This window comes from Ochotona curzoniae, unplaced genomic scaffold, assembly GCF_017591425.1.
Source record: "Ochotona curzoniae isolate NIBS_2020 unplaced genomic scaffold, NIBS_Ocur_1.0 contig_2210, whole genome shotgun sequence".
Lineage (NCBI taxonomy): Eukaryota > Metazoa > Chordata > Mammalia > Lagomorpha > Ochotonidae > Ochotona > Ochotona curzoniae.
The window spans coordinates 49,734,186-49,806,274 of NW_024465369.1; positions in this window are offsets into that span (position 1 = coordinate 49,734,186).

Consider the following 72,089-nt stretch of genomic DNA (forward strand, 5'->3'; position numbering starts at 1 on the left):
GCACTTGAATTTATCTGGTACAGTTGCAAAATCCTTCCCCTATTGGCTCATAACCTTTTCTCTTCACTGCTATGACTGGTTTGAGCTCAGAAGCTTTGATGATTATTCCAAGGAATTCATTGTTTATTTCCCATCACAGCTTTCATTCAAATACATTCAATTGCCAGTGGAATGGCCTTTCACTTATTTATTCATTTGTTAAAAAAACACTTATTAACACTAACACTTTTATGTTTGCTCTGGGTCCTATTTTCACTGTATTTTACAGAAAACTCAATTCCTGACTGCTAATTTAAGCCTTTTACGATTTGCACTGATGGAAAGGATACACAAAAGACTTGTCTCTATTTGAGTTATATTTCTTTATTATTTTGTTGTAGAAAGAGAGAGAAGCTAAACACTAAACCATATCATTATCTCTGAAACAGAAGGATGATTCATGTATTCAAATAGAAAAACACAGGTGATAACCATGAATATTAGAGAGCGAACCAATAATGATATCCTGTTAATTTTTGCTTAGGGGGATTATTTTCAAGATTATTGCTTTTTTTTTAAACTTTTTAGTTTCCACTTGAAGTTGTTTCAGTTTTACAGGAGAGCTCATTGCTCATTGCTCACTTTCCATCCTGTTGACATTTTACAATTCCATGGCACATCTGTCAGATTAAAAAAAACAATGGACTAAATGTTAGATGAGTATTATTATTATTATTTAATGCCTTTGTCATCCTTTTTACATTTCAGGATTCAATCTGTGTTGCAAACTTACGTTCAATTGATCAATGTCTATCTAGAATTTTCTGGTCTGGGGCAGTGTTTTAATATTTCATTTATGCTAATTTCTTCAGTAGCTTTGAGATGTCCTGGACAGATATCCTAAAGCATGGGCTTTTCTGATGTTTATTTTCATGATTAGAAGTTACTGTTTTTCCTCCCTCTACTCATTTTTCAAATACAATTTCCCAAGTTTATACCACCTTTAGATAAAAATAAGCTCCGTGTCTTTGACAGATAATTCCTATACTTATTACTGGAAATTATTTTGTAAGAAAAACGTCTTTGGTCAAATTTATAAGTTTACTTAATCATTTGTTTACATTATTCTGTACTCCTAAATATTTATTTTCTAATTTGGGTTTATATTTAATGTATATTCTAATGCGATTTAATGTGAAGTTTGCTGACATCTTTCGATTTTGTCACTCATGGTTCTTCTAGGATGGCTTTTGAGTCCCTTAACAGTTATGAATCCTTTCACTTCTTGGAGAAAATTTTTATTCTTTTGTTCTAAGACATGTTCCAGATTCATTATACTTTTCCATCACAGGTTGCCAATCAGCCATTTCTCCAACAAATTGTTTGTCTGGAGAATGACACATAGAGAACAAGTTGTAGACATTGCAAGACGCTGAAATATCAATGTTACCCTGTGTCTAGGGTTGATAGATCTGCCATAAACATATAGGACAGACTGGCTACAATGGACACTGATTTCATCATAATTCTAAGAAAATAAAACTAGGATTAAAAGTGCAACATCAAAATCTGTTGTAGGGTTTGATTTTCCTAAAACCTCCATCCTCACAGTTGACAAACTTCACAAAGTCTTTCTGCACATAAGTTTACCTTATTACTGAATATTTTCAACTTTCTTCTTCATCTGAGGACATTACTTACACTGGACCAAAGCACAGTTTGATGACCTCATCATTATGGCCAACCATGTTAAAGCATGATTCATGTGAATTTTAGAAGGGTACATCTCAGTCCGTAATAGGATCTATTCACATATATATATAATTTTCTAACTATTCAATGTTATATGCAGGTATGGAGACCCAATGTGAGCTATCCAGACTTCTGTTGGAGCCAAAAAAAAAAGCACCAAGTAAGTATCTTTATCTTAGATCAATAATGAAAATCATATCATAAATTTGGTAAGAAAATCAGGTTTATTTTTATTAGAACACAGATTTCCAGAAAGGAGAGACAGAGAGAAAGATCTTCCATTCAACGATTTACTCCCCAAATGGCTTCAATGGCTGGAGCTGAGTGGATCTGAACCCTGGTGCCAAAAGCCTCTTCTGTGTCTCCATGCAGGTGCAGAGTCCCAATGCTTAGGGTAATCCTCTACTGAGGAAGATGCAAGTGAAGATCCTTGAGGTCTTGCTCCCCAATGTGGGAGACTCAGAAGAAGCTCTTAGCTGCTATCTTAGGTGTGGCCCAGTCCTGCCATTGCAGCCATGTGGGGGAGTGAACCCGGAGATGGAAGATCCCTCTTTATCTGTCCCTTCTTTCAACCCATTACTCTAATTTCCAAGTAAATAAAAGAGCATGTTTAAACTGATTGATCAATCAGTAATGATCACTGCTATTGCTTTGTAATGTGGGATGATTTAAAACATTGAAATTGGGCCCGGCGCGGTGGCGCAAGTGGTTAAAGGTCCTCGCCTTGCACGCCCGGGATCCCATATGGGGCCCAGTTCTAATCCCGGCAGCCCCGCTTCCCTTCCAGCTCCCTGCCTGTGGCCCGGGAAAGCAGTCGAGGACGGCCCAAAGCTTTGGGAACCTGCACCCGCGTGGGAGACCCGGAAGAGGCTCCTGGCTTTGGATCGGCATAGCATCGGCCCGTTGCGCTCACTTAGGGAGTGAATCATTGGACGGAAGATCTTCCTCTCTGTCTCTCCTCTCTGTATATCCGCCTTTCCAATGAAAAAATAATAAAAATAAATCTTTAAAAAAATTAAAAAAAAACATTGAAATTATCTTTCCACATATTTTATATTATTTGAAAACTATTTACTTACTGTTACTACAGATTCTATACAAGAAGATCAGAAAAAAAAAAAAAAGACAGTGTAGGTCTAGAAATCCCCTAGATGGATCTGTAAGAAAATCTGTAAACATGAAGAACCAGTAAGTGTGGATTGAATTGTCATCACTATGAACCTAATAACCTCGCACATTTAGCATACTCAGCTAATCAATACTACAGAATGGAAGTACAATTGTGAAGACATTTTAATTGATTATATTTGATTCTGTAGAGACAAAACATTATTTTTGTTTTAGGAAGAATGTCCTGGCCCAGAGCAGTAGCCTTGAAGCTAAAGTCCTAGACTTGCATGCACCAGGATCTCATAAAGGCTGTCCTGGTTGCTCCACTTCCCATTCAGCTCCATGCTTGTGGCCTGGAAAGCAGTAGAAGACCCAAAAGCCTTGGGACCCTGCACCCACGTGGGAGAACCGGGAGAAGCCTGGCTCCTGGCTTCAGATCAGCTGAGCTCCAGTCTTTGTGACCACATGGAGAGTGAAACAGCAAATGGAAGATCTTTTTCTGTTTCTCCTCTCTCTGTAAATTTGACTTTCCAATCAAAAATATATAAATCTTTCTTCTTTTCTTTTTTAAAGAATGAACATCTTATTAATGTTGCTACAGTTGAAAGTGAAATTCCAAAATTAAATTGCATGCTTGATTCGTTTCAGATCACATTAAAAAAAAAACCCGCTATATTCAGAATCTGGAAGCAAGCACCTGTTTTACGTCTCCATTCCATTTCTGTATCCATCTGTTTCTTTCTCTCTGCATTCCTGTGTTTCTCAAATGACCAACAGAGTCCTTTTAAATGATCAATGGAATCATGTTATTTCATCTCTACTTCTGAAAAATTTCCTAAGGAAAATTTTGATATACACGATGTTTAATTTTGAAAAGTTCTGGGTAAAATGTTGTTTTCACTGTTTTTCATAGTGAGTCCAGGGTTTAAATACAAAAATAATACAACAGAACTCATATGATGTTTGTGAAGATAGTCAATTAAAATGAATTTATATTGGATTAAAGTGGACCCTAAATCTAACATGACTGGTGTTCTTTTAAGTAGGAAATTTAGCATGCAGAGTGGAGAATTTTGTGTAGGAGACAGCTCTCTATCAGCAACAAGACACAAAAAGTCACCAATAATGATCAGGACCCAGAGACCCAGATCTGCCATTACTACCCTGTATACTGGGGTAATACCTATCTCACAGTTCTGATCAGGGCAATTTCAGAAATGGAAACAGACTTTGAGATTTTAAGTAATGTGTCCTACAGTATAGAGTCATGCCAAAAAAAATGGAAGTTAAAATAAGACAGCTTTTCAAAAAAAAAATTGTGGGCTACCATAATAATCTGTTTAGGATATCTAAGCATTTAGCATAAATGGAACTAAATATGTCTTTTAAATTTTTCTGATCATGCAATGTGTTCATGGATCCACATGCAGGCTTTCAGAGAAGTCACTCTGTAGGAAATAAATATCAATACTTTAATTAGCCTATTTGTTAGACTAGAGTTGATAGTAACAAGATAGTCTATTCACAAAAATGAACTCAAGACTACAAAAAAAGAAATATGGTGACATGTAGAAGAAATGTGTAGGGAGAATGAGTAGTAGGAATGAAAAGATGGAAAAGTTAATGCCAAAATTAAGTTATCAGCACAAGTGAGCAGAGCTGATTAGCTGACTCATTCCTGTGCAGCGAGTGGGACAGACGGCATTTCAAATCTCTTTGAACAACTCTATTGGTAAGAGAAAGAAGGCAGAGTTTAAAAGGTAAAATATTTATGCTGGCCTTGAAAGAGATGACAGACACTTTCAGTAGAATCTGGTTATTATCTCAATAAATTGTTTGAAATTTTGAATACTCAATAAGATAGTACTGATTAATTAATGATTAAAGATCATGGTCCTTAAGCAGTATCCAACTACAAATTAAAAGCCTTTACTCATTTTGTCCCTAGAAATTAAACTATGCAGAACCCTTGCATGAGTATATTTGCTTCCTGTGTGTTATATGTTGCTATTTTAGTTCCAATCATCTTATACTAATGCCATGATTTATATAAAATTACTGATCCACAATACACACAGGGCTGAGGGCACTCAGACATCATTGAAAGCCATAGGGAACTCCTGTCTTAACTATCTCATGATTGACAAGCCAATAGGCAACAATTATTAAAGGCAAAAAAAATCCTCTGGATTTTATAGTGAATTTTTGTATGTACTAAAATGAGAAATGATAAATAAAAGAAGCTGTAATTAACACACATATACTCAATAATGAAGAATTTCATGTCAAGATTCGTGCCCGCTCTACCCAACTTTCTAAATATGGTTAACGTCTTCCTAAATACCTTTCAGTTTTCCCCAGCCTACCCAGTCCCTGTACTCCAAGACTGAGAACAGATTGTTTTCTGTTGCTGTTTGTTTCTAATCATACTTGCCAATGTGATTGCCCTTTATAGGAATACTATTGCAGAACAATTGATCAAGATCTTAGTCTCTGTATTTCAGCTTGGTGGATTTAAACTTTTATTCAAATATTGACTTGTTGTTTCATTATGTAGTAACATTCATTTTTTCAAAAAATCTATTCCTGTTTCAGAAAATATTATAATGAATAAAATCTGGGCCCAGTGCTATCTATATCTTAGTGGCTAAAATCCTCACCTTGCATGTGCTGAGATCCCATATGGGTGCAAGTTCCTGTTCCAACTGCCCCACTTCCTATCCAGCTCCCTGCTTGTGGCCTGGAAGGGTAATCAAGGATGGCCTCAAATCTTAGGATGTTGCAACCATGTGGGAGTCCTGGAAGAGGCTATGGGCTCCCCTCCGCACCCCTGTGGATGCTCTTGGCTTCAGACTGGCCATTCTCAGCTCACTGCAGGCTCTTCAATTCTTTAAAACAAATAGTTATAATAACATGTGAAATGAAAGGTGAAAAATCGATATTTGTTTTTGTAAGGTGACTGAATAAATATGTTCAAAGTATTCATTGAGGAAAGAAAAATATATAATGAGATTAGAAGGAAAATAATGCAAATAGTGTCAGATATGGCTTACTAGCCAGTACAACTTGATAATAAGAACAGGCCAGGCTGTGTCTGGAATCATGAGTGCCCAGACTGTGGGGACCAGAGACCAAGGTTGTGCAGACAAATGTGGACAGGTGGGCAAGCATTTGTGACAAAAGTCGAGGCCTGTGGGCAACCCTCTTCTCCTGGGCAGTGATCCAAGGCGGCAGAACTGTGTGCTTTGAGGACTTCCTTGAGACAGCTGCATACTGGCTTCCTTTCTGGTATCACACTGTCCCTGATTCGGTAGTGAATAGCTCACATGAAAATGGGGCGTGACTGTTAGTGTGTGTGTGCCATGCCAGTTCCTGTCATTTGACTCCCGAAGTAGCACAATACAAAACTAAGGCAGCGGCCATGCCAGATTCCTCTTCCTGAATGTGTCTCCCTCCAGCTTCTTCTTTATCATCCTTATGCATGTCTGCTTCTTTGTCTTATTGTGCACAGTTCTCCCTCATCACCCTGGCTCATGTCACATAAATCAATAGCAAATGAAAGTTAGGCAAATGGTATTAAGAAGAAAAGTAAAATACACATCCACACACCAGCTATCGGGCATAACCTTTGTACAAATATTTTGAGAATCTTGCAAATTAAAAGTATACTATATAGAGATGAAGAAATACTGGGGCGATTTCTCTCATGTAAGAGGCGTTGTGACTCAAGGACAGCCTTTATGATAACCAAACAACTTTTCAAGGGATGAAATGTTGATATGAATAAAGAAACAAAATTATTCAATAACTTAGGCTTCTCCAAAGGTAGTTTTTTTTTCAGATTTGGTAGAATACAGGGTTTTAAGAACATTAACTGCCACAGACAGTAATTATTAAAGATTTCTCTAATCGTATTGAGAATCCATCAGGAAAAAATGATAGGCATATTTAGTTTTGTGCCTCAGTACATCCACTTGTGGGGTAGAGAGGAGCACAGAATGCAGGATGTTCATGCTGTTTTGAAAACAATCAAAAAGTTAATGCCTAATTTTTTAAAATTTTAATTGAAAGGAGAAATACTGAGAGAGTGCTTTGATTGACTGTTTTATACCTCAATACCAGCCAAGCCAAAATCAGAAATCTGGAACAAAGATAAACGAATATTTGTGCCATCACCTGCTGCCTTTGGGGTGAAAAGTAGCTAGAAACTGGAATCCAGCACCACGCAGAGATTCGAACCCATACGGTACAGTACGGGGAGTGGGCGTGCTAAGTGGCATATCCCTCCTCTTCAGTTTTATGTAAAAACCTGAGATGGCATACTTTGTGTGTGTGTGTGTGTGTGTGTGTGTGTGTATTTTCTTTGTTTTGCAGCAGGATGAGATGAGAGATTGACATCTGCTTCATAGTTTCAAACAAGACTACATTGTATAGTTTTGAAAGAAAATAAAATGCTAAGACATTTGACTAGAATTCCTTGTAGCATTTACATAATAGCTGTTGACATTTAAAGGATGAATAAAAATACTTTAAAATATTCAGCTTTTGGCCAGGCGCAATAGCTTAGTGGTTGAAGTCCTCACCTTGCACACCTGGGATCCCATTTGGGTGCCCGTTCTAATCTGGACAGCCCTGCTTCCCACCCAGCTCCCTGCTTCTGGCCTGGGAAAGCAGTTGGGGATGGCCCAAAGCCTTGGGACCCCATATCCTTGTGGGGTACCCGGAAGAGCTCCTGGTTCCTGGCTTCAGATTCGCTCAGCTCCAGCCATTGCGGTCACAGTCACTGGGGGAGTGAACAATCGGATGGAAGATCTTCCTCTCTGTCTCTCCTCCTCTCTGTATATCAGTCTTTCCAATAAAAATAAAATAAATTTTAAAAATATATTACATTTTAATGCTAAAAGAGATATTCCATATATGCAATCCACGATTGGACAATATATTTTGTGATTTTCCTTTTGACTGAGGTTTGAGTCCAGTGGTAGTTGGCGAGTCTTCCAAGAAACCTTGACTGGGGTGACCACTGACTTGACTGTACATGTGCCATTCAGTACAGGGTCAGGTTTGGTCAATCAGCTGCACCAGCCAATGTACATACTGATTGACTCAGATGCTTATTCAGTTATCTCCCTAGCTCTCTCTCTTCATGTGAACGTGATAGGTATGTAGCCCAGCCCAGTCCAGCCTACCACAGACTGCATCTTCATGCATACCAGTTGGTGCTGCAGTGGGGTGACCTTCAATAATATCAACCTGGCCAGATCCCTGAGTTTTGTCTGCAGATGTGTGCTGCAGCCTGGCATCTCATGTACTTCCATGGGTGCTGCAGCTCGGCTCAACTCTAAACTTGGCCTACAAAACATGCTGTCAGGTGATGCTGCCTTGACCAGCTTGGTCCTCTCTCATTCCTGGTTCTCATGTTCTCTAGTGGGAGCTTCAGTCCAACATGGAAGTGCTCAAAGTGCCCCTACCAAGTTTTGTGCCTGCCGGGGGATACTGTGCTCCAGGTTGACATGATTAGCACTCAGTCCTGGCAATTGGCAGTGGGTACTGCAGCATACCCTTGCTTACCCCTGCTGGGACACACCCACTCTGGCTGTCTTGCATGCCAGCAGGTGGAGCAGCCTAACCCAGCTTGGCCCACTCCCAGACCAACCTGCCTCCAGTCCCATCTTTTATGTTCACCAGTGGAAACAAATAGCCCAGCAAGGTAGTCTCCAAAGTTCCCCTATCGGGTCCACTCTTGTCCCTGGGTCTTCCTTTTGCCAGTGAATGCTGTGGCTGTGGCACACTCTGAGATCACCTGCTCCCATTCTAGGCATTTTCCAGCATGTACTACAGCCTGGTTAACCATCCTCCCTCAAGGTCCAGTTCTTCCTGACAGGTGCAGCAGCCTAACTCCTCACCCATCCTAGCTCCCATATGAACTACCAAGTGTCATGGTCCAATTTGGCCTGGCCTGTACCTCTCCAGCTTTCCCCAAGACTGGCTCACAGATATACCAATAGAGCCCAGCCCATGAACAGTAGTGTATTTATTTCATATAAATAATTGTGACATAAATCATTTTGGTGTCAACTGAGTTCTGTGGTCCAGCATAGCTCAGCCTGTTACCACCCCGAGTTTTCCATGCAAACTACTTGGTGCTGCAGTCTCATAGCAGTGAACCTGTAAGTCTCTTTGAGTGATAGAACCTTCCCCTAGACTCGTTCTGTGGCATTCTGGGATTTGCTTTGGCCCAGCTTGACGATGCTCACCTCATGCTCCATCACTTGTTGGTGTGTTCTGTGTCCTTCCTGCAGCTGCAGCTTCTGTGTGGGGCGGTGGGCAATGGGTGGTGCATTTGAACCAGCCCAGTTCTCCCACATGGGCAGGTGTTTGGGCCTGGCCTAGACATGTCCTCCGGTTGCCCTCCTCTAAACCACCTGGTTTCAACGCTCTTGCCTATTCACAAGTGCAGTAGCCCCGCTTGTGTGGAAGACCCCAGAAGTCATTCCTTCCCTGTCAAATGTGCCCTCAGCTACTCACTGTAGTATGCCCCAAATACCCTTTTCTGGGCAATCTGCTTCACACATCTGATTCCTGCAGTCATATAGCCCGGTCTGGTGTCCCCTGCCCTCCCTAGACATCTTAAAAAAAGTAAAATACACTCAATAGCTGTGCTGGCACATTGGTATAGTTAACCGAGTTGGCATTAAGCAGCCTCAAAATGCTCGCCAGTTATTGGCTATTTCACTCCCGTCAGTGTGACACTAGGCCATGGCCCTACAGCTGGGATTCTGGAACAGATTTAATTTTACTGTAAAATATTTTGTGAAACAGTTGAATATGTTTCCATGATTATTTTGAATCTGTCTTATTTTATACCAGAATGATTTATGTCACAATCATTTATATGAAATAAATACAGTGACTGTTCATGGTAATGTTTTGTCTTCATATGTTTTTTTTTTTTTTTTTAGAATAGGCTTCCAGGCATTGGGTAACTCAGTTTTATTTAATACTGATAGATACTGTAATACCATATCAGTAATTTCTTATTCATTCTTTCACTGTACCTATTTTCAATTGCAAGACAAAGGATTTTAAACCAAAGAATCCAGACATATGTAAGAGTACAGAATTACATTTGAAGGAGGAAATAAAAATTTTCCTGTAACCAGTTGGTCCTTAAGTTCGTAACAGATTGTACTATAAATGCTACCCAAATTGAAATAACAAACCTTCAAGCAATTACTTTTTTGTTAAAGCATAGCTTTTGAGCTATGCTTTTTTCCCCCTAAGGATTTAGTTCCAGGTTTATTAAAATATTTGTAATGTGATACACAACAAAGGCTTCCAAAATTGATTATGTAGTGTGAGTAAGATGCGTTGTAGTCTGATTTCCGTTCCCCTATTTATAGGAGGTCACAGTTGACACCAGCTTTGGTAGTAGAAACTGACAAACACATAACCAGAATGTTTTTATAACTAAATATTTGACTTTCATAATGCATGCTTTCTAAGTTTTATTGACATTTTACTTGGAACCCGTGCTGTAGCATAGTAGGCTAAGCCTCCGCCTTTGATGCTTCAATTCATATGGGTGTATCAAATTGTGTCTCAGCTGCTACGCTTCCCATGCAGTTCCCTGCTTGTGACCTGGGAAAGCAAAGTGGATGGCTTGAGCCTTGGGACCCTGCACCCGCCTGGGAGACCTGGAAGAAGCTCTTGGCTCCTGGCTTTAGATCAATTCAGTTTCTGCTATCTGGGGAGTGAAGAAGCTGATGGAAGATCTCTCTGTCTTTCTTTCTCTCTGTAACTCTGCCTTTCAAAAAACGATAATCAGGGGCCCAGTGTGGTGGTTTAGCAGCTAAAGTCCTCGCCTTGAACGTGCCCGGATCCCATATGGGCACCAGTTCTATTCCCAGCAGCTCCACTCCCATCCAGCTCCCTGCTTGTGGCCTGGGAAAGCAGTCCAGGACAGCCCAAAGCCTTGGGACCCTGCACCTGTGTGGGAGGCCTGGAAGAGCTCCTGGTTCCTGGCTTTGGATTGGCTCAGCTCCAGCCGTTGTGGCCACTTGGGGAGTGAATCATCGGCCGGAATATCTTCTCTCTGTCTCTCCTCCTCTCTCTATGTCTGTCTTTGCAATAAAAATAAATAAAGCTTTTAAAAATGATAAAGAAAAATCTTTAGGGATTCTCTTCCAGTAAGTTCTTGCTGCAGTATCCTGCCATACCAGCCACAGCTCAACAGTCCAGGAGAACTAGCATAACACAAGCAAACACAATAATAAGTGTCTGCATTGAGAAAGACATCATGAAGTTACTAAGTCAAGATTTTCTCACCTTTTTATACCAGAAAATCACAGAACTGAGTAGCTGGCAAGAAACAGCAAGTGAGGCAATAAGAAAAAGGCTGTGGGCATATTTGAATTGTGCTAAAAACATAGTGCTTTAGTAATCATGAGATAATTTAGACGCTAAAGAACAGTGAGATAGCTCAGACAATTGAATGGAGTCATTTTTCCGATTTGTATTATGGTTTTCCTAAACACTGTTTGTTATGGGTTTCTATGATGCCTGAACTTCTGTTAACGAAATAGGCAATATATTATAGGTAGTGTGAGTTTACATGTATCTAGAAATTAGATGAGCACAGTTAATGCGTACATTCTATCAATCTTCCTGACTATGAAAAAAAAGCATTGGTGTGTTTCAGAAAGCTGTAATTTGATGGAACATACCAAATTAATGCATTTTGGTTCTGTATTTGAAACACAGGATACCCAATTTGTATTTGAAATGAATTTAGGGACATCACTGTGAGAACACAAATGTAACAATTTGTGAAACAGAATGCAGGAAAAATTGTGTAAAATATAAATGTACAGGGCCCAGTGCAATAGCATAGTGGTTAAAGTCCTCGCCTTGAACGCACCAGCATCCCATATGGGCACCACTTCTAATCCCAGCAGCTTTGCTTTTCATCCAGCTCCCTGCCTGTGGCCTGGGAAAGCAGTTGAGGACGGCCCAAAGCTTTGGGACCCTGTACCTGTGTGGGAGACCTGGACGAGGCTCCAGGCTTCGGACTGGCTCAGCTCCAGCTGTTGAGGTCACAGTCACTTGGAGAGAGAACCATTGGAAGGAAGATCTGCCTCTCTGTCTTTCCTCTCTTTATATCCACCTTTCCAATAAAAATAAATAAATCTTAAAAATATGAATGTACAGAAGCAAAAGGACGAAGGAATAAAACCTCAGAAGCATCATACTGAGCAGGATGTAAGATGACATCAGCTTTGGTTAATAGTCGCATTTTGAAGATTTTGTTTTAAGTCAATACTTGTACATTTCCAGTTGTGCCAAATAATAAAATAACATTCACAATTTAATTGGTTAGAATTTCTTTAAGAATTGCAAATTTCAGACTTTTAAGAAATACGTGTACTTTTTACCTGTTGACTTTTTTTTTCTACTTTTTAATGTTTATTCCTGAACAAAGAAAGGTATCTTCAAGGAAGCAGAAATATGCTTCCAGGTACCCCTATTAATAAAATAGACTGAATGTGTCCCCCACGGACTCCCAGCCCTGTTCCCCAGTGTGGGAATTCCGGCGGTGGTGTATTTCAGAGGCAGTTAGGACATGAAAGCAGAGTTCCCGTGATTTAATGTTTACTCTTCGAAGGGATCTTGCTTCCCTTCTTCCTCCAACCTGTTAAGAACAGGATCTTTATGGGGAATTAAGTCGGCACAATAATGGAGAAACGTCATTTTATAACCATGAGAAACATATTTCCTCTTGTGCAAACACCTATTCTATGTAGTTTTTGCTATTAAAAATCAAAATTACAGAGACAATGATTGTCTTATAACGACTTCGAAAATCTGGAATGTACCAAACATTCGAAAAGACTGGGCATGTGAGTATTATCTACTTGGTAGAAGCGAGTCAGTGTTCCTTCACATAGTGTCAACACAACATATAGATAAATACGATATTCATGGATTTATTTTTAAAGATTTATTTATTTACTGGAAAGTCAGACATACAGAGAGGAGGAGAGACAGAGAGGAAGATCTTCCATTTGATGATTCACTCCCCAAGTGAGAGCAACGGCTGATGCTACGCCGATCCTAAGCCAGGAGCCTCTTCCGGGTCTCCCATGTGGGTGCAGGGTCCCAAGGCTTTGGGCCATCCTCGACTGCTTTCCCAGGCCACAAGCAGGGAGCTGGATGGGAAGTGGAGCTGCTGGGATTAGAACCAGTGTACATATGGGATCTGGGTACATTGAAGGCAAGGAATTTAGCCGCTAGGCCACACGCCGCCAGGCCCAAGATATTTATTCTTGAACCCTGAGTATCATTTTTAAACTGATAAGTCTATTTTTGCACATTGAGTCTGCATGCACACCATATTCATGAAAGCTAATTATTTTTAAGAATAATTTTAGTTTGTGTTTATTAGATGATCTTTTTCCTGTCACATATTTTAAGCTCCAAACAGTATTCACGTTTGTTTCTATGAATAGGCTAAGAATTTATGTTCAGCCAAAAGATGCTGTTTCTAGCATCTTAATTATTATTTTCTCTTTTTCTCTTTTTCTTTGAGATGTCAGGCTAAAAATTCATTTTTGAACAAATTCTTCTCTAATTATTTGTTCATAATTGTTATATATATGCAAATTGCCAGCTCAAAGCATCATTATTTAATTTTTGAAACAATTATATGCTCTTCTTTGTTGAATTGGTAGGCCACAGAGTCAGGTGGTGCGTGTGACCTCTGAGGCTCACAGTGAGTGTGTTGCAGCGCTTCAGGCTACAATCACACTGCTACAATTGTCTCCAATTTTTTGAAAAAAAAAGATTATCTGATTTTGGGTAGATATACAAATTTGAAAACTATGGAATCAATACAAGAGGAAATTTTACATGCTGTAGCCACATAGATATACATTCTTTAAGGTGTTGACAATATAACTATGTAATATAGCTAGTATAGTAATTTTGTAATTTCCTAAGTTTATGAAGAAAATGAAGACCTAATTATATTATCTAATTTTGGGAGGGAGTCGCAGAAGAACATTTTAAAAAATAAATTCTTAATCATTATCTCTGCCAAATCGAAGCTTTTCTAGATGTATCTTATGTTTCATTTAATATTTCCTGTGATCTATACTTTGAAAAGATCTACAGCTATTGTTTCCTTACTGGTAGTATTGATAATCAAGACTCAAAAATGGATCAATGGTTAGTGTCCCTTACTTATTCAATGCATACATACTGGCTGTCTAACTTGAGGCAGGCAATAAATGATCTTGAATGAAGTCTGCAGGGTTATTTTTATTCCAAGACTAGTGATGCTCTGACTTTTAAACTGGAGTCTGCCTTAGTTCCCCAGGCCCACTCTGGAGAGGAATAATAGTGGCATCTCTGTGTCCAAGTTGCTCGTTGGATTATCTCACATATAAAGTATTTAGAAGAGTGATGGTGCCCTGGCCACTAATATGAAAACGCAACCACTCTATGTATCATTACAGTCTAATGAGAAGAACTTATGATTTTACAGATCTATACAATAACGTGAGACAAGCTGGTTACCTAGATAAATGGTTTGCCTAATGAAAACATATGCTCTTATTTTAACAGCATTGTTTCTAAGGGAGGAATAATAGCTGCTTTTTTAAAAACTAAAGATAGAAGTCATGAAGAGTTTGGAGATGCACCCTTACACCTGAACTCTTGGAAGCCTCAGATTTCACCACCAGGATCTTGGTTCTAGTCCTTCACAGAAACCTCCTGGAATTTGGCATCTGCATTCCAGATTTGGAATTTAGAGCTTCAGGGGTTTTTGAAAAACTCCTTAAAACATTTTCCACTAAATTCGATTTATTTCAGAATGCTATGCTCTGAAACATATAGGATTATTTTTAGATTTTTTTCTGAGTAAATGCATAGTTTTCCTTTTTGATGACATTGTTATTGTTTGTAAAATATTAAATTTTATCCTATACATCATCCAAAGCATTTAAAATTGAGTGATTCACAATTTATACTTGAGAATTCATTAAATACAATCTTTCCTATGCTGTTTTCTGTATTGACTTAGATCCTAGTAATTGGTGTCTGTTTTCAAGCAATTAGATTTGATAATCTCCACATTTATAAGTTTGATTACAAGAAGAATATTTTGTGAAAGGACTGCACTGGAGTAGCCGGATCTTTATCTTGGTGTCTGTAGACGAAAGCCTTATCAGACAGGAGATCTAGAAACATAAATATAAAAAAGTGAAATAACAAGTAAAAACGCGAGTAAATAGGTTTGAGAAAATATGGAAACTTGGAGCAAAGAAATATTCCAAAGTGGAGTTCCATCTTCAAAGAGTGAATTCCAAAAATGTAGCAACGGGAGATTCTGATTCAGTGGTTTTGAGCCTCTGTGAAGCTCTATAGAGACCTATTTTTTCCAGGCAGTTCTCTTACTTGCTCTTCCAGACATTGAGTTCAAACCCCTCCTAACTCTTCTTCACACTGCTGCCAGGCAAACATCGATTAAATATTACTTTCACTGCATTTGCTGAAAGGTGAAAAGGTGTTTATTCAAGATGACACCTTATTTACTCTGCACCTTTCTTTAATTTCACTTAAGGTATGCAACTTCATCTCAACATTTATTAGCTCCACTCTACAGCAGTTAGTACAGAAGGTCAGATTCCTTCTGATTCCAGAATCCTAATCTTTGTTATAACTCATATTTGTAACCAGAATCTAAAAATTACACTCACTGTGAAATTATTACACTCATTTTCAATGCTTACCTTCCCAGTGTTTGGGGAAAACTTGTTCCCATCCTCTGAAGTCTTTTACAAAATGCCTCTCTTTTTAAGTACTATAAAGCTCTACTTTGCAATGGTGTTTTTAATTTGTTGAAATCAAATACTTCCTACCATGAGTTTCTTACTATCACTTGAGTGCAGGGTGAACATGCAAAGATTAGCTAAAAATCGATGGACTCTCAGAAGATACTTTAATTGATATCATAGGTAATTTATTAAGCTGTCACAGTATATAGAAAATATTCTTACTCTCTGTGAAAAATTAAAAATCCATGTCATTGTTATTCTTAAATATAATGGAAGGAAGAATACTTAATTTTGGTAATAATTGTTTTTGGAGTTGCATTTGCAATAAAATGTGGCTAGAAAAGAGGTGTTTTTGGAAAACAAGTGGACACAATGGCCAGAGCTCTGCCAATCAGAAGCCAGGAGTCTAGAACCTCTTCTGGGTCTCCCATATGGGTGCAGGGTCCCAAGGCTTTGAGCTGTCCTTGTCTGCTTTCCCAGGCCAGAAGCAGGGAGCTAGATTGGGAGCAGGACAGTCAGGATTAGCACCAGCATCCAGATAATATCCTGGCGCTTGCAAGGTGAGGACTTTAGCTGCTAGGCTATCACAACGGGCCCTCAATCTTGCATTATTTCTCCCAAAAATTTTACTGATTCCAGATGTTTCCTGTTAACCACTGACAACAAATTTTATTGATGCATTTTAATATAGTCACGAATAAATTTTACACTAAAATATAAACCCAAGTAATCCATCTACTTCGGTTAGCACACATTTCCTGCTTTAAGTGGCATGTGGGTTGTTTCTCCATTAGTAGGAAATGTAAGACATGTATGTAATAGTAAATATTGATTATTAAAAATGTAATATTTCAAACAAGGCACTCCTTTCTCATGGGGAAAATATAAGAATTCATAAGTCTAGGATTTTTACAGGACATAAATATATTTTTATGAACATGAAATAAAAGATTAATTGCTCTCAGAGAGCTTAGAATTGAAAGGAGTTAAAATTTAAATGAGGAGCATGTATCATTTCCTAATGCTCTTTGGAAAGGGAATAATAAAGACTTATTCAAGTTTCATTTGGTAAGGCATTTAAAAAGGAATATATAAAATGCTAAGTGGGATAATATTCATGTTTCTGAAGTGGCTTTTGCATTACAGTTTGACAAAAGAAGGAGTCCTTTACTGTGAGCAGCAGACACGGAATTACAGAATGAAAAACCAGTCAAGGTTCTTTCCAACCATATCTTCAGGAGACAAGTATAAATACATAAAAGGGATGCCTTCATTGGTTATGTGGGAGGAACACAAAAAGATTCAGTTGAAGGAAAGAGATGTTACTGAGAGTGTGTTAAGAAAATTTTGGTGAAGGGGCCCAGTGCAGTAGCTTATGGGCTACAGTCCTCTCCTTACCATGCGTCAGGATCCCATCTGACTTCAGTTGTAATCCTGGCAGCCCCGTTTCCCATTCAGCTTCTGTTTGTGACCTGGGAAAGCAGTCGTGGACAGCCCAAAGCCTTGGGATCTTGGATATGCGCAGGAAACTGGAAGAAACTCTTGGCTTCAGCTCCGCTCTGCTCTTGCCCTTGCAGCCACTTGGAGAGTGAATCAACAGATGGAAGAACTTTCTGTCTACTCTCTCTATATCTGACTTTTCAATAATAAGAAATCTTACAAAAATTGTGTTGTCCACGTGAGCATTTATTGATTACTTTAAAAAACAAGTATATTTATAAAGTATGCCTTTTTGATTCACTTTTATATATCCAACCACACATTAAGCAAAAATCCAAAATTTTAATTTGGAAATCTGCATGTCATTCTCTTTGGCTAATCTTTCCAATAAGTCTAACAGGCATAGGTCTACATTTCTTGAAAATTAAAAAAAACTAATGATTACCAGTGACCAGTCAAAATTCTAAGGAAGATCATGCTTTAATCACCAAAAATTGTAATTTTGGGGGAGAAAGATCTTTACGTGTAGCTGCTTTTATCACCCATGTAGTCGCTAAATATTTAAAACTATTTCATTTGCTTTTTATTGTTACCTAAGTTTATCGTTGGCAACTGCTATTTATTAATCAATTCATATTCATCTATCCTTCTGTATCTATATCTGTCCATCTACAGATACACACAGCTTAGTCATAGCAGCATATGAAATGGATGCAATAAATAGAAAAGAATAGTGAAGTTAACTTACATCCACGCACTGCCATGATAGAGAATGAATCTATATCTTGCTGAAAATCAGTTACTCTGAGTTCATCCTTAAGTCCTGGTTACCAAGGATGTTTGAAGCATTAGGCTTGGGGAGTGAATTAGCAGATGGAAAATCCTCCTCTCTGTATATCTGACTTTGCAATAAGAAAATAAAATAAATATTTTTTAAAGAAAGATACAGGAACAGAAAATAAATATGTAAGCAGGTATGATAAATAAAAATTAAGATGAACTCAATGAAAGATTAGCGTTGAACCTACAGATTTGACAGTTCTCATTTAATGGTTCTTTAACGGATTTTTAAAGATTTATTTGCTTTTATCAAAAGGAAAATTTTACAGAGAGAAGAGGTGGGGGAAGAGGTCTTCCTCCTATTCTTTTACTATCCAAAATGTCCCAATGGCCAGATTTGTACTAATTTGAAGTTGGGAGCCATGAGACAGGAACCTGGAACCAGCAGCTTCTTCCATGTTTCCTTTGTAGGGACTCAGGAACTTGAACTGTCCTTACTCTGCTTTCCCAGGCCATGTGCATGAAGCCGAATAAGAAGTGAAACAGCCAGAACACAATTCACAGGCTATGTGCAAAGTAGGTGCTGCAGCGATACAGGGACCTGCTCAGTCCACTGTCTTGGTCCCTGTTTCTTTGATTTTGAACATGCACAGGAAGCTAGTGCTCATGTTTAATTAGAATTTGCAGTTCTTTGTGTATATAGAATCTTACTGCATAAATAATTGCATACTACCATTGGGCAGTTATAAAAATTTGTCCTCATCATTAAATGCAATGGAAGGAAAAAAAGAAGAAAAACAGAACAAATGTGGCTTGAAACATTCCTTTCTAATATCTAATAATCTTAAATACCTACGCATTAATTTTCTCATCTCTCATTGTCATTGTTTTTCTTTCAAATGAAGTTTAACTGGCTTGCTCTCTCTTTTTGCTACTTATTAGTATGGAAACACTATTACAGTTGTTACAGTTGTATATTATGCACATTTTTATTATATAATGAATTTCATACTTACAAAATGTAGATTATACAAAATGTACTTTTTCAGAAAAAAAGATCAAGAGCATATCCACATCTGATTTGCAATCCTTAGTGGTGTTAGAAAAACTAACGAATGCCAGGTTGAGTCATTGTAAAATTTGCAAATAAAATTGCCTTTCGGATTTCAATCTTGGCAGCTCTGGTGACAGCAGCCTGCTGCAGCGGTGGCTGCCTGCTTGTAGAGAGTCCCCGAGCCAGATCGGACCCAATGCCTGGGACTCGGCCCATGAGCACCATCGCCATGCGGTGACTGAGTCCTGGTGGCCAGTGTGACCTTGGGCGCCAGGCTCTGCCTGCCAGCCGCCAAGCAGCAAGCTCTAGGGTTTTGGGGGGTATGTACTGGAGGCCTAAAGACAGCAGTGGATAAGGCCAGTGTGAGTGTAGGTGAGGCATGAATCCTTTGTGACTCCCAACGTTGCGGTAAATGGAGACTTAAAGGTAGACTATCCACCAGTGCATTCTAGAGAGATTTAATCATGTTTGCAATGGCGAGATTGTCAGCAATTCAGAACTGTTGGACTATCAAAACCACTTGAGCAGAATTCTCAGAGCATGCCCCATGCCAGGGCCCTGGGATGGGTGGGAGGCTGGGTGGGGCTTCTCCATTTATTCTCCCCATACCCCAATCCTAGAAAAATAATAATAATGTGGAAGCAATGATCTTACACACTTTCCTGTAGCCATTGACCCTTTGTGTCCTAATCAACTATGATTATCCAAAAATAAATCCAAAAAATGAATAAATAAATAAATCATCTCTCTTTCCTGCACCTCAATAAATTGTAAATGTTTTTCGTTGATGCTTAAGAATAATTTGAATGCCAACTATCAATTTAACCAACACCCTTTAATTGGTGAAATGTGAATTAAAGTAAGATCCCAAACAATGAAATTTATCATTAAAATACTGCCTTAGATAGTTAGGGTTTCAAATACAATAGACATTTTAGAATTAACCCACAAGTGTATTTCCCTGCAATTAGAAAATAAGTAACATGATAACTGTCTTTGATTTATTTGTTTTAACTTTAAAATGTTTTGTAAAATTTCCACACTTTGCAAAAAGAAAAATGTAGTTACATAAATTAATTATTTAAAATGAATAACTTACGTAATTAAAACAAAAAAAATCAATAGGCACTTATATTTGCACAACCTCATCCTCCTTTTATTCCATTATTAATTTTGAATTAATCTTCTCTGAAAATCATTGTAACATGTGAAAATATTGCTGATTTTTTTAATCTAAAATCTCATTCAAAAAATATAAATGACAATGAGAAATATATTTCTGACAAATCAGTATTGGGGAAGCAGAATAAACCATATTTCATTTACATATCCAAATAGCAAGACTGACTATTCCATAATAGACTACAAACAAATCCTCTGACACTGGTAACAAAATTCAAAATTTTGCCTGTTTGCATTCTTGTGTTCATAATTAATTTTATTACATGTTTAATAATTTCACTACAAAATAATTCATATAGAAACCATGAAATCAAAATGCAGACACCGATACCGTATAATGTTTCCTGCTAGTGAATACATCTATGTATGGATCCACTATTTTCATAAAATGTATTCTTCTATTATCTTCTAAATATTTACTTGGCACCAGACTCTCTAATTAATTTCTTTATCTTGCTTTATTTTGCTTATTATATTTCTTTTGCTAGATAACACCTTTCTCTGTTCCAGATTTCCTTATTCATTATAACCAGAAAGCAAGAAATCAAATTACTAGATGTCATCATTCAGTTCAAGTTGTATGCTTTCAAAGCAAACCTGTTGTTCTTTGTAATCTAACATTTGCCCTTAATTGAAATGGTTAGGTTAAATTGCTTTTCCTCATAAAATGGGCATGAATAAATGAGTAATTACAAAAATAATTTACTACTATTGGGAATGTATGAATGAAATTTTGAAAATCCAAAGTTTTCTAATTACAGTACTAAAATTGTTACTTATGGTTTCTGTAAAATTTACTGTCTTAGATTCCTGGTACTTTTCTCCCTCAGAACAGAACATCAGTCAGCAGAAATCCAGTAGAACCACTAGAAAGAATGAAGTAAATCCTGTGGATAGTTCAGATAACACAGAATATATGTATATATCTATTGTATAGATACCTATATCTATACATGTGTGTGTTGTTATTACATTTTAGTGGTGAAGATACCAGAAAAAAAAGAAATACATTTAGAAAATTTTCAGATTAAAAGCCCATAACGATCTCCCTGTGTGGTCATACTCTGAGGTTCTTGTCACTAAAGGAAGTGATGGCCATTACTCAAAAACAAAAGAACATAAAACACAAGTGATTCTCTTTGGTGACTGCTCCCACTCTACAACGTGTTAAATTTGCTCTGCACATTTTTCTGAAATCCATGGCCTGTGCTTCACATTCAACCTACTTGGACCAATAACATTTATCTTAGGCATAGTTGACCGAAACTTGTGGAGTTTAACAGAGACCTTTGCTTTGTCATTCCTGCCATCTCTGTCCCATCCATGGATACTGTGCATGATCAAGATTGGAGATGGCATAACTTTGCAACAATGATATTAAAGAATAAATGGCTTAATGAGTGTTATTTTGGCTAAGTTATAGGCCTCTAAATAATCACAAAACTGGATACAGCAGCGAAGGAGTGATGTTCCCTCAGATTGCAGGATGAACCAGTTCTTTTCAATTGTTTTTCTTTTAAGGATTTATTTATTTTTATTGGTTAGTCAGATATACAAACAGGAGAAGAAACAGGAGGAAGATATTCCATCCCATGACTCGCTCCCCAAGTTGCTGCTATGGCTGGAGCAGACCTCCTAGCCGAAGCCAGAACCCGGGAGCTTCTTCCAGGTCTCCCATGCGGGTACAGGGTCCCAAGGCTTTGGGCTGTCCTTGACTGATTTCCCAGGCCACAAGCAGTGAGCTGGATGGGAAGCGGGGCCGCCGGGACACTGACCAGCACCCCATGGGATCCTGCCATGTGCAATCCTAGGACTTCAGCTGCTAGGCCATCACACAGGGCCCATGAACCTGTTCTACCTATGTTGTACTGCGTGTATGCATGCGTGTGCTATATCTAAGATCATATTTCATATGTTAAGTGTTTTAATGTTAGTATTAATTAATCTCTGCAGTATTTCTTAGAACAGAGTAAATTTTCTTGTTCTAATTTATGGGGGTTCAGCTTGGGTGCATTTTTCATGTATTGCCTAAGCTCAGTTCCTTAAATTGAAACAGGGTTGAAGAGAGGCAACATTCCTGAAAACGCAGAGGAAATCATCAACATCATGTATGTACTTGCCTTGTGAATTAATTCACCTTTAACAGACTCTTGGTCTCTTCTGTGGATATCTCTCTATTTTCAAATTCCTTAAGAAGATCCTCTCATTGATCCACGTTTGGTCGGTTTTGTTTATGTGGATCGATTAGTCATGGCCAAGGGGCCAGAGGAATAAGAATGACAAATTCCAATAAGGGTCATTGTGAGTCTGGCACTCAAACAAATTTAAATTCCAATTTGCAGTTAGCTCAATACACTAAGGGGAAAAATACGCCTTGGGTCTTGAGTTGCATTTGACTAAGAAGTTTCAAGTTATTTTTGAGACAGAGATAAGTTGTGGATATGTATGTGAAGCACAACACTCACATTTATCTTCTGTGTTCAGCTAATCTGTTGTGCACATAACAGGGAGTATTAAGATTCTGAACTCCATACATTGGCCACACTTTCAAATTCTGCCTTCACTACTTCCTCATGTCTTTCCCATGATTTGTTGCCCTAGTTTTTTAAATCAAAATCAAACCCTAAGACATTATATTTACCTAATACGGCTTCTTTTCGGATAAGAAGTGTTAACATTGGTTTATATTTATATTTTATGGCTGACAGATTATAAGTACCACGTAAGAATTTGTTAAATAAATTTGTGCAGCTGCACTGATAAGTAAAGTATAAAATTCATCTAGTTAATTTGAAAAGAATAAGGTAAAGTCAGGATTTGTCAAGATCATATATGCATACGGAAGTTTTATTTTCAATGTACTTATGCTTTAATATAGGCCATAAAAGAATAAAATTATAATGATAGTGGAAAAGTTGAAGATAAGAAAAATGTCTAAATAAATTGGTAAATGTCTAACAGACTAAGAGTAAGGGCAGAATATTTGAATTACATAGAAAACAATAGCTGAGAGGAGATTTAGTGGCTGTGAGACAAATGATGAGTGCATTGCTCTAGCAGAATGCCTTTGTCCCTTCCACAATCTTTCTTTGAGTTCTTTCTACTTGTAAAAAAGAACACATATGTTCCTGTTTTTTTCATGGGATAATAGGCACCTCTGATCTTTCATACATTTGCTAACATGCCTGACTCTATAGTGATGATTTAAAGTGATTTATCACCATTCAATGACTAGGTTTTCCAATATTTCATCTCCATGCCATTGATCACTGTCTACCACTAAACTGGCCAGAGAAGGGGATGTGAATTGTTCCTGCTTTACGAAAACGTGTTGGAAAAAGTCTTACCTCATTAGGTGCAAAACAAAATCATTCCACCTGTCCTCATGCAACTCGGTATTCATCAATAAGACTGCTGCCCTTGGTATGATGATGTAGTGATTGATGTCTATAGTAAGGACAGTGACAGGGAGGGGAAGTGACCACCAGAGTGACTGTGCAGCTGATGATTTGGCAGACATTCTTAAAGATGCGTTGCTGATGTTAGACCTCTGGCTGGCCCACCTGGACTCTTGTCCTTTTCCTTACAGTAAATAGAATCATGGAGGATATTTAACACACTTTATCATTCTCTAGTGTTTCATTATCTAAAGAATTTTTTTTAAAGATTAATTTATTTTTATTGGAAAGGCACATTTACGCAGAGAACGAGAAGCAGAGAAGGATACTTCATCTGCTGGTTCACTCACCAAATGGTAACAATGGCTGGAGCTGAGCTAATATGAAGCCAGGAGCCAGAAGCTTCTTTCGGTGTTGCATGTGGGTTCCGCATCCTAAATCTTGGGCCATCTTCCTCTTCTTTCCCAGACCCCAGTCAGGGAGCTGGATGGAAAGTGGAGCAGCCAGTATACAAAGTGTTGCCCATGTGGGATCCCGATACACACAAGGCTAGGATTTAGCCAACTGACTCACTGTGTGATCCCACTTCCTAACTCTCCTGTACAATTCCAGGCTACACACAAAGGTTAAGCCCAGTGGATTGATGAAGAAATTACATATTTAAAATTACATAGTACATATTCACTTGTTACTAATTATTTGTGAAGTTTCAATTAAAGTAGTTAATCACAGAAAACAAAAGAAATTTAGAGGTTAGTGAAAATTTTATCTAATTATCTAAACACAAATTAATCAAAAGAAAGCAATAAAAGTAGAGAAGTAAATCTAATCAACTCACTTTTAAAGCAATTTTATTTGCATATTTTTGAATGAATATTGCCATGAAAACTAGATGGTTACTCATAATTACTGCAAGTGTTAACTAGAACCCCTTTTTCGTGAAATGACATTTTGTATTGTTTGAATACTGATTATCCTGACAATTGAAAATGTGTCCTATTTTCAGGGATTATTTGGTAATTTTAAATGTTCAGAATGAGTGAATAAGTGCCTCCTGTCTGGATATAGCTTTCAGATTTCCACCTTATTAAGTTTCTATCATACTGAAATGATGCAACAGAATATGAGGAAGAGTCATTTCCACATTCAGAATTAATTTTTCAAGGGAAATAGAAATGGTTCCTTGTTTAATTCATAACTATGAAATATAAGGTGACATCTCAAAGGCAGTAGGGAATTTAATACAGCCAAAATGTCATGAGTTGCTCCAAGTTTTAACTTGGAAATTGTTCAGACGATAGAAATCATAAAATAATTCACAATCATGTTTTTAATTTTATTATGTTAAACATTGCATGATGCTTTTTAGGACCCAGATGAAAGCAGTCTAGTGTACTTGTGACTGCTGCTGGAGGGCTGAGCTCTTGTAACAATACGGAAGAAATCAGTTGCAAGGGGAATCAGAGCAAAAGGGAAACATCCTGTGTGCTATGGAAACACATGATGAAAAAATGACTCTTGGGGTGTTGGCCTGCCAGCAGGCCCCAAGGTCACCAAGGGTGAGGCAGACGGTTGCCTTCCACTGCAAGAACTGGAGCTGGTGAGGAATGTCGGCTTTATTGTACACAGGTTGCAGGTTTGAAAGGGTAAGGAAGGGGAGGGCAGAGGGAGTCTAAAGATGCTGCGATTCCCGTATGACATGTCTATTTCCCTAGATCTTCTGATCATGTCAGAGGTAATGTTCCAGGTGTACTCCCCTTGACCTTGTAGCCATGTTGGAGGTAACATGTGTAGGCCTGAAGGCTGTGCCTCAGACCATGGGTAAGGTTAGGCTTAAGCCACAGCGTCCAGGCAGCAGGGCAGAAGCCTGGGGCGATCGGTGCACAAATGATTCACATTTTCTTAGTTTTCTGTAACAATGAATATATACCAAAATTGGAACTATATGCATAGTCCTCTAAATGTATAACTTTAAATGGCTTGGCTCTTTATTTATGGTAAGAATATAACAATGCAGTATTTGTAAAACCATTACTAATTTTTAAAAAGTAAAATTGCAATCAGTACTGGTGACAAGTAGTATGTCTATACTACAAAAAAAAAAAAGAAGAAGAAGAAAAGTGAGAAACAAAAGGAAAGCTTTAGGCAGACTCTGACTATGCTAGCTGCAGCAGCAGAGAGCACTTCAGCGTCTTTGCTAATATATCCATTCAGGATGTATAACAAATAGCATGCCGGCTATACCCTCCTTTATGTTGTTCTCTAGCATACCACGTCAATGCAATCATTGATGACACATACATGGAAGTGGGTATGCTCTGCATTCATGGACCGACACAAAGGTTTGGCATAGAGCATGCTGCATTTCCCTGCCAAGAAATGCCATGTCAGAATTTGGATTAGACATCTAGCCCAGTGGTTGAAAGCCAGGATAGAGCCTTTGGATTCTTTGTTGGAGCCCCAGGGTTCCTGTACACAAGCTCACTGGCTCCATCTCCCTCTGTCTCTCCTTCCCCTCTGCCTTCCTAGCTGTATCTGTGTATCTTTCAGGTAAACAAGCTAAACATGTTACCACCTCACCGCCTTTCCTGCTTATTTCTTTATGGCATTTATCATCTCATGCAAACAATGCATTATATATCAACATTTTATTTTCTGTCCCACATTACGACTGGTCATTACGGATTCCTGAAATCTGGAAGGTTGTCTGTTACAAGAGACAGTGAATGAATGAGTGATGCTAAAGTCTCAGCTTTAATGATTTCCAAAATTCATCCACCAACATGAAAGGAAACTTTTCTTTCCCTAGATAATTTGAAACTCCATAATAGAACACACAAATATAAAATGTACCTTTTTTTGTGTAGCACTGTTGAAATTAGTTACTGCAGTAAATAGAAGCGTGGAGGTGTGTTTAACACAACCATTTCAATTCGATTATATTGCAAAGAAAGGGAAAAGACCCCCAGATTCTCTCTTGCTTTTAGAGCTACCAGTTATACAGTTTTCAACCAAATCACTAAATAAGTACTCTACTGCATTTTTTTTCTGTATAAGATTTTAATTGTGACAACACTAGTGTTCTGCATTTTAACACTCACTCTTGTCGCTGATTTTTTTCACATTTATATTGACTACTGTTTAAACAGGCTTCATTGTGGTGCGTATGAATATGTTATCAGATGTTAGTCTGTTACATTGGGTACTTTGGGATAAACAGTAATGACTTACGGTTATCTGTCTTTAGATTTTTATTTTATTTAAATTAAAATCTGCACTTTATTAATATGAAATACATTAAATTAAATGTTCTCTAATTTAAATTTTAAGTTAAAAATTATATTTGTCAATAATATTCACCACAGTGGTTAGACAGATAACTCTGAAGCAGTGGTGCTACCAACAACTACAGAAAATGGCCTTGGTCTCATCAGTATGTGCCTGAAACATATTTGTATCTCATATTTGCCGATGTATAGAATCAACTGTAATTTCTTCCTACATATATCTAAACAGTCTCCTGTTAACTTCATTTATTTATTTTCTATGAAATTAAAATTCAGAGGTAAAAGTGGGTCACTCTTATCTTACCACAATCTGATGAGAAAATGGTGATCTACAGATTTTAACAAAACTGAAGCTATTTCCCATATTCTCTGCGGGGCAATTGCAAGCTCCCGTGTGTAATTCTGAATGATAGGCGCTAGGAGCCAACTATTAGGAATCAAGGTTCTATTTTGTAAATTTTCTAGTTGAAATTTTATGATCCTGAAGAACAGGCGAGCTTGAAAAAAAATGACCATATATTCCTGGTGAAATTAATCAATATCTAATTATTTAGAAGCTGTAAACGCTATCTTTAGCTGACATGCTCACAAAATGTGTTTTGTTCTGTCAATAAAGCCCAACAAATCAAAAATCTAGCATAAGGAAGGCTATTATGGAGCACAAAAGCCTCACCCTCATTTTTGAACTTAGCTGTTTCATCAATTTAATGGTATTTATGTTCCTTTAGTAGTAAGAAGAAAGAGCTTAGGTTTTACAAATACAATTGGAAAATGGTAATATTGGAAAGCATAGAAAATACTATACTCTCAAAAGAACTTCAGAATTCAAGACACTCACAAAAAGCCTTTTGAGATGTATATCTATACCATCCATGTGTTTATCTGTATCTACCTATATTATATTAATGTTTCACATGTTACTCTTAGAGTTACATTTAAAAGATGGTGCTTTGGGCTGCTTTCACATTTCTGTATTTTCTTTATACCTGAAAAATTAAATGTCATTGCTCAGAGTGTACACTGATGGGCCTCTTTCACGTCCAAGGCATGGCCCATGAGTATGTTGCTGATTGCTCAGAGTTGAACCCTTCAGAATAAGGAAGCCATCTCATTCAGTGCCAAACCACTTCTCCAGGGCTGAGTGCGGAGGTTCTCCTCTCAGCCTCTGGCCTCAAGGCACCACTCTTGAAAAATCCCTAGTTCCATACTGCCTATGCCTAGGGTGAAGTCCTCTGCTGTGACTGCATCAAGGACTCACAGTTTATGCTTTAATTTAAATTTAATTTTATTATTATTAATTTATTTTAGATGAAGTTTACATAGTGCATTGAGGGGACCGATCTAGGAAAATGGGTGTGATCATTGTTTCAAAACTTTCTATTTCGTCTTCCCTTTTCTTGAGGGACCAAGAACCATCCCAGTACCCGAGAATGGAGAAAGGGCTCTAGATATCAACTCAGGGTCATAATGGTGCATGTTCCAAAGGTTCTGCTCAGGTGGAATGCCATGCAATCCTCAGATCTATAAATGAGGACTCCCTTTTAATGTCCATTGGCTGATGGCTTATAGCCTTCAATTGCCCAGATATTTGTTGTCACCTTTTGACTGGGGTAGTTGTCCATATGTTCTGTTCTCCATTCTCTGCTATGGTACCAGATGTCCTTTGCAGGCCTGATGAGCTGCCATGTCCTCTATGTGCACCACGGTCTAATGTCCAGCACTCCATCCTTTACATTAAGCAGGATCAATACTCACAGGCGGGGTCATGGCCCTGAGTTAGGTGACCTATGCAATAAACGGGACAACCCCATCCCTCAGGCTCATGGATCCAGCACCCACCATGCAGATGCTCCCCTGGTCCTGGGCCATGTGATTCAGGACCCACTTGACATCCCCACCTCCGTGCCAGGAATCATTGACTGGCCCCTTACCATGCAGGCTCAGTGACTTGGACCTGGAGCCCTTGGCCCCTCTGGACCCCCCACCTGAGGGGCTCACAGATCCAGCATCCACGACATATGTGGGCTCGAGGAACTGGGTCAGGAGACCTAGATCCCATTGGATCCTCCACCCTTGGGGCTCACGGACTCAACACTCACTACTTAGGTGGACCCTGCATCCTAGGCCAAAAGACGCAGGGCCAATCTGGGTCCCCCAACTCTGAGGCTTATGGGTCCAGCTCCCACCTCACAAGAGGGCCCAAGGCCCTAGGCCATGCGACCCAGGACCCATCAGACCCCCAGCCACTGGAAGTCCTGAATCTGACACCCTCCACCTCCAGACTAACATGGATCAGCTTCCTTGGCATTCACAAGTGGCTACTACAGCCTAGTTTGACAAACCTTCCCGCAGTTCCAGCTTGTGCTGGATGGTGCTGCAGCCTAACCATTCCCAGATAACCCCCAGTCCCAGCTCCAGTGTGAACTGACTTGTAATGTAGCTCAACTTGAAGGAATCACGGTTTAACTCCTTCCTCTATCAAATCCTACTTTTTTCATTCCCTAAGGGTTTTAGCTTCAGGGTGTCTCAATGGTTGATCTTCTGCTTGAAAATCTTTTGATAATTGGTTTAGCATGGCAACAAATTTAAAAGGAGAGAAAGTAGAGACAGAGAGAAAGGAGAGGGCGCGAGAGAGAGTAGATGCATGTCCATCTGCTGGTTCACTCTCAGATGTGCTCAGTATCAGGAGTGGTGCCAGGCCAGGTTGGAACCAGACCTCCAGTATGGCAGGGACCCTGGTCCTTGAGCTGCTGCCTGCTTTCTCTCCAGAATGTACATTAACAATAAGCTAGAATTGGGGTGGAGGCAGGTGTTGAACCCTCTGATATGAGAAGGAAGATGCCCCAAGTGGCATCCTCAACACTACTCCAAATGCTCTCCATTTGATTAATTTCCTCCTGTTTGAGTGTACAAAAACAGGTTTATACCATGGAAAATGATATGAAAGTTTACTTTACAGGAACATGAATGCATAAAATGGCCTATTTCAAGACAAAATCAGTTCATTAAACTGTTAAAGTATAGCTGACAACCCCAAAATCAACAGAAATAAAAACATATGAACTTTTTATTTCAAACATTTTCAATGAGAAGTCTGATGTTTTTGCTTGCAAATGCACAAAACATAAACAGCTTTTAGAAGACATCTGATAGCCTATAATGGAATCACAATATAGAATAATATCAAAATCTCAGAAATACTTGTTGATGTCTGTTCCTGATATTTAACTCCTTTAACGTAGCTACCACTGCGTTGTTTTTGTTTAAAACATTATGTCTGCAAATGATTCTTTTGTTGGTTTCTAGTACTTCCGTGCCTTGAAACTGCCATATCACTAACTTAGTTACAGCAATATCTGAAATCTCTTATTCAACTGTTCACTGAGCATTCATCTCTTGCTGTTCTTGTGAACATAAAACTCAGTGTGGTCCAGGCTTGAGTACATTTGAGTGTTTGCTTGTAATTTTGTAAACCAGAATTCTAATCAGGTATGTCACTTTGAATGTCTACCACTTCCTTTCCATTTAACCAAGTCCCACATGTTCAGATGCCATCCGTATCATTTCATTTGCTGTCTCCATCTGTTCTGTTCCTCCCCATCTCTTGTCTTTTCCTCTCCCTCCCATGACACTACAATAGTATAGATGGTATTAATACTTTCCAAGGAAAAACATAGTGTTTGCTGAGATTACTTGGTCTTTTTTTCTTAATTCTTCCAAATTCTCTTCCCACACATAAGTGCATTTTAGGATTGTTTATTTATCATTTAACAAGAATTATTGCATGCCCATGGAAATAGCCTTTATTATGAAAAACTTGGCATTTCCTTCTGCTGCCATTTCTCTACCTAAGGTACACACTTTGACTTTGGCACTTTTCATAATGTTATGACATATGTTCAGTGGCACATTTTTCACTTCTACCCACTGTGAAGTTGAAACCAAGAGAGCACTTTGTGTGTCTCCAATAAAGATAAGCATAGTTCATGGTGTGTAGAAGATGATATCTCAATAGTTACTCATTGGAATCTACCTTTAAACTCTATTATCATATCAAATCAATTTGCATTTATAGTAACAGCACATGTTCTTGCTATTGAGCTTAATTTCTTAATTGCGTCATTCATCTGTTAAAAAAAACATATTTTCTCACTCAAGAAGCTCTTGCAAGGTTTGGTCAATATCCTGAATAATTTATTCTAACAACCATGGAATGATTTATAGTCAAATCTTATGCTTTATATAACTGGCCAATCTTTTTTTTTTTTCAAGTAGAAGAAATTTACGCCTGTTAACACAGTTTTTTTATATATATAATGTCTATTACACTTTAAGTCCTTACAGAAACAATGGTGACATTTAGTTCAGTTTCAAAGCATGCCTAGAAAATAACTTGTTTTTATCAAAAAGCTAACTATAGATGGTGTATACAGATGATTAACATTTCAAAACTAAAATGATACACTCAAGTTTTCTTGGAATTTTATGTTTTTTGCCTAACTTCTTTTCATACATTACTTTTGGAAATGAGATATTTTAGGCATAAATTTGAGATGCTATATTCTTTGCATCATAAATCTATTATTTTGCTTCCTGTTGGTGGGAAAAAAGCAAAGCCCTCTTTTAATTGACTGAAAGAAAGAAAAAAAAAATGTCTTGGAACTACATTGATTGGACAGTGAGGATTTTTTCTCTTTTAGGAGAGTAATTTTATTGTTTTTTTTTAAGCTGCCATGAACTGTTTCATTCTTAGAAACTATCATGAACTTTGATTTTTCTAGAAATTTATTTTTTCTGAATATTATGACCAAGGCTTGCTAATTTGTTGATTGTTTTTTGCTTGCTTGGAATAATTATAAACTTAATGGGATACTGTAGCAGAAGTAAAAAATATCTTTGACATTTTCTCCTTTAAAATAATGTATGGAAGTGGCTGTGTTATTTGGATATTGGTTTAGTGCTGAAAAACTAATAAACATCTGAGAACTGATCATTGAGTTCTATTGAAAGAGTGAATACTGATTTACATTTCATTACATTCTTTGTTGTACTTGAAAAATTTATAAAGTATTAGATTTTGTCACATTTGTGATTTCTGTATTAATCAAGGGGCAGAACATTTGGCAAAACTGTAAGACAGTGTGTGTCGGTTATTGTAGCTGATATTATGTAAAAGAGTAGCCTGTTACACTAGTTTTTCTTTCAGAATTTTACATAGCATTTTATTTTTTAATTTTAGTGTGAGGAAAAACATATCTGTTGGTTTGGAGGTGATTTTGTATTGTCTTGTTTTTCTCGTTCCTTTCTTTAGTTTCCTCTACTATTTTATCCTCCCCATTGCTTCCCATTTATTTATTTATTCCGTTTAGTTTTCCTAGAAAATGTGGCTAAAAAACCATCAACTTGGACATAAGCAAATAGATGTTCATAACCTGTCAAAATATAAAAGCAAAAATAATTTTATTAAAATATAAAGAACAGCTATGTTCTTTCTTCATATTGTACACAAATGGCTGTTTTATAAATGTGTTATTATGTCATATCTCATTGCTAAACTAATTAAGATATGGTTCATAAAATTGTAAAGTTAATCTTCCAAATATATATATATCCAATTCCGACCTTTCAGTGCAAATATATGTTCAGTTTGCCTAGACTGACCTTTTCTGGTTTACTTGCCCACATTTACTATCGTCCTCCCCATGCTCCAGAAAAGACCTGTTCACATTTTAGATTGTGGTGCACATATTTTAGTTCATTTCTTACATCAGGAAAATATAATTATTTAAAATGCATAGTGTTGGGCCCGGCATGATAGTGCAATGTCTAAAGTCCTCGCCATGAACACACTGGGATCCCATATGGGCGCCGATTCTAATGCCCACATCCCATGCTTCTCCCTGCTTGTGGCCTGGGAAAGCAGTCAAGGATGGCCCAAAGCCTTGGGATCCTGCACCTGTGCCGGAGACCGGGAAGAAGCTCCTGGCTCCTGGCTTCGGACTGGCTCAGCTCCAGCTATTGCTGCTGCTTAGGGAGTGAATCATTAGAAGAGAGATCTTCCCCTTTGTCTCTTCTCCTCTCTGTATAAATGCCTTTCCAATAAAAATAAATATGTTCCTTAAAATACGTGTAGTGTTTACTATGTTAAAGTGTGCAGTCCTCTGAAATTATCAGTTTACAACACTTTTAAACATTCTAAGCCCATTTAACAGCCTCTTATTCTCCTCTGCTCTGCCCATGTCAAGCATCATGCTATTCTGTCTTTATAGTTGCCTATTTTACACATGTCATATAATCAGAAGCATGTGACATTTATTCTTTTGAGTTGAGGTTATTTTGTGTAACCTAAACCCCCCAAGGTTCAGCCTTGTACAATACTACATGAGTCCCTTCTTTATTAGTCTGAGCACTTTCACTGTGCTTTTCACGCTTTGTTTCTCTAGGCACCTGTTGATGGATAGTTACTTTGTTTCCACCTTTCCCAAGGAGTGTTAGCCAAGCTCCTTTTCCTGGGCTCACATAGCCTATTGTATAACTCCATCTGGAATCTCTTGCCCAAGAATTTAGGAATTGTAGTCTCTTCAGAGTTTTACAAGCAGGGCTTGCCAGGTTTTCCACCTGCATTTTGAGTTACATGAGACTGGGACGAGCACGTCATTCCATCTGCTGTCTCAGATAAATTAGAACAGATGCTCACAGTCATTTGCAAATAAAGCCTCTTCTGTTCTCCCCAGCTAGAAAGAGGAATAGGGAAACCTGGATGGCCTGTGTTAATACCAAAGCTAAGACTGCCACTGGGAAAGCATCTACCACAAATCTTTTCTGTCATGTTTAAGATAATTTTTAGTTGCCTATTCCCTTGGTGACTGACTGTAAACTACTGAATGTTTGCCAGAGCTCTAACAAAGCTGGCTCAGACAGCCTCATAGCCTCTGCTGTTTTCTTGTTGTTGTTGATGATGATGCTGTTTCTATCTGTGGGTAAGCAAGAGATTGGAGTTTCTAGCCCGCCATTTTGTTCTATGCTTTATAATTGTTTTCATCTTTGTAATTTGTCTCTAAACGCGTCCCCTATTCTACTGACAATATTAGGCCAATTCTTCCTAAAACAATAGAATAGCTTCTATTTCTCAATGACTTCTTGCACAATACCTTCATTGTAAGTGTTCATTTACTGTTTGCCAAACTTGAAAGACATGTTTCAAAGCAAAAACATTCAATTTCTATTTTTTTTTAATTTGAAAGGCAGGATTACAGATGAGGAGAGGCAAAGGGAAAGGTCTTCCACCATCCACAGACTCACTCCCCGAACGGCCTGAACTGTTGAACAGAACCCATCCAAATCCAACCCCCAGGAGCCTCTTCCATGTCTCCCATGTGGGTGAAGGGGCTAAGAACTTGAACCATCCTGCATGACTTTCCGAGACCATAAGCATGGAGCTGGATCAGAAATCAAGTAGCTGGGACATGATCTGTCACTCATATAGGGTGCTGGAGGTGAATGCAGAGTTATAGCTGATTATACTGTGGTACCAGCTCCATGATTCACATTTTTGGGTGATGAGAAACTGACTCTCATATTTTCAAATAAAATATACTTAATATTTGCAAACATAAGACTGAATTATATTTCTTTAGAAAAATAGTAACTCAATTATTACACCTGAAACACAAATAATATATAACTATGAAAATCATATCAATCTGACTGAATCATATCAATCTGATTGAATCATATTTACCTGATTGAATCATAATAATCTGTTTGAATTACTGGTTTTAATAACATTTTAAAAAGTATATTTATTGATTTGCAGATTGAACCTGATTGCTATTAAAATTCCATCTTGTTTTCTGCTGAAAATGATGAGATCATAAAATCCATATACAAGGGATTTAAAATATCTAGTTTTTTAAAAAACAGTCTATTTAACCTCTTCACTTTCACACTAGTATGCTAAAAGTATATAAGAAAATGGAACTAAGGAATAGAATTCACATTCCAGAAATATGCCCAGAATTACCTTAGGGTTTTCTTGAATTCTTTCCTATTTTTCCTTCTTAAGATTGCTACATTAATTCAATGGAGTAACATCCAATTTTTCCTCAAATGGCGCTGCAAAAAAAAAGTAAATTGGAACCCTTCCTACCACCATCTGCAAATGTTCTCTCAAAATATAATATACCTCCACATAAGAGCTAGAACTACAAAGCACTTATAAGAAAACAAAAGAGCAAACTTTTAGAACTTAGGTTAGGCAAGAATTTCTTAAATGTTTTCTTAGCTGATAAACAAGGGACAGGCAAAAATATAATAACTTTGAATCTATTGGATATCTACATAGTAAGGTCTTTTATAATTTCAATGCTGCTATGCAGAGAGTAAAAAGAAAAATCAAAGGAGTAGGAAGAAAGATATTTGCAAATCATAAATGAGAAATAGGTGTTCAGGTATTGAAAAAGCACCCAACAGTGAATAGCAAACAGATTGATATCCCAAATGAATACTGGACAAAATATTTTTTTAAGATTTATTTATCTTTATTGGGGATGCAGGTCTATGCAGAGAGAAGGGGAGATGTAGAGAAAGGACGTCCATATTCCGGTTCACTCCTCAAATGGTGGCAACAGCCCAAACTGAGCCAGTCCAAACACCAAGCAAGAAGAAATGGAGGTAAGAACTACCTCTTGCCTATTAGTATTGCTTTAATCAAAGTCAAGACGGTTACAAATTTTGGTAAGATCTGATGAAAAATGTTTTTATATGGATATATTTTGAGCAAATGTGTAGTTTTGTGAGGACATAGCTAATTCAATTTTCTGTGGTAAGAATAAATTTCACTAACACAACCTGTTGAAAGGACATCATAAATATATATATGTCTAAATTGCATATTGAGAGCAATCCTGTATGTGTGACTATGGAACTTAGAGAAAGAAAATACAATTTGAATATTCACACAAAATCAAAAGTTAGATATTTAAGATTTTCAATTTGTATTAGAATTATTACTCAAAAGAAGTGCTATTTTAGTGGTCATGAATGTTAGCAAAACCAATTCCTTTGAATGTATTTCATCGTTTTTTGAGTTAATGCTAAATAAATTCACCAAAGATTGTCATTTCCAAATCCCAGGGCTGTGACAAGGGGAGGCGTCATCTGTAGTGGTCTGGTGCTAACACAGACCTTTTTGAGAACAGGTGGGAGGTCAGAGATAAAATCCTAACCTTCCACATGGCCCTTGATGTCTGAGACAGGATCTCTAAACCAAGGCTGAGGATGACTTTTAGATGCTAACACTAGGAATGACAGATGCCTGCTTGCTTCTTCCGGAACACATTCCTCAGGACTCACTGTATACTTTAACATAAAACCATATTCTAATAAATATGTGGAGGTTGATTCCTTTACTACTATTTTTTTCAGAAATAGGAAACTAATATAATTTTCCTGAGTACTAAAGAGTTAATTTCCCAATATATTCTCCAAAGTGTCAACATCTTTTATTTTTGCGTATATAGGAAAATCAACATACAAGATAATAGGAAGGAGTCCAGTACAGTAAGTTTAATCATGTGAAATCTTGATTTTGGTCTCCATTTGGTACTATAAGAACACATATTCAGATTGGTACTGGAATCTCTTTGTAAGGTTTGAGGTTGGTTCTGATTTTCTTTTTTTTATTTTTTTTTAAAGATTTATTTTTATTATTTTTTCATTGGAAAGGCGGATATACAGAGAGGAGAGACAGAGAGGAAGATCTTCCGTCCGATGATTCACTCCCCAAGTGAGCGCAACGGCCGATACTACGCCGGTCCGAAGCCAGGAGCCTCTTCCGGGTCTCCCACGCGGCTGCAGGTTCCCAAAGCTTTGGGCCGTCCTCGACTGCTTTCCCAGGCCACAGGCAGGGAGCTGGAAGGGAAGCGGGGCTGCCGGGATTAGAACCGGCGCCCATATGGGATCCCGGGCGTGCAAGGCGAGGACCTTTAACCACTTGCGCCACCGCGCCGGGCCAGGTTCTGATTTTCAAACCAAACTTCTTACTTGTGCATGTACGAAAAGGCAGCAGTGGCAGGCAGGATCTTTAAACCCCTGTCACCTGTTTAACGGACCTCGATTGCCTTTTTGAATCCCAGCTTTGCCTAAGCTCAACCTATTGCTAGCAACTGGGCAGTGGAGCAGTGAATGAGAGATTTCTGTCTGTCCATTTCTATGCTCCAAATTAAATAGTTTTTAAAAATAAACATTGCTTTTTTGTCTGCATCGGTCCTGTTTAGCATGCAGACACTTGAAACATATTTTTAAAAAATATTTTTATGACCAAATAATTTTAAAATGCTAAATTAGATAAAACAACAAAATATAGTTCTTTACTAATAACTATTTTTTTCAGTAAGGCTGATTTATGTTTTTCAATTTCACCTTTTTAAAAATTATTATTCAAAAATGAATAATAGAGCAGGAGGAAGGAAAGAGGCAAAGGAGCCAAGTAAGAGAGATAGCTTCAATCCACTGGTTCATTTTCCAAATGGCCACAATAACCAAGACTAAACCAAGCCCAGTCTTGAAGCCCAACTCTTCCTGGGTCTTCCATATAGGGACCTGATTGAAATGTGTTGCCTGTCAGGGTGTGCTAGGAAGAGGCTGTACCAAAGTGCAGCAGCCCAACATGAAATAGCAAGCTGATACAGGATGCTGGCCTGAAACGGCAGGTTAACCTGATGTATCACCACATTTCCTGCCTCTTGAGTCTTAAAAGCATGGATGACAATTTAATATTAACTTCAACAATATGCCCATTTTTTAAAAGATTTATTTATTTATTTATTTATTTTGGAAAGGTGGATATACAGAGAGGAGAGACAGAGAGGAAGATCTTCTGTCCAATGATTCACTCCCCAAGTGGCCACAATGGCTGGAGCTGAGCTGATTCGAAGCCAGGAGCCGGGAGCTTCTTCAGGGTCACCCACGTGGGTGCAGGTTCCCAAGGCTTTGAGCCATCCTCAACTGCTTTCCCAGGCCACAAGCAGCAAGCTGGATGGGAAGCAGGGTCGCCGAGATTTGAACTAGTGGCCATATGGGATCATGGTGCATGCAAGGCAAGGACCTTAACCATTATGCTATGGAGCAGAGCCCTATGCCCATTTTTTTAAAGTAATGATATAAATCTTTCTAAAAATATCTCTAGAAGCAATGTGATTAAATTTGGATGGACTCACAGCAGCCCTACTTTTACTTAATATTTGGAAATATGGGAGCACGTTAAATGTCTAGGTATCACATGCATAAATGTTTTCTGTTTTCCACATCCTTTCCTTTGACAATCTTCAAAGCAAGTGCAGAACCAACTTTAAAGATTCCCTAGTGGCATAATTAGCACTTTCAGATCCTCTCCTAATTAATCACCAGGGATACTTGACTAATGTGGACTTAACTTCTATTTCAAAAGGAGTTGTCTTTAAATGCAGCATACCTTTTATTTTTTAATCACTTGTTAGATGAACGTATTTCAATACCAGTAGAATTATCTTCATGAGATGAACTCAAGAGCATTTTAATAAGGGGAGTTTCAAAATATTAGAACTATAATATTTAATAATATCTACTTTCTTTGCAGTTACTTGTAGTTTAGAGTAAAAATGTCAAGGTGCTTATCAATGAACTTTTAGTTGCTGTTTCTGAAATACTGCTGGGAAATATATAATGGAAACTATATTTCACCAAAGAAATGACAAAGTGTTATTTTAGTTATAATATGGTAAGAAAATCAGTATCAATATAGTTGAAAAATATGAGTTAATGTGTCATTTGCATTATTATATATTTCTAAATATCAGTATAACATTCATTTTGTGTTTAATCACTTTTCATCTATTTGTCAAATAAAGTTATGCGAGTGATTTGAAGACTGTCTCCTTGTATCAAGAACTTTTTTTTTCATTTTTTAAGAGTTTAAGAATACTAATCATGCTTGTATGCTATTTCAATTTCATATTCTTTCATCCAGTGCATTCTGAGTTTTATGTGTATGGCTAAAGGGTTAGGGCAAAGCTGAGCTATGTGTAAGCTTTCAGGAACAGTATCCCACTAATGTGAGACAAAATTGTAAGTCTATGTACTGAACCGATATTTATAGCCATCTATTCAACAACTACATGCTGGAGCTTCCTCCAGGATTTGGTGGAACAAGAGTAATAAAAGCAAACAGGACACTAACTTTTGTGGATCTTATATTTCAAAAATAATGACTCGACAAAAGGAATCTGTGTACAATAAATTTCAAAAGCACAGCAAACTGTCATTTCTTTCTTCTTCATGGTTTAGGGTATATAAAGGCAATTTTTACTAAAACTATACAGTAACTAAATTGTGTAAATTCATAGATTCAATAAAATTACCTCACATTTAAAAGTGAGCAATATAATTTGCATAAAACTGCAGAGACAGTCGTATGTGAAACACTTCAAGAACAGCACAGTAAAACAGGTAATTACTGTGAAACAGAATGTAACTATTACACTACTTACACATCACAGCAAATATAAAACCAATAAAAAGATTGTTATCTATGACCGGAATCTGTACTGTTGCTTGCACTTTATGTGTTCTAATAGTTTACAGAGATGTAGAACTAGTTATAAGAATTAGTTCTACATTGTGAAGAAGAAATAGGATTGCATGCTTCAATCTCACTGTGTAAGATAATAATCAGCAAATGCGCAGGTTTATTTCATTCTTTTTTCACACCTAGGCCTGTGCTACAATCTGCATTGAGGAGTGACCGAAATCAGTTTCAGAAACAACTAGGCATTTAACTTCGCCGCCTATTATCTTGAGCATAATATTTATTATCTTTGGATTTCTACATTTTCATATACAATATGAAGCTCATCTTACTTTGTTTTGAAGACTGAACACATTATAATCTCATTGCAAAACTATCTTTTATGGACAAAATATCTTTTACTTTTGATGCTTAGTGCAGGCCTGAGGAATATTAGCGCCTATTTGTATGGTTCAGTAATTATTTTAGGAACAGGTCATTATTATACATCCAGAAATTCATTGGTGCAGTTACAAAGGGTAATGGTAACCTTAGATTTAAAGAGTGTCAATATTAAAGAAAATGGCCTTTGAAAGCAATTTAGCATCCCAACAATAAAGCTGTATTTCTTGCACATATTTCATTAAAAAAAGACATATTTTTATTGCAAAGGCAGATTTGTAGAGTGAGCGAGAGTGTCTTCTCTCCAGTAGTTCACTCCCCCAAATAACTGCAAGGCCTGAGCTAAACGTATGAGGAGCTAAGAGCCAGGAGCTTCATCTGGGTCTCCCTGAAGGACATAATGGGCTTGGGCCATCGTGTGCATCCATTGCTGCTTCCCTATGTCCTAATACGGAGCTGGGTTAGAAGTGGAGCAGCTGAAACAGGAACCAACATCCACATGGGAGGCTGCGGATGTAGTTTGGAGGTTAGTTTGCTGTGCCACTGTATTGCTTCCAAATACTACAACTTTTTATCAATTATATCAAAATTTTTGAGAAAAAATTCCATTAAGGTTCTACCTTGTGCAACCAAAGCTACTTGTTCAGTTTTCTATCATAAACATAAGTTACAATAATTAGGAAAATATTTGAGAAGGTTTTGTACCAACAGGTAAAATGAAAATTGAAAACATCGTACTAAGTTTTTTTAGTTGGCTCGTTTGCAGTGACATAACCAGGAACATTAAGTGATTATTTTCCAGAAGGAAGTAAAATAAAAATACATGAATACATTATCAAGAGAGCGAGGCTCTACTCACCAGATTCAAAAAGAATGTCCAAGGCTAAGGTAAGGAATGTACAGTAGAAGCATGATAGATTCTGCTGGAGCGTGAAGAGGCCATGCCGCTCTGTGGGGTGCCGCCTTGTATGTATGAGTGAGCTTGTACAGAGGCACCCATTGGCCCTTTAGTCAGGCACCACTCCCCTCTCATGCCGGGATTTACCTGCAGAAATCTGTTCCCTTTTGAACACTATCACATTATGGCTTTGCCAATGTTGGCTTTACTTTCAGGAGCCATTTTTTGATTGTGTTGACGTCAGTGTCATTTAACAGGAATGGCATTCCTACATATATTGAGATTGGCATTGTCCATATTCAAATTAACCCATGTACATAACCCTTATTTATGCTGAATATTCACTTGCAGATAAAGCCTTAGGACAGTTGAGTGCGTTTAGCTGCTGCTAGTGTTGAGAAGATGGTTTGTGAACCACATGAATCAAATGACTCAAATGAGAAATTGTGAAGTGCTCTTTTAACAAACCACATTTATTTTTATTCAGCTGCTGCTGAGATGTAGTAAATAGTGTTTTGTGGTGATTTTTTAGAGTTATCATTACTTTTTGATACAGTTCCAGACTTTGTGATTTATTTCCTTTCCTCCTTCACAAGTCCCAACCTCCCCACAGATTTACAGCAGTATATCCCTTATTATGTGTTAAATATACAAAAGTATTTTAATTATGAGTAAAATGTAAAACAAAATAATGCTCATGTGAGGACAACAAAGGCAATATTTCTTTGGTCCCTATGGCAATATCTTGCTTAAAATTTGCATTTCTTTTCTGCTTCAATGTTGCTTTGTCATGTTCTCATAAGTCTATGCAACATTATGAGATCTAATCTTAAAAATAGTAAATTTGATAGTGGTATGTGGATTTCTCTCCTTACCTAACATTTTCTAAGATCCAGTAATGTATCTATATCTGTAATTTACTTAGTTTTACACTCTGTGATGTTCTTTTATATAACTTTTCAACGTATGCATTCATTGACTTATTATTCATTTTATTGTTTATAGTTTCTTTCTCTGGGATTTTTTTTAACAAAACTACTCTGTATTTTTATGACATAACTTTTACATTTATTATATCAAATTTATCATTTTAAAGATTTCATAGTGTTTTATAAAATCTTTACAAAATTACTCACTTAAATGTCAAAAAATTCCCCATATGTTCTTCTACCATTTGTATATTCATCAATATATCAATTTACTTTGCCAATGTCTTCTTAGTAATATATTTTATGTAACTTTTACAGAAGAGTTTTTAGGATTTATTTATGTTTATTTGGTCCTGTCACTTTGGCAATTGGTTATTCTTTCTTTGATTTATTCTTCTGTTGTTATTTTACTGGGTTGTTCCTTATATTTGCCTTTGGTTTTGGTGGATGATACTATTTTTCTCTGTCAAGAGTATATCTTTAAGTATCACTTCCAGGGCAGGTTGCGTTCTTCGAGTTTTTCTTTGGTGTTTAAAATTTTTATTTCATTTTCAAGCACAAAGAAAAGCTTTCTTGGGAAAATTATGGTGGGCTAACTTTTTTTTTTTTTAACCTTTCAAAATCCAGAACATGTCACTCCATTCTCTTCTGGCTTATGGAGTTTTCTGTAAAAAGTCAGCTGTGAATCTAGTTGTCATTCCTCTATATGTCAATTTTTTTTCATGTGCACATTTATGTTCAATTGAAGAGAACTTGATTATCATGTGCCGTGGTGAAGATTGCTTTTGGTTAACCGTTTTGGGAGTTTTGGGCCCCTCCTGTATTCTGTTTCTCTATTCTTTATCCAGAATAGGGAAGTTATACTTAATTATTTCATTAAAAACATTTTGAAACCATCTTTTCTTTCTGTACCTTCTGGAGCTCCCATAACTCTTGTATTTGCTCTTTTAATATTGTCTCTCAATTCTTGAATACTTTTTAGCTTGACCCAGCTCTGCTTCTAGGTTTTTGATTGTTTCCTCACTGTGAAAAGAAATATCTTACGATTCTGAGATTATTTCTTCTGCCTCCTTCATTCTATTATTGATATTTTCCACTTAATTTTCAATGTCTTCTATTGTATCCTTCATTTTCAATAACTCTGCCTCATTTTGTTTGTGTTGCTATTTCTTGTGTGACATATTCATAAATTCCTTGAACTCTTGTACACAATTTTCATTAACCGTAATTTTAATGGCTTCAAGTCATCAGTTAAAGGTCATAGATTAGTAGACTGAATAATGAAACAAACAAAACTCCTCATCTATCTGTTGCCTACAGAAAATGCATCCCAACAACAAAGATCAGTGGGAAATAAATCTCATGGATTTTGATGTTTTTATTTATAGTTTTGTTTATTCAAAACAATTGTTTCCTCGTATTAAATTATTTACTGATTCATAGGCCATATAGTAGCATCATTTTCTTCAAGAAGTTTCTTGGTTTTAATTTTCTTTTTCATTTGTTCAGTGATATGTTAATCACTCAATATCATATTATTTAACTTCATGGTGTTGTAAATTTCTCTTTTTCTTTCTTTTGTTGATTTTGTTTTGTGGTTTTTCATTTAAGGGAATGTATAGTAACTGTATAATGGATACTATCATATCCAGATATGAGGATACAATGCTGTATGTTTCTAGTGATGTACTTATGACTATTTATTAAGAACTATTGTATTCTAATAATATAGGGGAAATTGATGGGAAGAGGGAAAGATTTTGGGGAAGGCGAAAGGGAAATCTTAGAGCCTATAGAACTATATAACAATAATAATAATAATAATAATAATAACAATAAATGGGAGATATTTATTTATTTTTATTTGAAAGGCAAATGTACAGAGAGAAGAGACAGAATGAAATTCTATCCACTGGTTTACTACCTAAATGGCCCTTAGCTAATGGGAAACAAGGAGATTCCTTCATTTCCCACATATGTGCAGGGTCCCAAGACTGTGGTCTATCTGTGGTACTTTCCTATGTCACTAGCAGGGAATTATATGGTACGTGGGCAAGAACTGGCACCTAGATAGGATGCTGGTGCTTGAAGACAGAGACTAGGTAGGCAAGTTGAACCATCACACCAAGATTTCTTGAACCACACTCCAAAATTTCTGTTTTTGTTACTAGTTTATATTCCCTCATTTTAAATTGATCCTTGGCCAACTTCTGGTCGTGACTGATGATTCCTTTCACATCATTCTTAAAATCTTTCTGGTCATGTCACTGTTGTATTCAGTTCACTGCTAACACAATGTTACACACACACCAGGGTTTGACACCACAAAGCTCTAACTACAATGAGAGGTAAGACAACAGACCAACCCACCAGGACTGACACCCCTTACCAGAGTGTAGTCCCAAATAGCACATATGCAGGGTTTTTTATAGGGTCAATTTACAATGGCTTACATAGTATCGCAAGAAAGGAGGAACTACATGATCCCAGTCCATCTCAGCTGGGCAGCCTATGCCCATCCCCCCTACAGTCCAGCAGTCCAGACAACCAGACTCAAGCCTTGATACATCTGAGAGATAACCAGAATCAGACCTGAATTCCTGGAATGTGAGAACCAAGCATAGTGAAGGTTGCATTCAAGATTCAGCCTGTAATCCTGCATAGTCTCCTACAGCGTCATAGCCAAGCAAACAAAGCAAGAGTTACAAAAGTGAGAAGTTTCGCCATTAACAGTGAGCCATGCTTACTTCATTTTTATTTCAATTCTAAAACACCTCTAGTGTCATAGTAATTTTTTTTTCACAAATCACAGAAATCAATTCAAAACAGCATCAGAAGCCAGCAGCTTATTAAGTAGAAATTCCCAAGTTACTAGTTGTGATTCATATGATGTCCAATAGATGTCACCCCACTTTCCCTCAAATTTAGAACATTTCACGATGCTATGTCTGTTTCAGTAGTCCAAAGTACTCTGGCATACTGTTTGAGAACTACAGTTTACGCTTCATAATTTAAACTGGAATGATAGTAATGGTCCCTAGAAAGCATCTTATTTTCCCATTAGCCATCAACCTCTTTGTCTTCTGCCAAGAACTTTGCCTGAAATTTCTTCTACTTAGGGTGAGTAATAGATTTGTTAATGTATATAATAGATATGAAGATAATAATACTTTTATCATATTTATATTTAAACTATCAGTGCTTAGAAAGAAAATAAAAATGCTCTGAAAAAGATAGTGGTTGTAGTATAATTAGCAGAGAAAAAGGAAATGGTTTGCAAAGATATTTCACTATTGTGTTACTATAAGCAGTGCTTTCAATGTAACCACAGAGCATGGCTTTTGTACCCCAGTCTCTGCAGGGTTTGTTTGCTGAAGATGCAATATATTTGATTCCTTGAGAACACATTTAACATTGTGATACATTTTGCTTTCAGCTTCTATTTCCAAAGATAGTCTGTTGAAATCATGTAAAAAATATTTTCAAAGCCAACTATTTCCATTTTAGAAAAATATCTGTACATATTTAGCTCACAGATATAGAGAGTAATACAACAAACACATATAGATGCTCACTAATTTAATTCCTACAAATATTATATGGCTAATGATCACTATTGCTAAAGAAAAGAAATGGAAGAAATGTTAGTTTGGGATTGAATTTGAAGGTTTATATCAAAGATATATTTCATCAATTTATTCACCATTAAACATCTACATTGGAAAGAAAAATAAACATAAAACTTGTTTCCTTATTGATTTTTATGGTTCCAAGAACAACTTATCTTGAAATCTTTGCAAATTTTACTTCTTGTTAAATATAGAAAATAATGCAGCATATCCTAAGAGCTGAGTGATTAAAATTATATTAACTGCTCTGAGATTCAACGTGACCTTATCAATGAGGTGATAATTCATACAAAATTATTATTATAATATTTTCCTTATGCTATTATTATTCTTAGTTACTTATTCATATTTTCCTATGCATATAGAGATAGTATCATCTTAATGATTTTTGTAAAGTATCTTATTCCTTCTAAAGGTAACTCTTAAATATTTACACTGTTAATATTTTAGGTATAAATTTGTATCTTAATTTCAACAGCTCACAAGCAACAAAATTTTGTTAAAATATGCTACTGTAATCCATTAGTAATATTAGATAATTTATATAAATGTCCAAAATAATTATTAACATGCAGGAAGGATTCAATTATATTAAATTCTTTACCTCTCTCAATATTCAGTATTTTCTTCACACTGCTCTTGTTCAGTTCTTCCCCTACCTTCCAGTGAGCTTCACCATCTATTCTATACAAGCAACCAAAAGAAAGTTTTTAAATATAAGCCAAATCATGTCACTCTACCAAGTGTAAATCTTCCAGTACTTATAAAAGTATGAAAAAAATTACATTAAGATTCTATCAAGGCTTCACTATCTGTCCCACGCCCTCCCTATCATCTCAGCATTTTCAGCTTACTAACCCCTTACAGCCTCACCTTCAATTCCAGTAATCTTTTCATATTTTGAACAGTCTCAGCTTTTCAAAAGTTCTTTTTTATATATTGCTTTTGTCTCTAATGCTCTTCCAACAGATATTTGCACAGCTTCCTGAAAATGTCATCTATACTTCTGCTAAATGTCTCCTTGTCTTAAGAAATTGACCAATTAACTTATCCTAATGAGCCCCAATTATGGGTTTATTGTGCCATCCTTCAACCACTTGCTATTTATTTTCACATGTTAATTTACATGTTTTTAATATATATTGCCTTCTTACACTAACATAATGAACATATTTTCCACACTGAAACAAAATATTTTTAGGAATAATGAGGGTTAACAAAACAATAATATAATTTTTGTTTGATGAGCATATTAACTTATTTTTAAGTTGTTTTGTTTAGATAAAGTGAAAAAATTCACATATTTCACCATACAATCTGGGAACATAGGGATCTTTTCCATGCACTCTTCCTCCTGCCTGCATTCCCTCCTCCCTCTTCCTTCCTTCCTCCCTCTCTTCCTTCCAATTTTAACTTCTTTCCTTCTCTTCTTTTACATTTTTACAATGGTCTATTTTCATTTCACTCTGTAATTTAGGCTTATTACTCTGGATATAAGCAGCAGTCAGCACTCAGGAAATATGCTCGGTTCCTAAAAACAGCGCTGAGTCCCCAAGGATTTACAAGCCTGACACACTCATGACACAAGCAAGGCTGTCCCCCAGCATTGGAGAAGCCCACCGTGCTAGTGCATCCCTTCAGGTGGCTGGAGACTCATGTAACAGAAATCTCAATGGGCACACTGAGCCCCGTGAACACTGGATCGTTACCATGGCTGCCATCAACCAAGGTAATCAAAGGTATGGTGAAAAGGCACTGAGAAAAACAGAACTAAAGGTAAAGCATTCTATCAAACCAAGACCCAGGTGTAAATCTCCAAGAATAAAGCCTTCAAAAAAAAAAAAAAATTCTGCTGTTGTGGCAGAGTAAGACATCTTTCTCATAGAAATCAATGTACAAATCAAAGAAACATGAGTAAAGAAGGCAATAAATGAAGTGTTAATTTTGGACTATGAAGAAAGGGAACTACTGAAATGCCTAAAAAAATTTCAAAAGAATGATTATAAGCCTAAGATAAACAAGGAAATAAGTATATTGTATGGACAAAAAGTTTAAGAAAGAGAGTGCTATCCTGTATCATATATCTTTTAATCATGTTTGTTTTTTTTTTCTTTTAAGCTTTATGTATTTTCATTGGAAAGGCGGATATACAGAGAGGAGGAGAGACAGAGAGGAAGATCATCTATCCATTGATTCACTCCCCAAGTGACCGCAATGGCTGAACCTCAGCCAATCCGAAGCCAGGAGCTAGGAGTTCTTCCAAGTCTCCCATGTGGATGCAGGGTCCCAAGGCTTTGGGTCATCCTCCACTGTTTTCCCAGGCCATAAGCAGGGAACTGCATGGGAAGAGGGGCTGCCGGGATTAGGACCGGTGCCCATATGGGATCCTGGTGCAAAGCGAGGACTTTTACCACCATGCTATTGTGCTGGGCCCTCATGTTTGTTTTCTAATCACAATGAACAGAAGCTGGAAATCAGCAGCAAAAGAAACCCTGGAAAATTTGCAAACATGGAAACTGATCACTATGCTACTGAATGAAGAGTGGGTCCTAGAAGAAATCAAAAGAGAATCAGCAAGTTCCATGAAATAAATGAAAATGATGGCATAATGTGGCAAAACTCTTGGGCTATAGAGAAAGCAGAATTAAGATGTAGGATCTCCCACCCAAGTACTAAACCAAACCCATCTATTTGCTGCATACAGGAGGCATACCTCACCAACAAAGATTAGCTGAAACTATATATTACAGAATTTGCTTTTTTTTTCTAGTTCCATCCCTTAAAAACACTTTCTCATTAAATTCTCCACTGACCCATAGATCATACAGTAGCATCATTTTCTTCAAGCAGGTTCTTGATTTTCTTTTTTTATTTCTTCAGTAACACATTAGTCATTCAGTAGCATGTTATTTAACTTCATGGCATTTTTATTATCTTATTTCCTTCCTGTTGTTGATTTTGTATTGTGGCTTTTCATTTAAAGGGGTATATAGTGACTGTGTAATGGAGACTATCATTTCCAGATGTGATGATACAACGCAGTATCATCTTTAACTTTCAGATGAAAAATGGACTCCTAGTGAAAGTTTTGAGTATACCTTGACAATAGAATGCTGGACTCTGCCGTTGTCTATGATGGACAAATGACTGTTTATGAAGAACTATACAATAGTAATAATATAGAAGAACTCAGTCAAGTGAGGAGAGGACTTGGAGAGGAGTGAAGGGAAATCCCAGGGCCTGTGGAACTGTATCATAAAATGATAAAATAATAATAAAAAGAAGTAAGAAAAAAAGATATAGGATCTGAGACATAGAGCAAACAAAAAGCAAAAACAAAATAAAAGAACAACAAAAATGGGATTACATCAAATTAAGACCTTTGTATAAATCAAAAGAAGCAATTAGAAAATTAGAGAGGTAATTCACAGAGCAAAAGAAAACATTTTCAAACAATTGCTCTGTTAAATTATTAATATTCAGAATATTAAGGAGTTCAAGGCACTCAACCACAACAAACAAAATAATCTAGTTAAGAAACTGCCAAAGGATATGACCGCACATTTTTCAAAACATGAGAAATAAATAACAAAGACACATGAAAATATGCTCAGGGGCACTAGCATTCAGAAAAATGCAATTAAAAACTACAACAGCATATCACCTCACTCCAGGTACCATTATCTAAATATCAAAAGATAGCAAATGTTGGTTAGATTAGGAAGTTAAAAAAATGCTCTAATGCTCTCTTGCTGGGAATACGAATTGATACAGCCATCATGGAAAACTATACGGAGATTCCTTTGAAAACTAAAGCTGAAGTCTCTCTAGATGACCTTGTCATCTTACTGCTGGGAATATACATAAAGCCGGAGAAATTGTATAAGTTACCTACACTCTCATGCTAACAGCATCTCAACACACAATAGCAAAGACATGAAGTTAATGCACATGTTCATCAACTCGTGACTGAATAAAGAAGTGGTATATATACATAATAAAATATTACCCAGTCATAAGAATGAAATTGAGACATTTGCAACAAAATGATTGAATGAATCAGACCCAGGAAACAAATATTCATGTTTTATTTGTGAAATTTTCATTGAGTGTAAAAATTGTACAGATGTCATAGCATTTGTTATATTGTTACATGTATTGCTTCATCAAATCATACAGTAGATATAACAATTTCCAGTCTAATGAAAAGACATCAGTTCCTCACACTGTGATATTTATATCTCTATTTTCTAGAAAAGTAGTACATATAAATACAGACATATATCTATATGAATATGTATGCATGTAATTCATAGTTTTGAGGTGAATATGACAAAATGTTAAATTTTGAACTAAAAAGAAGCTCACAATTTTAAAAGTCAAAAATTATCAATTGGTGATAGAGAGCACAGACAGAACATTTTGTCACTTGCTAGTTGTTTTATTGTTCATTAAAAAAAGATTTGTCTATTAATTGTAAGGAACAATTACAGAAAGAGGGAAAGTATCTTCCATAGACTGGTGTCTCCTCACTTAGCCACAGTGTCTGGGGCTCAGCCAGGCCAAAACCAGGAGCCAGAAACTACATCCATGTCTCATGAGTTTGTGATAGAAGACAAACATTTGATCCATCTTCTGGTCTTTCCCCATGTATGTTAACAGGAAACAAAGTGATGGGGAAGCTGAGAGTCAACTTGGGGTTTACATGAGATCCCAGTCAGCATTACACATAGTGCATTAACCTATGTGCTGTAATACCACTTCTGGGTATTTTTAAAATTATCTTTTTCCTGCTTTTTAAAAAATTTCTTGAGAAGCCATAGAAAGAGATGGTGAGGGAGAGAGAGAGAGATCTTCCACCTACAGAATCACTAACCAAATAGCCACAGTCTCCCATGTTTGGCCATGCTGAAGCTGGGGGCCTGGACTTCACAGGCCTTCCACATGGGTGCCTTTGATTTAAGTCCCTTAGATATCATCTGCTGCCACACAAGGACACAGCAATAGGAAGCTGAATAGCAAGTGGGTGGCCTGGATTTAAGACGGGCGCTCTTATATGGGATTCTTATATGGGATGCCAAAGACCAAAGCTACAACTGTATACTTTAAGGTATAATATCTGCTGCTGTGATTTCTTTTTGATATTTTTGAGAGCAGAAATTGTGTTGGCCTTACCATAAAACATATTCACTTTTATTGACTTTGAGTGCAGTATCCAGAATACTTTAAAAAATGAGTTTTTATGTTTGTACTACTACATCATGTTGAGAGTGCAACTTTAAGTCAAATATAATTGTAAGAAGAATTTTATACTAACAGTTATGTATATGTTGTCAACAAACATAGTTGATATTCAACTTCTTAATTGAGTTTCAACAATATCCACAGTAACTCAAATATTTTATTTTACCAAATAAACTGTCAAAAACTTTGTTACCATTTGGTTATGCATTGTGTTAATGATACAGGTAAGTCAGGAACTAGAATTATTGACATGATAGAAATAGTTTTTGCTAGTACTGTCAGCACATCAACAATATTTTACTATCTTCAAAATTATAGATTGACTTGAAAGTCAGAGTTAGAGAGAGAGAGAGAGAAAGAGAGAGAGACATAGACATCGTCCATCTGCTAGTTCACTCCCCAGATGGTTAAAACAGTAAAAACTGGGAAAAGACTGAATCAGACTGGAGTCAGGAGCCAGGGATGTCATCCAAGTCTCCTGAGTGTATGCAGGACCCGAGCACTTGGGCCATCTCCCATTGCTTATTGCAGTCCATTAGCAAGGAGATGGGTGAAAAGTAGAGCATTCAAGGGACTGATGAGCACTCATAGTGGGTGAAGGCCTTGTAAGGGTGGCTACCCATCATGCCACAAGGCCAGTCCCTAATATTCATATATTAATAAGAATAAGAAGAACCAAAATGAGTAATTTCACTAAAATCATTTTATAAAGAGAGTTACAGCATGCAGTGATATATTAATGAAATTTTTGAAACTATATCAATTGCTTGTAGACAGAGCCTGCTTGAAAATTTTGTCAGAAATATTAGTCTTTCTTCTATAGATTTGTATCTTTTTATCTTCTTCTAGTAAAATTGTTAAGGCCCTCTATGTAACGGCAAATAGGAATGTTTTACCTCATGATTTCTTAGTTGATATTTCCAAGGAAGTCAGATACTAGGCAAAATTTATGTAGTAACAACGTTATCGTTTACATAATGAGTGCATAGGATGGTGGAAAAAAATGGAAGCAAAGTACTGAAGGCAGCAAGGTAAATACAAAGACTCACATTCCCGAGTGCTCACTACTTTGGAAGCAGTGATTTCTCCATCTTGTCACGTAGATTTAGAAAAACTACTTCTCTGGATCGTTTGTTTGGAGAAACGGGAGAAATGCCTGGATAACGTATCTCCCACCTTAAGCATTCGCTCTAGAGAGCATCATTTCCCTTGATTTTCTAGCGAGTGACAAAGAACCCACAACATCTTAATCTTCAATTACAATCAGGGACCTGGTGGGAGGAAACAAAGAGCTTATAATGTAGGCTAAAAGCAAGGTTTCCACAGGGCATGTACAACAAATCTCTGTCTGCTTAAGTAAGGATGAGCATGAGAATAAAATATTAACAGCTACTGAATGCCACTCCATTCAAAAGCTAAGCCAGTGTGCAGAGATGTGCACTGAGTAAACTGGACTTAATGTCTTCCATTCCTTGTGCAGCTGTGATCTGTTTACACATCAGTATGATATTCAATCCTCATCTTAAACTCTTCACTAAACACTCATGTGAAGTTCAATTTCTAAGTATAATTGCTTGTACTCTTATCATTTAAAAGCAAGCATCATACACACAAACACACACACAACTTTAAACAAGACTATCAAAAAATAGGTGCAGCTAATCACCTGTAGCAATTGCCATACATGCTTAACAGAACAACACAAACTTTCAATTTAAATAACAGTGAATGCTAACTTAACTTTCAGATTACCTGGCTGTGTTTTAGACACTTGTCATCTTCCGTGTCACTGTATACAAAACCATCAAAAATTCTCCTGCTGATATTTCTGTGTCCCAGACATATTTCTTATTGCCCTCACTGTATTGTAGCAACTACAACTGCCACTGGTGCATTCCAATTTCACGAAAACTCAAAGATCAAAGCAATGATGGACTTTCTCCACTTGAAAGGTAGCAGCTGTAGATTAGCAAAGTCTAAGGAATGATGAAAAACTCAACTTCCAGAAGTGCATATCTGGTAAAAGAAAAGATACGCATGGAGTTGGGTTCACTTTATTGGAAACTGTGATCAATTATACATATCTGCAGACGCTTTAGTTGCTACTATTGGATCATTCCCACACTTCTTCACTTGCACCTCCTTTAGCCTGGCCTTACTCATATTTCAAGCTTGAGTTAGATTTTATGAACAATCAACTTCCAAGCTCAAGAATGAGTATGGTATCATATTTGTTGCTGCTTTTTCTGCCATGAGAAGCAATTTTCACTGCTCACGGGTAGCAGGATTTTTTCTTTTTTGGCTCGTTTTCTTCTGCTCACATGAAGACCAGCTCAGAGTGTGTCTCAACCATAGCAGTTGTTTATCTGTTGAGCTATCTAATCTGTTTCAAAAACTTTCCGTTTAATATTGAACACAGTATTCTTCCTACAGCATTTGAAAAAATGTACTCTATAGAACAACTTGTTTATAATACTTGTTGCTTTACCCCTTAAAATATAGTGTATGCTTTCAGATTGATGTCTTTTAAAAACATGTTTTTTGCTATGTGATAAGCCCCAGCTACCTAAAAAAAGATACAGGCTTATATTAAACATGTCTGCTGAAAGAATAAAGAAGTGACCATTTTCTATGTCTCTTCTGCTTCAACTTTCTCATAGCACTTGTCAATACTTAACATTACACAATACAGTATAATTTCTCAGTCTTTTCCTCCTCTCCACAAGAATTTGTAAGCTTGTTTAAAGAATTATTTTTATCGGCTAGAGTAGGTCCTGGTTTATCAGAGGTGTAAGCATTAATGAACAAATAGACTGCTCTTTAAATAGTCCCTATTTGCACCATTAAGTAGTCCCTATTGAGTTCATATTATGTACTGAATTCTCAGTGATAATACTGTAATAAATACAAATGGATGTCTCTGTTCTACAGAGCTTATGGGCTAGAAGTGGCTCCTGTTGGTGCTGGTCAGATCTCTTAGCAGGTATACTTAAATCCAATCTGCAGTGATATCTTTGGCACATTAAACATCTTTCTCAGGAGATTACAACAGAAAGACCAAGCTCGCTATCAGCTAGAACAATCTCAGAACTCATCTGTTTTACTTCCATACAGCTATTGTTTGTAATCCCATTAATTTGTGCCCTGTAGTTTCCTTGATCATAATCTTATTTCCTTTGGAGAATATCTAAAGCAAAATTTGTAAAATGGCATAAGAAAACAAGAGGTTATTTTGTTATCTTTAATGCAGTTCAAAATTGCAGAGTTAAATTCTTAAAGAAAAATCTCTGGGTTTGTATTGTGTCATTGCGTGCCAATCACCTATCTGTGGCATTGGCGGCATCTCATATGGGTGATAGTTCAAGTCCTAACTGCTCCATTTCCAATCCAGCTCCCTGTAAACCACCTGGGAAAGCAGCAGAGGATCACCAAGCACCTTTGGCCCCTACGTCCAAGTGTGAGACCCAGAAGAAGCTCCTGTGTTCTGGTTTTGTATTGCCTTAGCAATGGCCATTGAGGATTTGGGTAGTGATCCTCGCTTTGTCTCTTGGTCACTCTGCTTTTTTCTGTGTTTCTCTTTCTTTCTGTAACTATGCCTTTCAACAACAACAACAGCAAAAAATTGAAAAAGAATGCATGTTTATTTTTAAGGCATAGTTACAGAGAAGTCCCACAGAGAGAGGAGACAAGGATAGAGAGATCATCCATCTGGACTAATCAAGTCCCAAAATGTACGCAAAGTCAAGCAAAAGCCAGGAGCCTGGGACTCCTTCTGTGTCTTCTCATTGGCTGGTGGCTGGGGCCCAAATACTGGGACCATTTCACACTGTTTTTCAATTTCATTAGAAGAGAACTGAATCAAAAATGAAGCAGCAGCACTTGAACTAGCACTCATACATGATGCCAGCACCACGAGCAGAGATTTAAGCTCTACCACAATGCTAGCCCCAAGGTTTAAATGCTTGAAGGATCACCTTTTAAAACACTGCTGTACTTTACAATATTAATATTTGGAATGAGAGCCTGATAAGAAGGTGACTACAATTTCCCCGTCATTACTTACAAGATTAATAAAGAGTTAATTCTCTATTTTTTGACACATGATATTGAAATGTTTAAATCCATTCTCTGCAAGTAAGGTTTGGAAAGAGTCTAATCTCACGGCTTCATTTGAGGACAGCTCTATGAATATTTGTGACAAATGAATCTTTTATTTGCCTTGAAAATTATGATTCAATTTGATGAAATGAAAAGAATTTATGGGTAATGTTTAATCACTACTGTCATATAAGAGCTAAGCTGTCAGCAGGATGCTGTGACACCTAGAGTTAGTCACTTCCCGCTGAGGAAGGATCCACATTGTTTCTAATAGCGTAGGAAGCTGTGACATGATATTCTAGCTCATTAATAGTTTTGTTCATTTCATATCATGTTGTGTATAGAAACCTATATCTGAAGCTGGTTTAAATTATTTTGAATATTAGGTCCTATTATATTCTTCATGCTTGCATTTTAAATGCTTGATAAAATTGTGAAAATTTAAAAAGACTTTCACTATTGCTTGACGTGAATGTAAAGCTTAATGATCATAAAACTTAATGAGATAATCTGTTAAATTAATAAACATGTAATTATAATCCAAATGTTGTACATTTGGCCTTGTGCAGTGAAATACAGAGTTATCAATAAAGTCTGGTTCATGTCCTCTGCCCTTGAGGACTTTTCTAATCATGAATGAAATTTGTCAAGAAAAAACTAGTGAGACTACAGTGCAGGGTGTGAGACATTCTAGTCTATCAATGCATGCAATAGATACAAAGGACTACAGTGCAGAGAATAAGCGAACTTAATTTTACTTTAAAAAATCTGACAATAATTAAGACAAGTAGAGTGAGTTTTACACAGATAACACCTCTCAAATATAAAAAAATGGACTTTTTAGTGAGATTTTAATAGCAAGTGTATTTTTTAACTTTTTATTTTTATTTTATTTTTAACTATTTTTTTATATTCTTACATAATAGATTAGGGTAAGGGCTAAGGGCTATAGGAAAGTGGATAATACCATTGTTTCCACACTAATATCAGCATTTTTCCCCTGATCTGGGGTCAGGGGAGAAACAAAGGGAGAAGCCCCACCCAGGCTTTCAGTCATTCCAGGTCTGCAACGTGGGGTACGCTCCAAGGGTCCTGCTTAAGCAGTTTTGATAGTTCAACAATCCCGAATTGCTGCCAATCTCACCGCTCTAAGCACAATGAAATCCCTTGAGAATCCACTGGCTGACATAGTCTCTTCATGGTTGGGGTTATGAGATCAGCAGTTCAGCTGGAGGGATCTCCAAAGAAACTTCATCTGAGGTGATCCCAGACCTGATTCTTGTGTGTGCTTGCCAGTACAGAGTCCAGCACAGTCCGTCACCCCAATCAGCTCATGCATATGCTGGTGGTTGCAATTTCTGTGTTAGTTCTGTTTCCAACCTTGTCTTCCACATGAACTGATAGGTGTTGTAGTCCAGCCTGATCCTGCCCACTTCATATCCCACCCTCACGCAAGCCAGTGGGAGCTGCAGCCTAGTCAGGGTGACTCCCCATAACCCCACCAGACCTGTCCCCTACCCTGGTCCTTGTGCTTGCCAGTATGTACCACAGACTTGCTTAGTCTGACCCACATCCCATTTAGCTCTCATGCATGTCAATAGGCATTGAAGCCTAGTGCAACCCAACCTGCCCTAGGATCCAGCCCACACACATACTGGCTGGTGGCTTTCCATGTAGCCACCTCAGCCCCAATCCTGGTTTTCATGCTCTTCAGTGGGAGTGGCAACCCAAGAGGGAGGTGTCCACGATTTTCCTCCTAGGCCACTGCCACTCCCTTATTATGCACTCTCCAGGTGGTTCTGCCCTCGACCTATGCCAAATATATGCTGGTGGGTATTTTCCTCTGGCCTGGTCTGGGTTGCTCCCAATTGTGGTTCTTGCACTCACCTGCAGGGACTGTGTCCTGATAGGAGTCTACAAAGCTCCTCCATCAAAACCTCTCCCTATGCCAGGTCTTTCACATACTGGTGGGTACATGGCCAGCCTTCCTTGCTGGCCTTAGTTTCATTCTGGTTCTTACTGTTGGATGTTTCAGCCCAGCCAAGGCTCATCCATACCCAGACACTGCTCACACATAACTCAGTAGGGGCCAAGACCTATCTTAGTCCATCCTACATCTACCCTGGTCCTCCAGAGCACCAGATGGTGCTGGTGTCTAGCCCAGCTATGTGTACCCAGCCCCAGTTCATACTTGTACCAAGGGAGATTGCAGCCATATCCAGACCAGAACGCGGCCCCTACTCTGGCCCCCGTGCCCTTCCGTGGGATCCCAAACCCAGCAAGTGTGTACTCCCTTAGCTTTCCAACTGAGCCTATTCTCAGCCCTAGATTGCATGCATACCAGTGGTTGCTCTGACCCAGTTGGCTTAGCCCCTCACCTGTCTCTTACACCGACTGGTCTGCATGAGCCAGGGATACTAGGACACAGCATTGAATGCAAAGGTTGAGACAAGCAAGTATATTTTTAATGGATGTTTCAATAAGTTTTATAACGTTATACAGAAATATCAACCTCACAATAAAGTTCATAAACAATACTATTATACAAGAATTTGAATCTCATAAAATGGTGTTACAATCAATATGAGATATTATATTGTAGCCTAAAAATCTTCATACATTATTCAAATAGTAACTGAGTATTCAGAATAATGAGAAATAACACATATTTCTATTCTAGAGAAGATATATTATACTTGAATTATCTTGTTTTGATGTAAACATTCTACCTTCTAAATGCATCAGACAATAGGATGACTTGTATGGGGATTCAACATCACAATTGGATGACTGAAGTAAATCCAGACATCTGAATTAGAGAGACAGTGAAGAGTGAAACTAAGATTTTCACATTTGTATACAAAATGGTCATATAACAATGAAGATATGTTCAAACAACATCAACTTTCAGAAAAAAATATGACAGGAATATTCCCTACAAAGTTTAAAATATGAACCAGACAACCAAAAATCACACCTGCCTCTTTCTTTGTCTGCTTTCCCATCAAATTAAGAGAGAGAGACAGAGAATTATTCTAAGGCAAAAGGAAATCATATCTTTTAATTGAAATATTGTATGCAATGATTGATGATCCTGTCACACAGAAATTTCAGTATTATATGGGAGACCACATAGCGAAGTGAACATAACATAAATGTGGAGTACTATCTTCCTTACAGATCTTCTCTTGAAAGTGAAGATAAAAGTTGTGTTTCAGGATACATTGCCAAGATTAAGAAAGATTAGTATATTAGCATCAGTGTCAGTTTGCTTTTTCCAAACAAAACAAAACAAAACAAAAACAAAAACAAACAACCTGAGCATCCATCCATAAGGAATGAATGAAGAATGTCTAGTATATACAAGAATATATCAAGAAGTTCATATTAAAATAAAGTTAAAAGATGCCTATTTTGGTTCAAAATATTTTGCAATTCATGCTCCATGAATTTTTTGAAGAGGCATTGTATACAATGACAAACTTTACCATCACAAAATGAATGAAACCTCATTTGTGAGACAAGATGGATAGGGTCCTGGAGGTTTTAATGGTAAGTGAAGTAATCCAGGCATGAGAAGACAAACATTCCATGATTTTATACATCTGTGGAATCTTAAATGAAACAGCTCAGGGGCCAATAAAGTGACTTGCAAGCTAATCCTTGACCTGTAGACCCAGAATCCCATTGGTTCGTGTCCCAGCTGCTCCAATTTTGATCCACCACCCTGTTTATATCCTTAGAAAGCAGACTGTAAGAATGTTGTTTACTACAGGTCAGATATAGGAGGGAGGATAAAACAAGGAAATATGGGTTAATAGGTTAAAAAAAAAGGTCACAGATCGATGAAGGGAGTACTATAGTATTATGGTGTCTATTACACAGAAGTGTAATAATAGCTAATATTCCATTGATTAATTCAAACTAATTAAAAGAGTAGTGAATACTGTCCTCACAAAAGTACAAATATTTGAAGTTTTAATCTAAATAGCCCAAGTTGATTTATACCCAAAGTAAACATTACTGAATTATTACACAATCATAAAATAGAAACAATTATTATCTGTGTGAGCAGATAGCTTCAAGTATTGAATCTCAGTTTTAAGCATTTACGCCTGTAACTTCTTGGCTGTCATCTCATTCTGTGTATTTCTCTGACTTCTACAGAATGGTTTCAGTCTATTGGAGAGAATAAAGATCCATATCTTTACAGTGGGAGTAACTCTAACAGATAAGTTTGACTTATTTTCACAGAGGGATATAGCAAGAAATACTGAGATAAATTAAAATCATCCCTCAGGATAAGGTGTCTGATGGGATCTGGGTCACTTGGGCTGGGTCCCTGGGCTCACCTGCACTGTGGGTCCTGGATCCGTGAGCAGGAGGATTCGGGAGCCTGGAGGAGCCTGGGTCTCCTGCTCTAGGTCCCGGAGCCTGCCTGCAGGGTGGATATAAGGTCTGTGAGCCCCAGGGTTGGGGGTGGTGTCCAGCAGATCCCAGATCACTTTTCCAGGGGCCTTTGCCATGGCTGCACATTCCAAGAGTCCCAGAAAGGGTAGAGTCCTTAGGTCTACTTGCAGGGTGGTTTCTGGAACCTTGAGCCTCAGTGGTGAGGTAGGAGGGGCTCCAGAGTGACCTGGGTTGCGTGACACAGGTCCTAGGGCCTAATTGTGTGGTGGGTGTTGGGTCCATGAGTCCCAGGAGTGGGGGGTCCAGTGGTACCTGGGTTATCTATTTTGGGTCCTTGAGCCCACCTGTGTGGTGGGTACTGGATCTGTGATCCCCAGATATGGGGGAGAGGGGTCCCGTGGGGCAAGGATCGACTGGCCTGAGTCCTAGGGCCCAGAATTAGAACCCGCACCGATACGGGATGCTGGTGCATTCAAGGAGAGGACTTCAGCCACTAGGCTATGGCACCAGGCCCAGTGCCACAAATCTTATGGGTACGAGTGGCTCCACTTTCACTCCAGCCTCCTCCTAATGCACTGGGAGAGCATCAGATGATAGCACAGTGTCTTGGACCTTGGTGGGAAACCTCTAAGAAGCTCCTGGCTTGCGGCTCAGACTGGCTCATCTCTAGCAAATGTGGCCAATGGAGAAATGATCCGGCAGATGAAAGATATCTCTCTGCCTCTCTCTCCTTTCTCACTCTCTCTGTAACTATGATTTTCAAGCAAAAGTAAATCAATTTTAAAGAAAGTTATCAAAAAGCTAAATGAGAGTCCCAAGATTTTATAATATGTCAGTAGATTCCTGCTGCAGTGTGATGGGTTGAATGTGTAGAGCTTAAACAGTTCAACAAGCTATAGACAGAGATGTGTGACATGGTTGAGCTAGGGAGAGATGATTGCCTTTCAAGGAAGACGTGGTCGTGGTTCTGGTCAGAGATAGAGAACCAGTGGTCCTTAAGCAAGGTGGTAATTGCATGCACACAAATAGCATGACTTGGCACAGCACAGTGGAAATTCTGCCCCCAGAGTATTGGACAAGTCCCAGGATGAGGTAACTGCATACTTGGGAAAGAGTCTGCATTCGTTTTTAGAATGGCATTGATGGCAACAAAATGATCTTATTTTTCTTCACAAGATCTTTTTTTTTTTTTTTTGCTAAATAACATTTTTTTTAGATTTATTTATTTTTATTGGAAATCCATACTTACAGAGAGAAGAAAAAGCAAAGGAAAGGATCTTCCATCTACGATTCATAGGCCAAATGGCCACAGAGCTGAGGTTATCAGGAGCCAGGAGCTTCTTCTTGGCTTCAGATGTGGCTACAGGGTCTCAAGGGCTTGGGCTACTCTCTGCTGCTTTTCCAAGCCACAAGCAGAGAGCTGGATCGGAAGCGGAGTAGCCAAGACATAAACTGGTGCTCACGTGTGTGATTCTAGCACTTGCAAGTGGAAGATTGGCCTGATGAGCCACCATGCCAGACCACAAAATTTTCCTTAGTGCCGAGGATAGCAGAGCTCATGTCTTGGTAAAGCATAAGGGGTATATTTGGAAGCCAGATATGTTTAAAATTTTAATATACGACACGTTGTTGGGAAGGATTTTTTAAGAAAACTTAAGTTTGTGTTTACACATGTCAGGCCTCAAATTAGGAAAAGTAAGTGCTGGGATCAATTTGGGGAATTCATTTCTCATTTTGTAACATAAATAGAAGTTCTTTAAACATCCCATGTAGTGTCTCCCTTAAACCAGCCTGCTGCTATGCTGCTAGCTATGGTAGAGACTAAATGTCTCGGTCATTCTCAGTAATGTCTGACATTCTAAAGGAGACTGGTGTCCACGAGATCTTGTGTTACAGTCTTAGTTGAGGAATTTGTATTTTTGTTAATGTCTAAGGTTTGTTTATTTGAATGACAATGTTATAGAGATAAAGGGAGAGGGAGATGGAGAAAGAGACAGAAAACAGGAGAAAAGGATCACCCATCTGCTTGTTTATTTCTCTCCCACAAATAGTTACAATGCCCAGAACTGCCTTGGAGTCAAAACCACAAAACTGAGCCAAGAAAGTGTTTTTAAAAAATATATATATCCCACCAAGGTTAGAATAAAGATTCAAAGCTATCAAATCAAACATAGGTGCTAATATTTCCAAGATTCTGTAGTATTTAACTAATTATCATCTAGATTGAAATATGTGTTGGAAGAAAGTACATTAAGAAGAAATTACTTAGGACTACTGTGTAATAAAACTCTGAGCTACTAGGTTAATAAAGACCATTGCATCATGATGATGTATTTCTCAACTTGCCTAGCATTTTTGAAACAAAAAGGATGTCTTATATACAACATGAAATAAGCCAGCAATATCAAATGTACTTAATTTTAGTCCCATTAAAATGAAATCTCAATTGATATCAGTAATGTGATTCTGTAATCCATCCAGGACTACATACTTTTAGGACTTCTTTTCTATTTTGACCACCGATAAAATTGATTTAAAAAAAAAAGTGTTCATATTTCTAAGGCACCGTATGCTGTCAGTTTGGACTTCTTTTAAATTGCTATATTCAGGGCCCGGCGCGGTGGCGCAAGTGGTTAAGTCCTCGCCTTGCACGCCCGGGATCCCATATGGGTGCCGGTTCTAATCCCGGCAGCCCCGCTTCCCTTCCAGCTCCCTGCCTGTGGCCTGGGAAAGCAGCAGAGGACGGCCCAAGGCTTTGGGACCCTGCACCCGCGTGGGAGACCCGGAAGAGGCTCCTGGCTTCGGATCGGCATAGTATCGGCCCGTTGCGCTCACTTGGGGAGTGAATCATCGGACGGAAGATCTTCCTCTCTGTCTCTCCTCTCTGTATATCCGCCTTTCCAATAAAAAATAATAAAAATAAATCTTTAAAAAAAAAATTGCTATATTCAGTATCTTACTTCACACAGCTGTGATCACAGCAAACTTGCTTGCCAAATTTTATAATATTGTTTTCTAAATTTCTAAAGTTCTAAATTCCTGGAAATCACTTGCCAAGCAGTCAACTTCATCTACTTTTACCAAGTAGTGGGTTATACATATGTTTATTTTTTCAATATTACATTGTGAAAAAAACATTGTTTTGGTTTCACATCTTCACACGGCACTTTTTACTTTAACCATTTTTCTGTATTAGGTTACGTGAATCAGGTTATTTTATTGAGCATGGGTAGAACGATTTATCATTACATAAATATGTTTATCTGTATTATCAAAATGATATCAAAATGCGTAGAATATGACTATTTTTGAAGAATGCAACATAGTAAATGATGTATGTTTGTTTTCGATGCAATAGTCAGACATTTCAATTGCTGATAATTCTGGCAAATCCTTCAAACTATCCACCATTTCTTGATATCTAATTTTCAGATTTTAAATAAAATTCTGAATTGAGAGCCTGTGGAGTTGTATCATGAAATTAAAAATAAAATAGAAGAAAAAAAAAAACCTCTGGATTGAATACAACTCAAGAGAAGTGATGAAGTATTTTATATACATTGTGGAAAAAGAAAATGGCATTGAAATTGTAGCTGCTTTATAATACTGGAGTTAAGAGACATTTCAGTGTTTGTTGCTTTAACAATACACCACTCACTGTCTTCAGGGAGAACTTGAGTCCAACTGGAAGCCACCTCGGAGTCTCCCTCAGCCACAGACATCCTACTGACCACAGGGTTGCCTTTCTCTGGTTAGCTTCATCTGACGCACGAGTGAGAGGACACCAAGGCCTTTGCCAATTTGGCCTTAAACAGGGTGTTCCTGGAGAGAGTAATCATTCTAGCTGCCTAACAGGGTTCCTGAGTTTATTTATTTATTTTCTTTTTTCAGGCCTGAATTTCAGTAATATCTGCTCCTCAATCTGGTAGTACTTCTGACCTTTGCTCCACGTGTGATAATCCTTAATCCACATTATCCACTCTTTCCACTTCCATAGAGCTCAATTTATAACACAGGGACATTCCAGAATTTGGTGATTATAATACTGCTTTGTGTATTCTTTCAGATATTAATAATGTGAGGAAATGAAAGTGCTTTGTGATGTTTCCTTTTTCAGAAAGTATTTATTTGAAATCCAAAGTGACAGAAAGAGGGAAAGAATGCTTCACTGCACAGATTCGATGCCTGCATGGCTGAAACACCACAAGCTCTCCAAGCCAAAATCAGAGTCCAAGAACTCCAACCTGTTCTCAAAACGGGTGTCAGAGACCCAAGTCCCATCACTTAATAACTTTGCAAGTGTATTAGCGGGAAGCTAAGCGGGAAGCTAAGCTGGAAGCATAGCAGCTGGGACTCAGCACTTTGGCATGCCTGCATTGCTACAGGCAGCTGAGCCAGCTACACTGAGACAGTGGCCCTCTAGCGTATTTTCAGCACATTTTACTCATTTTCCTCTTTTTATGTAGCAGCCACGACACTAAGCATAGAAAGATGAATGCTATGAAGATTGTCCCTTTGAAAGACTCGTACTTTGGGTTCACAGTAGAAGCTGGCACAATTTTAAATAGGTATGGGACAAAAATTATAGAGTGAAAAAATTGAGAAAATTTAGGTAAGAAATTCTGGTAACATTTCATGGGAAAATGGGTTTACCTAGATTCTAGCACTAATGAATTCAGGCATTTTATCTGTGGAGAAAAGGGGCAGGTGATGCATTTTCAATATTTTCCAAATTTAATTTCAAAATAATGTATCTCTATAAGAATAGAAATGACACATTACCACACATGAAGTTTAACATCCAGAAAGATTTCCAAAGAATGATCAAGTCAATCAAAAACTCAGGTGCTCAGAGAGGTGCTGTATAGAAAAAATAGAAGGCAGCTGACCCAAAAGGTGGTAACACTTATGGGAAATAGCCCATTAATTTATACCTGCCCTTGAAGTTCATGTGCCTATGTTTTTGCTATGAGCAATGATTTGGAGACTGTATTTTTTCTCTTTCTTTCAAAATAAGACTGATTTTTTCGTGGCACAACTCCCATTGCCTTATAATTTTATAGCTGAGTGTTAGTAGATAAGCAATTCATTTAATTATAGCATAAAATATGCTAGTTATACTAGTTTAGGGAATGCATTAATCACTCAACGACATCTATAAATTTAAATGTCTCATACCCTGCACACAATCCATAAATGAAAAACTGAAGTGCTTTTTCTTTTTTAACATTTGTTGACCAAGTTATTTTAAGTGAGCTGATTACGAGCAGAAATAATCTACCTAGGTGATCATCAAAATGCACTAATTGTAACTAGTAGTATTGGATACATCCAATATTAAATTTAATTGCTCACCTAATCATTTTATTTTAATGATTAAATTTTAAGGAGAAAAATAATTTTATGAATAAAATTATGTGTTTTAAGAACCTATGTAATGTAGCCACTGTTAGTCTGAGTTTATGAATAGAACTAAATACTCAGATTTCACAAAATTTCTGCTTTTACCAGATTACTCTTTACACTAGAATTTTTTTCCTTTCTTGTTAAATTTAAAGGAATATTTAAAAAGTGTCAATATGAGCGCTATATGTGTGTACACATGTGTGGCTTTTGTTTTCATGCTTTTGTTGTTTAATCAATATTCATGCCTAAGTTTTAATATTTTTGTTATCACATGTTTCGTATTTATTTAGTTTCATTTCTATGTTAAATAGTTTGACTTTTAGTCTGTACATTTTGGAAGAGAGTTTTCTTATTCTTGTCAAAGTTTGTCACAGAATTTGAACTTGCTATTTTATGTACAGCCAAGAAAAATCACAATATAAAAGTCTTTAAATGTGGGAATGTTGTTGGAAAAGATAACATATTTATAAGCAACTTAATAAATTACTTGTGTAGAACCTAATGATAGCTATTCTTGGTAAAGTTAGCCAAATTTAAATATGAAATTATAGATTATCATAACTTACTGATGTTAAGATATTATTTTTACTATTTTCTTGTGTTAGCCAACTAGTCTTGAACAAATACTTTGTTATGTCAGAATAATCACAGTAAAAATTTTCCAATATTAATTTATATAGTTGTCATAAAGAAATAGTTACTTATTTGTTATATATTTACATATATATTTAAGTGAATATATCAAATCATAGGTTGAAAGATTGAAATAGTACTTAGCTAACACATGCATTGATTCAACTAGAACAACTGACTTAAATCTGGACACTCTAATGAAAAAGGGGTTGCTTTTCTGATGCATTTCCTGGGGCAAAATAATCACAACTTTCATACTCACTTTTGCAAATAAAGGTTGTTGGAGGATGGTTGGCTAATTAAACAGAATTTGCGTTCACTAAAAGGATACTGTAGAGGTATTATGAAAACTAAGCACGTGCGCTCGCACACACACACACACACACACACACACACACACACACAGCATCTCCAAGGTAAGTGCTTATAAACTATCATAACCATTGTAGAATTGTCAAAGAGAGCATTGAGAGTTCACATCCAGTGTCCAGTAGGTGCTAGTGTTTCCAACTGTGTTCACTCTGCTTTTTGTCCAACTTTGTAGGGTAAGGGACAAGACACTTGTGTGTGTGTGTGTGTGTGTGTGTGTGTGTGTGTGTGTACGCGTGGGTGTGTGAGAGAAAGTGTGTGTTTCTATGTTAGTGATTCTTTTTCTCAAACATAATTTTCAACTGGATGATAACTGACATCCAGCTCTTAGTTTCTTTTATTACTAATTGCCAGTGCCACTGCTGAGAACTCACTTGTCACACTGAAGATAGTTTTCTCCATCTGGACAATAAAAAGACTAAATTACATGATTTTCAAAAACCTCTACATTATACTTCAATTTGTTTTGACTATGTTATTTCTATTACTTTCTTTAAAACAAAAATATTTATTTATTTTTGCTAGAAAGGCAGATCTAAAGAGAGGAGGAGAGACAGAGAGGAAGATATTCCATCTGGTGATTCAGTCCCCAAGTGGCCACAATTGCCAAGCTGAGCCAATCTGAAGGTAGGAATCTGGAGCTTCTTCTGGGTCTCCCATGCAGGTGCAGGGTTCCAAGGCTTTGGGTAGTCCTCAACTAATTTTCCAGACCATAAACAGGGAGGCGGAAGAGAAGCAGGCCTTCTAGTATTAGAATATGTTCATTTGGGACCCTGGCACATGAAAGGCTGCTAGGCTACTGCATTGGACATTATTTCTGTTGCTTTCAATTACTACTTTATGAATTGTGTAAGAATAGATACAGGCTATGAAGCAAATATACAAATAACTAAAGTAGAAACATACAAAACCCATCTGAAATAATTACCCTTAATTTAAAATTCTAATATACTTAAACCTATACTTATATCTATATTTATTTAATCACATTTTGCTTGCTTATTATTTATCTTAAAAATCTTCATGTAGTGGAATTTATTCTATAAGTTACTTTTGTATTTAGCAACATACCTTGGATAAGTCTATTCCTAATCAAATGTATTTTTTCATTTATTATTATTATTATTTTATAATATAATTCCATAGTCTCTGGGATTTCCCTCACCTCCTCCCTAAATTCCCTATATTATTACAAGAGTCGAGTTTTCCTAAGCAGGTACAAGTCCAAAATTGCAGGCATGGGCAATGATAGTAAATCCAGCATCCTCTTGTCAAGATATATTTGACAGTTTTATTGGGAATCCACTTTTCGCCAGGAACTAGAGATGTATAATGCATTGTATCCTCACAGCTGCATATGATAATCTCCGTTACATAGTTACTACACATCCCTTTACATAAAAAGTCACAAAACAAAATCAAATAAAGGAAGAAAAAGAGAAATTTACAACGTCGTGAAGTTAAATACATGTTACTGAATGACTAATGTGTCGCTGAAGAAATAAAAAAAAATCAAGAACCTTCTTAAAGAAAATGATGCTACTATATGGCCTTAGAGTCAGTGAAGAATTTAATCAGAAAAAAAAAACTGTTTTGAAGAAACAAAACTAAAAACCATGAAAATCCATGAGATGTAATTTATTCTCATCTTTGTTACTGACGTATGTCTCCTTTAGGAAACAAATAGATGTTTTGTTGTTGTTGTTTAATCCAGTCCACTAATCTATGATGTTTAATTGATGGCTTTAAGCTTTTCACATTCGGGGTTAATATGAAAATGTGGTAATTTGGTTCTGTCATTTTAGCAACGGGTTCTTCATTGATTTAGTCTTCTGTTGTTATTTTACTGGAATGTTCTTCATGTCTGCCTTTGCTCTTGGTGGGTTCTACTACTTTTCTCTGTCAGAAGAACATCTTCATGTTTCATATGTAGGGCAAGTTTGGAAGAAGTTTATAATTTTATATTTTCTTTAGTGTGCAAGAATTTTATTTCATTGTCAAAGACAAAGAAAAGGTTTGCTGGTTACTTTATTGTGGGCCAACAATTTTGTTTTCTTTTTCAGAATCTGGACTATGTCACTCCATTCTCTTGTGGTCTATAGAGATTCTTTTGAGAGGTAAGCTGTGGATCTATTTGCCATTCCTATATATGCCAATTGATTTTTTCATGTGCACATTTAAGGATCTTTACCTTATGTTTGACTGAAGAGAGCTTGATTATCATGTGTGGTGAAGATCGCTTTTGGTCAATCCTGTTAGGAGTTCTATGACTGTCCTGTATTCTGTTTCCCAATTCTTTAACCAGAATAGGGAAGTTTTCCTTTATTATTTCATTAAATATTTCATTAAATACACTTTTAAACTCAGCTTCTCTTTCTGTGCCTTCTGGAACTCCCACGACTCTTACATCCTTCACTTCTAATAATTCAGCTTGATTTTGTTTTAGCATTGCTATTTCCTGTGTGACATACTCTAAATTCCTTAAACTCCTGTATGTGCTTCTCGTTGTTGATAAGAAGCTTTATAATGCATTTTGTGAATTATGTATTCCTGTTTCCTCGATGTATTCCTCAGTTAACTCTGAGGTTATCAATGACTTTTGCTCCATTACAGGGGACTGTTCAGTAACATTCATTGTGGCTCTGTCTCTTCTTTTGGTTTTGGACATTGTACTTCTGGTTAGCAAATTCTTTTCCTTAGGGCTGTTTCTAAGGTGTATAACCCACGGGTCTACAATTCAATTATACTTATTGCAGTTGGTACCCAGTTCTTTGTTTGCAGTCACTTGTGCCACTCCCTCCACCAAGTTTCAGATTTGGGCTTTTATGCTAGACTTCCACCATGAGCTCCATAGCTGCAGCTCTTGGCTCACCACTCTCCACCTCCTGTGATCCCATGCTGAGGTTGCATTGTTTTCTGTGCAAGCTTTCTCCTATATCCAGTTCAAGCAGTTCCTAGGATTAGGAAGTCACCAGGTATCCTAAATAGCGAATTGATTTGTGGTGCTGATCTTGTGAGAACCTGCTGGACATTCAGTCTGAAGGTCACACAATCCTATTTGAGTCGTAAAATGCCAAAGTCAGAATTATTTTCAATAATACTTCCAGCTCAGCAAATGTGCAGCTCACTGTTGTCCCTGAAGTCTTACAATCTTTGCCATCCTATAAAAAAAATGATGCCTGATATGCCACTTGTAGAGTTCTGTATCTGCTGTCCATTAGATCTGGGATTTACCCAGACCTGTTTTGGGAGGAACCTTTAGGATGCCAACTCAGTGAAATGCACTGAGCCAGAAATGTGTTTTTCCCTGCTTATTATATGTGCAGTGCTGTCCCACAGCCTTTGTCTCCCTGCACAAAATGCCACCCAATTCCCCTCTAGTAGGGATCTGAGCTGTAAAATCTACACTTTCCCACACCACCACCAATTTGGGACCTGATGCTCTGTTTCTACTCCTGGTCAAAACAAACAAACCAGCAGGATGGGCAGTTCTGTCTGGGTTCACCTCCTGAGCTCTGGGTGAATCCCCCTTCTCACCTGGCTGCTATTGAAGTTCTGGCCACTAATGGAGCTCAGATCACCACTTGCTGACTACTGCTGCTGGGTTATCTGGTCACTTCAAGGCCACACTGTTGTTTCTGCTGCTTTCCTGTGTTGGTAAGTTTCCAGATATCCCTCTGCCTTCAGTTTGTACTCTCCTATTTTCTGGATGTGTCCTGTCTGCTTCGCCCTGGCTAATGTTTCTCTGTCTTCTCAGAGTTTAAGCCTGCCAGCAGTCCCAGAGGTCACCGAGGGTGATGCAACAGTGTTCTTCAGCTGGAAAACCACTGGAGAAAAGGAGGATATGAATGTCCATTTATTCAACACAAATTCCAGAGTTTTAAAGGTTAAGGATGGGAGTGTGGAAGGGTATTTTCTGGCAGTCCCCCAACCACCAAAGACACTGGCTAGAAGATGTGTCTATTTCCACTGACCTTCTGGCCATGTTGGAGGTGATGCTCCACAGGCAGGGCTGGAACTGCACCTCAGGTCATGGGCAGGGAAGCTGTGAGCTGCACTCACCGGGCAGCAGGCAGAGACTCGGGAACGACTGCCCACACTGTCTGTTTAAATGTGTCCTATTCAATGGGTTGTTTTTGACATATGCTGAAAATTTACTATCTGATACAACCCAACCACGTTCTTCTTTTTTTTTCTGTACATTTATCACATTTTAAATGAAATTCCAGCATCTGCTGTCTTCTGAAGATCAAAAGACAGCCCCTGTTTCTTGTCCTCACTCACTGCTTGTGCCCTGGCATGTCCTCCTGCAGGATCTCTCCTTCTCGTCTCTCCTTTCCCTGTCTGCTGTCTCTTTCTCCCTTGCCTTTTGGTCATTCTCTCCCAGACGCTCTTAGAGAAGACCTGCCCTCCCCGTTAACATCTCTTCACGATGGACTTATGACTACTTATGAAATACTATATTATTGTGATAATATGGGGGAAATAAGTTGAGAGGAGGGAATATTGGATGGGTAGGGGAGGTCCCAGAGCCTATGAAATGTACCATAAAAGTAAAAATAAAATAGAAATGAACAAAAGCATCTCCTCAGGATTCTTCACCTACATCTTCCCTTCTGTCTCTCCTTCTTCCTCTATCCTCAGCACCCACCCAACCACTGTCCATTGGAACCATAACAGGTACAGTCTCTTCTCATTTTTCACCCTCTAAACACACCCACACACACAAATGCATCAGCCTGTGTCTTTTCCCTCTGTGAAGTGGATGATAGTGAGAGCTTTGGACTGTCGTAAATGTCTATGTTACATTCTTTCTCTGTATGGGCTTGACAACAACACATACATACATGCATACATACATAAAACAAACCTCTCAGCTGCCCCAACAAAGACCATTTCCAAGATTCCAAAGAAGTTCTCTGCTTTATTTACTTTTGCTCTTTTGAACTTACTTATCAAGATGATTTTGTTATTATTTCCTCTTGAGCTACGCATTAAGAGAAGACCCATATCTGGACTGTTGACACAGTCTTTTCCAACTCCTTACATACGCAGGTCCATGGAGATATCCCACCTGAAGCAGATGTACTTTCTTTACTCTTATAAGTTTTAAAATACCTTCTTGGATGCAGCATGGTATGCTAACCACTAAGGTCTTTGCCTTGCATCCATCAGGATCCCACATGGGTGCCGGTTCTAATCCCGGCAGCCCTGCTTCCCATCCAGCTCCCTGCTTGTGGCCTAGGAAAGCAGTTGAGGACAGCCCAAAGCCTTGGGACCCTGCACCCGTGTAGCAGACCTGGCAGAGGTTCCTGGCTTCGGATCAGCTAAGTTCCAGTCTTTGCGGCCACTTGGGGAAATAGAAGATCTCCCTCTCTGTCTCTCCTCCTCTCTATATATCTGACTTTCCAATAAAAATAAAATAATTCTTTTTTTACAAAAAGTATCTTCTTGATTATTTCCTTCAACCCTTCCTTCCTTTCCAGTGCATTCTATATATTTTCTTGCTTCTCAACTTTCTGGTGCACTGGGAATACCAAATTTCCTCAACAAATATCCGTTTTTCATGACTTAAGCAATCTGTGGAAGATTAAACTTTATCCTATACATGGGGCTGATCCAAGTCATGAAGTTTTAATTGCTCTTATTTCACTGATCTCTGTCCCTAGTCCAAAGCAAGCATAGCATCTTTCTCTCCCTCTCGTGACTTCAGCTTCTCTTAGACAGCCCTCATCTCAAGCCTAGCCCCTGCTCCCTCCAGTCCCTCTGTATCCTGTTAGTTATATGTAGAAGCAAACAATAATTTCACACTTGAACTACCCACACAGTTTTCTCACACCAGTGCGCAAACCAGTGGTTTCCCTAAGCAATTCGATGAAAGTCTGCTATGTTGGTCAATCTGTCTCCAGACTCTTGCTGTAGCTTCACAGCAAATATTAAAAAGCTCAAAATGAGTTATTTCTCAAAATCTTACTGCACATACCTCACATTGAATTTATACCCCTGTATCCAATAAACTATGATTTCAAGGACCCAGTAACAGTGTCTTCCTAACCACATATACTATACTTCAATGTCATATTCCACAGGTGCATCTCTTTTAATCCAGCCATTGTTCCACATCTCCCACTCTCCCTGACTCTAAAGCCGTCCAATAAGATCTTGGGAGAATTACTGATCTTTTCCTAAACCACTTTCCAAACATCTGTGATTCACCCTTTACCTAAATTTACTCCCTCATGGTTTATGGACAAACACTGACCAAAGTGCTACACAGTGACAGGGGTCCCGGTGTGATTGTTGACACTGTCGTACAATCGGGTACATCCGTGCAGAAAGCAGAACCCATTGCTCTCGTGCCCTTCTCAAATCTTGACCTTTGCCAAAATCCTAAGAATAAATGTGTCATAGATCTTCCCATCCACATTGCTTAAGAAAGAATGTATGTTACAAATCAGAAACCTCTGTCATTAATAGCATTCTCATTCAACATTCCTGCACTGAGTAGCCATCTTCTTTACAGAAGAATTCAGAGAAAGAACTTGTTTCACTGCTTGGGCAAACAAAGCAGTGTAGCAAAATACCAGACTCCTACTGTTGTAAAGGTTTCTACCAACCTTTGTGCTCTTAGCCCTCTCGCTTGAACTTCCTGTTACTCACCAAAAGAGAGGATCGATTTGTGCTCAGAGGGAGCAATTACACAGGA